The 69501-nt window shown below is 36.8% G+C and overlaps 1 protein-coding gene across 1 annotated transcript; it reads right to left on the bottom strand.

Annotated features, from left to right (window-relative positions):
• Positions 1 to 32216: 32216 nt before the first annotated feature.
• On the bottom strand, positions 32217 to 63428 carry LOC129793010 (transcriptional repressor scratch 2). Its single transcript, XM_055832531.1, has 2 exons — positions 61961 to 63428; positions 32217 to 46780 (listed from the first exon to the last, which is right to left on the bottom strand). Exons 1-2 carry the CDS (start codon positions 62247 to 62249, stop codon positions 45582 to 45584), a joined length of 1488 nt encoding a protein of 495 aa, XP_055688506.1. The 5' UTR covers positions 62250 to 63428; the 3' UTR covers positions 32217 to 45581.
• Positions 63429 to 69501: the final 6073 nt, after the last annotated feature.

The raw sequence follows: 69501 nt of genomic DNA, 5'->3' as shown, positions 1-69501 counted from the left end.
TCTTCTTCCAGGTTCATTCATCAATATTTACAGAATTTATATAACTTCAAGAAAAATTTTTGTAAGTTTTGTTTTTTTTTTTAATTTTTATTTCATGATTCCTTAGCTTTTCTCCGTTTTTCTCATTTGTTCAGAATTTTTTTGCATTTACTTTCCTACTTTGATACGATATACCGTAAAAACCTTTGAAAATTTATAATCGGAAGTATTTTCTACCAGTTGCTTCTTTTATTTTCTGTTTTTTATTTTCCAAAATTTTGAAAATCCTTTATTATTTTTTTATTATTGCAGTTTAAGAGATCTCTAACAAAATTCTCACATTTTTCCTTTCCAACATTTGTTGTCTAAACCATCTATATGCGGGGATTTACCTCCCGCGAGCCAAGGGCCACTCAATCCCTCGAAATCATCCCAGCCTCTGTCACTCACACGATTCAACCCCTAAAAGCCTCAGGAGGGTGGGTAGTGGCAATAATTTCCAATTTTACTGTTTATTGGTGTCATGGCTCGTCCTCGTTCTGAGCGAATTGTATTCGATTGCAGCGAATATACCACGCGGGAGGAGGGATGAGGGTGGAAAATTGCGCGAGGGGATGAATTTCGATTTCCATCATTTTGATTTCCACACCAGCCACGACTTAGAAAGATGAATGACTCTTGCGTGGAGCTTTTTTTTTGTTGTTGCTGTTGCTGCTGCTGCCATTCGTCGCGACACACACGAGCTTTTACGCGGCGAGGGGATTTGCAAAGGGACGAGGAGGTGGGAGTGAGTGTGAAATTAAGTGGGCGCCAAAAAGTTTCACTCCCATCATTGACAGCTTATTGACACGCCGTGAGGGGGTGGTTGCTGGCGCGAGGGGTGGTGTGGGGATTTGTTTAAATTAAAATTCCCCACGCCACAGTTTTCGAGGGAAAATTCTTCGACGAGCAAATTTTCCACCTAAGTAAGTTGATTGAGAGATTTTTAATGATTTCACGTGAGTTCCGTCGCACTCAGCAAGAAAATACGCGCTACTGCTGGGAAAATGAGCAAAAATTTTCCAATGTGGTTTACAGAGAGAGAAAGAGAGCCTTCGTGGAGTTGTTGTATCACTTTCACAATACCTCCACAACAGAGTCAATCAGGGTTTGGAAAATTTCTCAAGTGGAAAGAGTACTTTGTTGGCAAAAGTATGTACAGAATTTTAACAGCACGAAGTACCCGCACTTCGCAATTGTCTGTGCAAGAAATTTTTGCAACCACACCGAAAGAATCCACGGGGCGGATGATGATGTGAGAAGGTAAGCCATTCCGTTTCCTGCATCGCAAAAGAACGGGGGAGCAAACAACAATCTTGCAGCATAAGTAAACACAGCAGAAATCTTCTCTGCAACTTCGTCTTTGCAAACCATACTGGTCCCTCTTGTCTCGGAAACTTTATATCTGCTGAGTTGCAATAGGAATTGATGGAGGTTTGTTAGTTTGCCCCAAAGTATTGCAGCAAGTTTGTTTAACATTATCTTCATTTTTTTTATTAATCAAAATTAATGAAAATCCAACGTGTGGATCTAATGATTTGTTTTCAGGATATTTTTTGATTTTTTGTGATATTTTTTTCAGAGATAATAAAATTTTACTTAAGTGGGTAAAGGATGGTATTCATTTTCAGGTTTCTTTAACGTTTCTTTCTTTTTGAAGATAGGTTCACCATGAAAAATATTCTAAATGATCATAAAACTTCGAGGAAAAGTCCAAAGATTTTTCACTCCTTACTGGAATGAGCTGGAAGAAAATTCTGAAAGAATTATAGAATAACTACGCCCTCATTCTATTTCCTTGTCTTTATGTCGTGCATGATGCATATGCATCATTTTTCGGTTGGTGATTTATTTTAATTCGTATTTCTGTTCGTGCTAACTGTTGTTAACCGTTTGTTTTATTGCCGCTTTGCTTGTGAATCAAGTGTAAGTATTAAGTGTAAGTATTAGAAGAAACTATACTATGTAAAATCAGATCGTGCATAAGCTTCATGCGTAAAAGTGATCAAATTCAGTGAGCCCGGTTTTGTATATTTTTACAAATATTATTATTTTCTCTGTAGCTAAGCGCGGTAAGTAAATTCAGTTTGCATTCCTTAAGTTGGTTTATTTTTCAGTGATATAATTTTCCGTGTCTGGTTTTGGTGCTCACCGAAAGCACTTAAAAAAAAATGACTAGACTCCTTTCAATCAATGTTCGCGTAAAATAGGTCAAGTTTACTACAATTTACTAAAATTCCTGCAATTAATCATTAATTTTCCTTTTAAAAATAAAATATTTTTTACAGCTAAATATTACAAGAATTTCCTCCATTTTTCCGGTTTATTTTCCCAACAATTTTCACAGAACTCTATAAATGTTTGCCTAGGCATTTTCCATTTGGAAACTTCATTCAGTGTGTGGCTTTACCTTGTCAATCAAAAATGCAATTTCTGCAATATCCTGAAGTTGGGGAGTATCTCTCTGGGTGCACACACCAAGAAAAGCCCTTGGGGTACCATCAAATAAACTCTCTTGAAATTGTCTTCATTCCTATTGAAAGAAAACCCAATAAAGATTATGAGACCTTTATTGTGAACCTCAATTCTAGCGATGAATTTCTGCACTGAGAAATTCAATTCTCATTTTGTACGAAACCCCCGAAAAACCTGGTCGTGAACCCAACATGGAGTCCTCTAGGCCTCTTTGGCCCCATATCTTTCTCTTTGAGTGAACAATTCATCCCCTTTTGCCCCCTCACCCGCAGGCCCCCAGTGCGTCTCTCCACCACCCCTTGGGAAACATGGTGTTTCGCTATTTTATGGGGATGTGATTTTATGTTGATCCCACCACAGAAACCGCACCATTCCACCCCCACACCACCCTCGAATAGGGTGCGCGGGAAATTGGATGGAGGAGGAAAATCGCTTTCACCCGGACTTCTGGCTCTTCTCCACCCCCACCCGGATTTTTTATGTTTTCTTAAAGCACGAATACAAGAGAGAATGGGTTGTCAGTTCTGATGAATGTCTATTTTTTTTCTTCCACCAACATGGAAAGTTTGTGTGTGAGAAGTTTTCTCGACTTTCAGGAAGAGCTGTGGGTGCTTTCCGCACACATGAAACCACCACCCGGGCGAAACTGGGGAAGCAATCAAGAATTGAAAGAAAAGCATCGAAATTGATACGTTCCACTTCGGATACTCTTCCAACCCATCTTGGTCTCTCTGGTCAGACACTCGGAGAAAAAAAAAGAAGTGAGAAGATCTTCAGTTCCTTGGAAAATTGAAAAAATTTGTCTTATTTATTCAGTTTTGATTTATCTGATTTTGATTTATCCATTTTTGATTTATCCGGGTTTGCTTTATTCGGTTTTTGTTTATTCAGTTTTTGTTTATTCGGTTTTAATTTAATCGGGTTTGATTTATTCAGTTTTAATTTAATCGGTTTTTGTTTATTCGGTTTTGGTTTATTCTGTTTTAATTTAATCGGTTTTGGTTTATTCGGTTTTGATTTATTCCGTTTTTATTTATTCGGCTCTGATTTATTCGGTTTTTAGCAAGGGATGTTTATGTCAAATAAAATATTCAGTTCTTCGGAAATATTCGACAGATAAACACCCCTTAGGCTAATAAGGAGGTTCCTTAAAATTGTTGGAGCATCCATGTAAAGAAGCTTTGAAAAACATTTAAATTTTTTTCAAAATTTTCTTTTCAATCGCTTAATTCTTTTACCCCTTAGCAATGATTTATCACCAATATTATTTTCTTTCAGTGTTGTAGCAAAGATTCCACAGCGTGTGTGCGGTTTTGAAGCTCACCCTCACACCCCTGTAGGCCATTCCTTGGGTTCTTCCTACACATCTAAGCTCGTCAAGAGGAGAAAAGAGTGGTTCCGAAGGGTGGATATAGTGCTCCCGGGATTTGACACCAATAATGTATGTATTTGATGCGTTTGGAGAAAATCAAATCGAATTGAGCATTTGAGACGAAGCCACCCCAACGATTGATATCATCGAGGGTTTCCTGCCCCACCGCAATTCCTCATCTTTCGTGTCATTTCGGGGGGTTTGTTTTATTTTATTTTTTTTTCTTCAGACTTTCCACGTCTTCGTCCCTGTGAAAATAACCCCCTTGGGAGTTGAGAAGAAGTCCAATGTTGGGGTTGTTTTTTCCCTCCTTTTCAACTATGTGGGTGAGAATCATAAAACTGCCCACCCCCCTATGTATAGTGGAGTAGCATCCAATTGACTCTACAACACATTGGACGCTTTGCTGGTCAATTTGCCATGCGAAAAATGACGGTGATTGTCAAGAACGAGTGCGGGTGGTTTTTGAAGCCAGGGTGGAAAAAAAAATCCCAAAAAGTGATTACATGCGACAATTGAGCGGAAGGGCGATTCACCGCACTGAAAAATCTAATTAAACTTTCCTAAATGACTTCTATTTTTCCCACTTAAATCACCCACGAAGGACAAGGCACTCTGCACAAGAGAAAAATGCGAATTGAAGAGTGAGATTGAAACATGTCGACCAAGCACTTTCTTGTTTAAGTTCTCTCCCTTCGCCATGGTGGGTGATTCCCTCTTTTTTTTTCTAGGACTGCCACACACACAGTGCGGGGTAATTTGAAGAAGTGGCCAAGTAACACCATCCGGGACTCATTTTGGACTGTAATTAAGTTTACGAGACGGAAAACTTTCCATTTTGCTAAATACACTTTGTGTTGTTCTTTCCCACTGTAGCTCCCGCACTCTTGCGAGACTTCTCAGCGGATTGCCAAAGAGAACTCTGCTCTGGTGCGATGGTGGTATCATTATCATGACCCTCCATCAGATGGGATACCTTCTTTTTAACATACATATGTCTATGCTATGAATTTAATTTTTGACTAAATAACAGGGAAAGTGTCAAAAAGTGCACAAAGAATTAGGATCAGCAGTGAAAATACAGCATCCAAGAGTACGGAAGCAGTAAGAAAAAATCCGAGGAAAATTGTAAAAATTGCAGCCAGTGCGAGAAGAATTTTCCAGTATCCAGAAATCCTGAAGAAACTGCTGTGAAAAACGATGAGAAAGTGCCTTGTTCCAGTATCTAGAACTCCAGAGATCAGATTCAGATTTGTTTGGGGTGGCCGCGAATAAGATCGCTTCCAATCCACTGCAGCTAAGGTAAGCTTATTGTGGGGCTCCAGAGATCAATAAGAAGCAGTAATGAAAATTCTGTGGGAAAGGTGATTTCTTTCAGTATCCATAACTTCAGAAAAAGTTACTGTGAAATTCGGTAAAAAAGTGACTGTTCTAGTATCCAGAAACAGCCAAAAAATCTGTAGAAGTGTGTTGTTTAAGTGTATCCAGAAATCCTGAAGAAGCTGCTGTGAAAATCGGTGAGAAAGTGTCTTGGTGAAAGTGAAAAGGTGATTTCTTTCAGTATCCAGAACTTCAGAAAAAGCTGTAGTTAAAATTCTAAGAAAAATTTTCTTAATTCAATATCCAGAAGTATGGGAGCAGCCGTTAAGATCAGTGAAAGAGTGTCTGTTTGTGTAATCAAAAGTCCAGATGCAGTGAAAATCTGTGGAAAAGTGTCCTGTTACTGATCCATAGGTGCAGTGAAAATTCAGTAAAAATGTGTCATTTCCCAGTATCCAGAAGTGCAGTGCAGGAGCAGTAAGGAAAATCAGAGTAATGGTGTAATTGTTGCTCCTTCAAATCTGGATGCTGCACAGGAAAATCCAAAAGAAAAGTATCCTGTTTAGCATCCAAAAGTGCAGGTGTAGCAGTGAAAACTTCGAAGAAAATCAGACAAAGAGTCAGTTATAATTTAGTCAGACTTAAAATATATTAAGTCGGTCTTAAGGTTTTATGTCTGAGTAGTATATCTACAATTTTTCTATATACATTTTTATCGTTTAATAGCCATTCCATATAGCAACAGATTATAATGTGTACATATTGATGCTTTAAAAAAGGATCTCCTCCAGCCTAAGTTACCCCCAAAAATCTTACGCCCAATTTGCCACTTCTTGTGTGAACCCCTGCGGAAAAGTTCATTCCTCCGGGAAAGGCAAACCTCATGGAGTGCCAATGTTGGGAAAATGGCAGGCAAGTCATATCAACGGATAGGGGTGTCAATCAAAAAGCTCCTCTTCGGGCGAGTGCGTGGCAAATGAAGTGAAATTGTGGGAAGAATTAAGGGACATGGACCCCATCTACCCATATGTTTGGAGTACAATGGAAGTTTTTGCCAGGGAGAGCATGGACGGTACCACGGATAATGTGATTTTTCATCCACCCGGACGAGGTGTGTGCAAAATGCCTGAGGATTGATTGAGCCATCATACCCCGTTGTATGTTGGGGGTGATTGGTGTGAGGGAGTCCCGAGCATGCGACAGGAGAGTTTGACAAAATGGTATGCCCAGGAATACAAAAGCAACAATGGAATGCACACACACACATCATATAGCCCACCCTCCCTCCCCTCTTTTACTGCCCCTCCTGGACTTGCACGAAGAGTGAGGCATGTGATCCAATATGTGGGGAATTCATTATCAGGGCTGCGTGTTCCTGGGAGAGGATTATGTTGTTCAATGAATTTGAAAACTGATAATTGTTGCTATAAGCGCCAAAGCTCCAGTGTGTGTGTGAGAGCCCCCACCAGATTATCGTTTTAATTACAAATTTCGAATTTGTACAACACCATTTGATCCATTTACTGAATTACGAGCCACACAAGGACTCTTGAGGTGCCTCAAAATGAAGGGATGGCGGTAGGTGGATTGCTGTTGGGGAGGTGAATCTATACAGTGTGGGGGTGGAAGTGAGTGAATTGTGGTTGGAGAAGGTGGCAGAAAGTAGGATTATGTATTTGCCTCAAGTGAACGTTTATCAGAGTTGTGTTTCAGTTCAATTTCAGTTCAAGTAGGTATTTTATTTAGTAGGTATAGACTGGAGTTCTTGTTACTTTAGGAACAGTAATTTGTGGAAAATGAACGTACGATTCCTGTTAGAATCGCTCATTTTAAAAGCAAAGACGCAATGGGGGCGCCTGGTTAATGAATTTTCTTTGATTTATAAAAGAAAAAAATGCGCTACCACCAGGCGCCTCCATTGTAATCCTGCAAGGTTATTTAGTTAGAAATACTTCTTTTCAGTGTTTTCTAGCTTTCAAAAATTCTTTATTTTAATAAAAATGCTCTAAAAAACATTTAAAAGTAAAAGAAAATTCCTTCATTTTTCCTTTTTATTTAAAAGTTCAATGTCGCCAATGTCGCTTTGTATGAAACAAAAAAAAATGGGGAAAAATTAAATCCAATTCATCTTCCAACAAGGATAATGATAACGAAATTGCCGATTATTCTTTTCTGTGAAAGTGCTTTTCCGTTTTGCCTTTTTTTCCTTGCTCTTCGCCATGGTGGTCAAAGGCCCCTCTGGACATGATGGGGGATGGGTTGAAGGCGCTTGTTCAAAGGGAACAAAAGCCATTGGACACACATACATTTCGGGAGGAGAGAAATTGATGCTATGAATGTAATTTTGGGTGTTAGAAAATTCCATTTCCGTTGAGGGCAGAAAAAAAATATGAGAATGCCCGGAATGGCAAAAGAAGAACGTATAGCGCGGGGGGGGGGTTGGTTACATACATACATAGCAATGGCACCCTCGCGCAAACCACACGCCATGCGAGGAGGCATGAGCAAACAGAAAGACCAAATGGAAGAGGAAGTCATTTAAAAATCCTGTAAATCGATCAGTCTTCATCAAAAGCTGAAAAGTCTGGCAGAGTCAATCTGACTCGATGTTTGACAGCTGAATAGCTATTGTGGGTGGTGGTTTGTCTTCCATCTCATGCGTCTTTTTTGCCCCCCAAAAAACCGACCCTCTGTGAGAAAAGGGAGAAAAAAACTTGTGTGCTCGTTGACATTTATTTGGGCAACCATTGTACGCGCACAAGGGGATGGGGTTGTTTTATGTGGATTTTATTTTCCGGCCCATTCGACGATGGGCTTCATTCCGCAGTAGCATCGGAAGCACCAAAGAGACACAGAGGTGGATTCTCTTTTTTTCATTCTTTCTCCTGACCAACATAACAGCAAAGTCAACCGCACATTTCATTTCCCATTCTCCCCAATCAAACATACATATGTAGGGGGAGAGAGGGTGGCCCACAGATAGCCACGGAGATATCCATTTGCTTTTCGGAAAAGTATGGCAAATCACGTAAATAAGCAGAAGTGGTCACAAGTGCTGAATCATGCACGTCTGTTCCTTCGGCCACCATCACCAGGATCCGGCGGAGGGTTCCTTTTTCGGTCAACATTAGCGGGGAATAGCGATGTGAGAGAGGCCACAGAAAAAAAAGACCTGAGAAAGGCGTTTCCGGCGCCCAAGAGATGCCCCACCAGGCGCCAAACCCCCGGGCCCAGAGTCAACAACATTTTCATACATAGACGAAGAATAAAAAAAAGCCACGGGGCAGAAATCATCCGTTTCCTCTCCATCGCAATCCATCATTCATGCAGATTTATCCCACACACACACTTTGAATTTTCCGTTGTGGGAGAATTTTTCCAATATTCCTCTAATTTGCTATTCAACCTTCATGTGCACTTCATATGCGGAAAGAAGGAAATTCACAGCTTATGTAATCAAGTGGAGGAAAATGATTATTTCTTTTTCTTTTATTTTCTTTGTAGTTGCATTGTAGTAGTTTTATTGATTTCTTTTAATTATTTTTAAAAAGCTCGAGCTTTATTTTGCAGGAAAATCAACCTATAACTTCTTTGTACAACAAATTTTTCTTTTTTCCTTTTCATCTTGAAAACAAATATGTTATTTATTTACTTTATTTAATTTTAAATCATTAAATTAAATGTAAGAATTTTACGTTAATTTAAACGAGAATTTTAGAATTTCAGATTTTCATTTTTTAATTGACGTATAATTTTATATTTGGCATTTATTATGTCATTTGACAGTTCTAGCTTTTGGCATTTCTGATTGATCTTTCTTTTATAGAGTTAGACATTTCTTACATTTGACTTTCTTTTTGATTGATTTGACATTTCTAAAGTTTAAAATTTCTTTTCCAGCGTTTGACATTTTTAATGTAGCGTTGAAATTTCTTACGTTTAACGTTTATGCCAGCATTTAGCGCCTTTTCTAACGTTTGATATTTCTGTTTCATTTTTTTCTAACGTTCAATATATCTTTTTATAACGTTTAACTTTTCTTTTTTTAACTTTCCAGCTTTTAAAATATTTCAAAGCTTTTTCATACAATTTTGACGCTGAAAATTGATTTTTTGGCATCTAAAAAACGTGAAATAATCATAAATTTTTGTGAATAAATTAGAGCATTTAAATTTAATAATTTCCTTTGAATATTTTTAAAGTTCTTTTTTAAGCAAACTGGCACATATCCACATAATTTAAGAATAAACTTTTTATAGTTTTAATGATCTTCCAAAATATCTCAATCTATTCTTCAATGCGTGAATCAAATTGCCCCACCCTACAGTAACGCACACGGACTACACATAGCTGTAATAAGAAGCAAGGGAGTGTCACTTTCTCGCCTGAAGTCTATCTATCAGTTGAAATTATGTCAGTGTCTCCGTTCCTTTTGGAACAGGATTTCCGTGTTGTCGCCCGCAAAATTTCCACACGAAAACTTTCTTTTTCCATCACCCTTCCGCACCTTTTCCATTCTGCCTCTCTTCGGGCGCAACAGACATTGTCACCCACCCGCACATTTGGCGTGGGGGGTGAGGGGTGGAATATACACACTAAATTTGCTTACAGCATTGCTCCCGAAACCCCCCGAAACAGGGCAATTCACCCGTGAGCACAACAGGCATCCCCCAAATTGATTTGCTAATTGATACCCTCATGGCGATGAACACTTGAGAGAAGATCTGCACACGTCGCACTAAATTGCGTCGGGAAATCCATACACTACACGCTTCAGCCAAAAAAAAATTCATCTGAATTTGCTCTTTTCCACACTTGTCGATGAAAATAAATTTTCCAGGCAGCTTTCTACTCGAACGATTCTTTTGTATTGTCTCTGTGAGGCTTCGTTTTTTTCCCGTTCATTTTTCTCTTTTTCCTCCAAAAAAAAAGAGTCGTCTCCAGAATCCTCAGTGGGAACTGCAATCGGATTATTTTATATACATACAATCACACAGAGAGAAAGAGGAAAATCGGAATTTTTCTGCCATTCTGAAAGAGACGGCCAGGAAAGAAGAAAAAATTCAGTAGTGAAAGAAATTGGGAGAAAGAGTGAAAATACAAATGAAAATGCACCTCAATTTTGGTCAATTCACAAAGTTTAAATTGCTTTTCCACAGAGTTGATTTTCATGAAAATTTTCATTTTAGATTGTCACCACTTGGGGGTGATTTTTCCACATGAAAGATGAAGCATCTTCCAGGAAAATTCATCTACAGTGTCTCCCAATCGTGTGAGGAAAGAAAATTTTCCGGGATGAGTCCAATCAGAAAAATATGTTTGACCAATGTTTGACTTTCAATTGAGAATGATTTTTGCAAAATGAAATGATAAAAATCAGTGTTTTTTAAGGGGGGAAATGGCAAGGAAAATTGTGCATGATAAGATATGTTTGAATGTAATTTTCTTTATCAGAAAAATGTATTTTTTTAGTGAGATGATTGAGGAGAATTGGGGCAATCGGATGTATTTTGTCAACTATATATTAATATTTTTAATTGATTACTAAGTGGGGTGAATAGGACTAAAAATGAGGTAATAAATGAATAGAAAACCCCTCAATTTTTCTTCTAAACAAAATGCAGTTATTGCTCCAGAAAAGGTAATTGTATGATTAAATCTTTTATCAAATCTTTTTATTCTTACCAAACCATCCTTTTTATTAACCTATTCACCCTAGTAGATATTTATGCATCACTAAAAATAAATAGAACTAGCAAATTTCATTTAATATCGTTAATAAAATGAATTATTAAACAGCATAGATGAAGAAGAAATAAATTCAATGAATCGTAACCAATTTTGAGCGATAATTGAGTGATATTTGAGCAAATATTGAAAGCTGTCTTAGCTTTAAAATATTCTCTAAAAAATACAAAATGAATAGTTAAAGAATTTATTCTAAAATTACTGAAAATGCATTAATTTATGACTACTTCATTACAGAATCATTCTGTTTAATAGGGAATTTATCAATATTTGAACAATGTTTGATCAATTTTTGTTTGATTTGATTAAAATCGCTCAAATTTGGACTATTCTCCCCTATGTTTGAACCATAAAACATAAAGACGAAAAACTTATTTTGTTGGACAGTGCATTTTCTAATCTCCCTCCGGAATCTCTTTCTCTCTCCCTTAATCCTTCCTCTCTCTGAAAAACTAAAATAGCTCACCCGCCATAAAATCAGGGGATGCATTTTAAAATCATTCGCATTTCTGCACAACCATAATTCTGTATCGTGGTTTCAGTTAACCCAGGCGTGCATTTTAGCGCGCATTTCTGCACCCAAAAGCATCCCTTTTGTGTCTCCCATGGCGTCGCGGCGGAACGATAAATATACACAAACGCTCTAAATCGGCAAAGCAATTCAATGTATAATTCTTTCACATCCTCTCTTCCATCCATTTTTGCATATAATTTCCCAGCGTTTGCATTATATGTTGTTTATGCACGAAAAAATTCACATTATGATTTATATTTTTGTGTGTGCGATATGGGTGAGAAATAGAGGAAAGAAAAATTAAATTTTTATTATTTTCTCCAACCAATGCCACATAGACTCTTGGCGTCCGATCAAAAGTTTAAAGAAGGGTGGTTCGTTGAGGAGGTTTCCCCACCCACCCACTTGTAGGAAATGCAAAAGAAAAATCTCCACAAGATCGTTGAAATAATTCTCATAGAGTGAATGACCATAAATTGCTTCCGACACCATCGCTCTTCCATCTTGATTTAATTATATTTAGCCAATCTCACAGAGAGTTTTGGGTGGATTTCGACTGACGCGGCGGAAATGCCGGTGTGCGAGGGAGCGGAAAATCTCCCTGGAGGATCTCCCTCGCAAAAGCATCGCCGAGGACTTGCGGGAGAGAAAGCACCATCCACGTTCCTCCAAAACACTTTAATTAATCGTGGATATGTTCCTAACGTGTGTGTGTTCCTCGTGGAGTATTAAGATAAATGGATGAAGATAAGCAAATGGAAATGCTGCATGATTTTCCTTTCCATCCCCCCTCCTCTACACTCCCGCGTGGAAAACGATGGAGTCTCTTATGGGTGCGTGGAGAATACTTGAAGAAAACCATTGAATTTTACATCCCTCCACTAAGATGGATAAACATACACATTGGTATATAGAGAGACAACCCAGGAAGCAACTTGCGAGACAGACCACGAAATCGATAGTGAGGGAGATAAAGTCAGATCATCTCCGGATCTTACTGTGGCTCAATGTGAGTGAATTAACTAAACTTTCAAGGAATACTCCTCGTAATTCTGCTAATTCCCCAGATTGATTGCCCTTTGTGACGTTTACGCTGTACATTTATCCAAAAAGCTAGGCTTTTGGGGATTATTTTGTGGTTTTGTCCATGAGAAATCTCATGCAAAGGTCAAAATGTGGGTCATTTTTACTTTATTCAAACATCCAGAGCTTTTTCCACGCATTTCATGATAGAAAAAAGCGGAAAAAAGATAAAATTTTGTGAGATTTGAACCCACGCCTTTCTGATTTGCAAAGTATTGTCTTATCCTCTCCACTAATTCATTGCATATTATATTAACCATGGATTTAACTGCATACCGCACAGATTTATTTTATGAGACAAAAATAAACATTTTTATCTTTGTGGCTTAATTTTCCGGAAAATACTCGGAAATTTTAGCAGCATTTAGAGAATTTTATAACCTCCTCCAAACATTCACAGAGCGGTGCAAAGAAAGATTGATGGTGAAATGTTGGAAAGATTGCCATCGCGCCAAAACCATGTTAGAGTAATATGGGATGGAAAGCATCGCAGTGATTTTCATGCACAAGTCCCAGGGAAAACAGTGAGTCTAACTAGCTAAATTAACAGTCTCTAATACGTGTTTGGAATTGAAATTTTATTAACTCTAAATACTCCTAGCGTAACAAGTATAAATTAGCGAAGCGAAGCGCTGACAGGGTGGCACACAAATACAGGATGCTCGCGGTACGGGGGAAGCCCCCATTTCTCCACGGTAATGAAATTGCAAATAGATGGATTGTCATTAGTTAACATCCTCGTACATTTTCACCATGAGCATTAATTATATGCGTATTATGAATTTGCTCAACTGATTGATAGTCGCTCCTTCGTGAAAAGATGCGCGAGGGAGGAGGAGGAAGAAGATGGTGGGGGGTGATTTTATCTAAAGAGCTGCGAGAGAAAGTTTTCTGCATTAATGGGATTCTGATGGGGAAGGATTGTTTTAGTGCTCAAAGTGAGTCATTAGGAAGTTCTTTGTTGAAATGTGCCTCTTAAAAGTGATTTTTCCAGTAATAAAAAGATGAATTTTCAAGCTAGATGGCAGTGTGTGCATGAAAAATTCACTGACAGATGGCGCGGATATATTAAAAAAAATCCAGAGACTTTTTCCTTTAGATTGATGAGAATGTTTTTGAAGAAAGAGACATTTTGAAAGGTAAAAAAGTAAAAATTACAGGTGAAGAACTACGTATAGATGTCGCAGGATTCTCTTAAATTAAACACAGATGGCGCTGTGTTGCTTCACAAATTTTTAAAAGTATCGTTCAGTAAAGATAATTTATTTCCAAAATTTATACATATATTGATTTTAATCCTAATTAATAAACATCAACACCATCAACAGATTAATAATTAATTTATTCAACCTAAGATTTACAAAAACAATCACAGATAGCGCTAGTTGTCTTAAAAATTAAGCCCAGATAGTGCTACATTGCTGAAGTTTCTTGAAAGAAACAAAAAATTCCCCACAGATGGTATTTATGCTTTAATTACGGAACACTTAGGGCATTTATGTATGAATTTTCTTGCAGAGAAAAACAACTACTGTGCAGCTCTTCAGGCCAAATAAATTTCTGGTGCAAAAAATGCATTTTTCGGTATGTTTATGTGTGTGTGGCAAAGAAACAGAAACTCTTAATCGTGGCACGAATTGCACAATAAATAACCCAAGTCATGAAGCACAAAACTTTTCCTTTTGGCATTTTCTCTGCTATACTCCACAACTTGTCCCCACAACTGCAATTGAACGCCCCTTTTGACGGGGGAAGAAGTGGTGCTGGGGTTGAGCAAAAGAATCCTTCCGCGGAGGTTGGAAAAATGTTGGGTGAGTGTGTGTGAAAGAGGGACGAATTTTTCCTTCCGCCGACAGGATGCAAAGAGAAAAAAAAGAGCTTGAAAAACTTTTATATATATGGAAGCGGATTACCCTCCAGAAGAAGGAGCACCACTTTGCGAATTAGACACAAAATGTGCCGCCAGGAGTAAAGAATTTGTGCCGAACTTTTGCCAAAAACACTCACGAATGGCGCGCAAGAGAATGCATGTAGTTTAATATTAAAAGTTTCCTCTCGCAGTATGTAACTGCTTGTGTGGAGGTTTGAGGGTGGGAAAAAAAGGCTTTAATATATGGGTAGCTAAATGCAAGAATAAAGTGTTGTTCTCGAGGAGCTTTTCCTTTCCATTCTTACATCTCCTACTCCTCTCCTTTTGCTATATTTTCCCATCCACCTACACACACACACACCAGATGCAGAACATTTACTCAATTCCTCACCTTCGACGATGCATTTCTGCGCGCTTATATCGCTTTCACAACTTTTCTTCATTCCCTTTTCTCGCTTTTTCCGAAAACGCTTTTCTTTCCCGTCTGCGTTGTGCAAAAAAAAAGGAATGGTGAAGGAAGAAAAAAAAGAAGAAGAAAAAAGACATCGAAGGAAAAGAACATTACATGTCCTTTTAGCTTTGAATTACAATTTTTCCGTTCACCTCCCCCGGAAGGAGGAATATTTTAACCAAAAGAACTCATCTCAATTTCACAGAGAAATATATTCTCTTTCATGTGCTGCCAAAGGATTAAATTTCCACGACTTTTGCTGATAAAGTCATCCTATGCAGCTTGCCAGAGAAATACTTTAAAAAAAAATTATTTTTTGCGGCAATATGTAGTTTTCTGCTGACGCCAATGGAATCCTTGACATAGCTCTGCAGGAGGATATTGTGTGTCAGCAAATGCCATACAAAACGTCACTCTTAATGCATTATTTTTTTTTATGAAAATTCTCAGGTAACTTTAAGGACTTAAAACAAATTAAATTGAAGGACAGTATGGTTTACGAGAGCCTAATAAGAAGTTCTAAAAAAATGTTTTTGTTCTTATTCATTATTTTATAATTTTTAGCGTAAAGAAAAAGTTAAATGAGAGTATTTAATAATGGCGGTAGGCAATCATGCATTAAAAAGACGTTACAATTTGAAATTCTTTAGTATTTCTATGAAAATAATAATTTCAAACCGAAATTTTCATTTTCTAGCCTGTTTTAGCTATATATAAAAATTTAGAATAAGAAAAATACTGCAAGGGTAGTTCAGGAAAGCGCTTTTATTAAGTTTGAGCCAGATTTTCATCAAATTCATAAATATGTATACAGAAAGACTTTAAAGGGTTAAGAAAATGAAGAAATAATTTTAAAACTTTTTGCAATTTTTTTTAAAGTAATTTAAATAATTACCGAATATTCCTCCTAAATTTTTCTTTTCAGAATCTTTTATAAATAATTTGAAATAAGTAAATAATTAAATATAAAATGTTTTGAGAAGAATTCTCTTTCAGATGCTGATCTTATTTTAAATTTTCAGCTAAATTCTAATTAGAACTTTTCTTACAACTTACCTGACTTTTTCCAAAAAGAAAAACGAATGAATTTTCACAATTTCTCCCTCAGAATAATATTCTAGCAGAAGGTTAAAATCACAAAACGCCAACACTGAATGATTTAAAGGAAAATCGTTGAATTAATTTATCATTCAAGACAGAAGAAGCGAAGAAAAAGAAAAAAATCAGTGGATTCCTGAAACAAACCACACAGCCCGCGAAATCCTGGCAAGAAAATTCAAATAGCTGTGAGATAATGCAGTGCAAGGGCCAGAGGGTGGGCATATCCCTTAAGAAATTCCATCGAGGGTGGTGTGAGTTTTGGGAATTAAAATGCAGAGAACGTTTCATTCGTTTGTTGAATCGCGTATTTGACAAAACTGAAAATTCATTGTTGTCGCTGGTTTGGCATCAGACGGAAAATTTTCCACCCAAAACCACCCCCTTTGGGCCACTGTGAACCTACCAAAAGCAAAAGTAGAAAAAAAAGAACGGACGGCAAAAAGCGAAGGGAAAGCTTCAACAAGAGAGCGAAAAGGAACTCACGCGAATGTGGGGAAAATGTGGAAAACACACGACCCTGTGTTGGGTGCCATACCACCATCGCCACCCCCATGCCAGAGGGGGGTGCCTGCGAAACACCAAAATGGCATGAAGCAGCAACAATTTGTTTGGGGATCGGTAAAAATAGAGCCGGGAAGTTAAACGAACCGTTAAGATTTTTGTCAACTGCTCGTTACGCTTTATGGCTTATTTATTTATCAAATTTCATTGGGCGGCACTCACTGTCACCCCCCACCGCGTACACCCACACCCTCATGAGAGACATTCTGTCTGCATTCCCGAGGAGCGTCTTCTCTGCCAATTTTCTGTCACCACCCGCGTGGACTCAACCCACCCACCCCCTCGCAGAATGTTGCCATTTTGTTTTGAAAGAACTTTTAAACTGCAAAGACCTGATTTTGTGATTTATTTACATGTTTTCTGGGGTTTCGCATTGAGCATAAATTGTATCGTTGTTTCTTCTCTATGAAATTTCATATTTTACTATTTTATCACCCTTAAAAAATTATTTGTGAAAATTTGCGTGATAAAACACTGATTATAATTAATCAAAAAATTTTCATTGAAGTCAAATGATTTATCTTTTTATAGGGGCTATTGATCTCTTAATTTAATAAAATTTAATTACTTTAATTTCTTAATATTTTCTCTTTATTGTATTATATTTTGTTCATTAATTTTTCTTTTTTCTATAAATATTGAAGTTGAAGACAGATCTGTGGACTCTTAAAAAAAATTGTAAACATTAAATTAAAATTAATATAATTTTTATTTTTATTTTTAAAATTTATTTGCTTAATATAATCAGTTTTTATTTATTGAATTTTTGCTTTTGTGATCGATTCATTTAAATGATTTATTGCTATTTTCATCATCTTGTTGATTTATTTAATGTATTTTTAAGGGTATACCAAAGTTATTAAATTTATATGTTGTTCTATGTTCAAAAAACAATTTAAAGGGTTTTTAAGTCTCAACACTTTAGGTTCTTTAATAACTTTCCCCAAAATCCGAAATAATGTCAAATTTTTAAAAATAATTTTCATAAAATTCAATGAAAAATTACCTAATCTCTCTTTCAGATCTCTTAACTAAAGCAATGCAAATCTGTTAAGATTTAAAAAATATATTTTAAAGAAAAATGAATAAATGTTTTAATCTGAGTACACAGAGGCTACAAATAAATCCTTTGCTGAAGAATTTATTAATTTTAATTAGCAATAAGGTTTTAGTTGGAATTTAGCAAAGCATAAGGAGATGAATGTCAATTTAATCATTTAATTCAATAATTAGGATGAAACTTTGCTCCACTTTGTGAGGGAATTAATGTGTGCTGTGCAGCATTCACAGAGGCTCTTGCGGGGAGTCAAAGAAGGACAGCATTGCATCGATTAAAGCACTTTATCTGGACAATTACAAAGTTTTTATTTCGCTCCTAGTAAAGTCAGCATTGCAATTAAGTTCGCCTCACTTTGCTCTTCAGCGAATAAAAGTGCACTTTGGTGGTTGTGGAAGTTTTGCACAATTCTGTTGCACAGTATGTGGGTGGATCGTTCGTTGTGCTAGACTCCCGCGAAGCCTGAGATTAGCCACCAACCCTCTGTGATGATGAAGGAGGGAAAAAAATTGGCGCGTTCAAATGAAGGGAAGGAGGCGAACGAACGAAAAAAAAAACAACAATGTAATAATAAAAATAACTCCAAGAATGGAAGAAATTCTTGCGACTGTTGATGGTGCGGACTCATTGCCATACATAAAATTCAAATAAAACTATGCGAACGCTCGCATGCACACACACTCCGTCGAGTGATTTCCTTCGCAGCCATTCTTGGGGATTTTTCGCATCCCCCTTTTGTATATTTATTTTTTTCTTCTTCCACGACGGGAGGGGGTTGTTTTTGGGAAACGAAGCGAGGGGTGCTGGGAGAAAATGAGAAAAAATCTCGAGGGTGGATCGAGTAAATGCCGACAAGGCAACTCCATTTCATTATAGAGATCACTTTTGCTAGTTTGCATATTTATGGTTGCCCTAAAAATATACGAACCATTTATATTTTGCCCCCTCATACACACATATATAATCCACTCTTGTTGTGGGGAAAAAGTATGTGCGGGGGTCTCTGCATATCACTCTTTTGCCACACCAAGAAATCCGCAACGATAAGAAATCCATCCGGATAGTCTCAAAAAATTGCCAGAGGGGATTTCTTTTTTAAATTGAGAGAATATGATTTATAAATCCCCGAAAAATTTCTCACTAGATGTCCCCACATTGCTTGAAATTTTTTGAGAAGATTTTCCATTTAGTTTCCTTTTAGTTACTCTTGGATTGGAAAAATATAAGGTAAAGGGTTGAAAAAGTGAGTTTATTTAGGTCTAGGAGTTTTTCCCGCTAGATGTCTCGAGGATGCTTAAAATTTCTCAACAGATGGAGCTTTACTTAGAGCTTACACTACTAAACTCCTTCTCAAGCTACAAAAAATCTAAATAACTAGTATAATTTTCTAAATTTACGAAGAAAAAGAAAAAGAATGGAAAACTAGGAGAAAATTCGTAAATTAAGCAACATTTAAAACCTATACAAACAGGCATAACAGTCATGCGGAAATTGTGCCAAGAACCAGCCTATATGGCTAATTTTCTCGGGGATTGCGAGACGAATATTGCTCTACAATCTTTCCTTTTAGCAGAGGAGCGATAAATTATCAACTGAGAAGCCATCCGGATGGGTGAAATGTGCTTCACACGAGAAAGCAGGACATGGAAATTCCTCCAAGTTGTGCTTGTTGGTGCCACCCCTCATGGCATCCATCCTTGTGGCTGGGAGTGGGGGTGCCATATCATCCGAAGAGATACATTTACACACAAATTCCATATCTGACAATTATCGTAATTGAATCGTCTCTGCTGGAAGGCGGGGGTGGATGCGGATTTAGGAGGCAAGAGAGCGAGAGGAGAGAGTAGTTGGTGGGTTTTCGGATTTAAGGAATTGACTGGGCAATTTATCATACATATAACCATCACACCGCAATCCCCCCTTGACAGAGAGAGAGAGAGGAAGAGTGAGAATGAGGGCATTTATGGGAATCCCATCACAATTGCCAGGGTGGTACTCACAGTTCATCTAATCGCTCAGACATGTGTTCAATTTATGTTAATTCACGGAGCAATATCGGGTGCGACAGGGATGCATCGCCCATATAGCATATATTGTAGTATACATACACTGAATAATTGCACCCAAAACCGACAATTATTGTGTGCCCCAGGTGGTGGTGGTGGTGGGGTGCGAGCTCTCTTTATCACACCACTCAAGTGGTTCACCTTTCATCAGCACATTTTCCCGGACACCACTCGAGTGGCGGTCCACACAATTCAGAGCCGTCCCGACGGATATGAGTGGCTCGATGTTATTGCCAAAGTTCCTCGCCTCACCCCCCAGCGTGCCAAAAGAGGATTTTCAAGCATTTTTCCACCCCCCCCCCCCCACAAATCCCATTGCTGGTGAAAATCACAGAAGAGTCTCACCCAAGTTGTGGGGGCACAATAAAAGGAGAAAACTTGGACAACACACACTCAACAAATTAATTACAATCGTCCAACTCATTCGAGGATGGTCGAGTGGAAAAATCTCAGGGAAAAGTGCTGTGAGGAGAAGATCATATATGTGGGAGAGATTACCAATTATAACTCCTCACGTCGTAGCAGAGATTTTTCCATCATGGGAAGATCAAAAGGCAATTTTTTTTCTTTCAAAAGAAAACTTTGAAAATTTCAATGGAAAATTCATAAATAGAGTTGAACATAATAGGGTCATATTCAGCGTAAAAAATCTTTTAATTAAAAAGTAAAAGTCCTCAAAAGAATCTTTTATTTATAAGATAAAAAATAATTTACGCAAAATACCGATTTTTTCTGTAATATTTTTTTTGTCTCCAACAAAGAATAAACATCAACGAAGAATTAGCATGAAGAGTGACTAAACTCCTTTAACGGTTACAAGGGAAGCTTTTCAAACTAATCCAGAATAGATTAGAATTTTCTTCTCATGATATTTTCCGAGTATTTACAAATTAAAATAAATTTGAAGCAATACATTAAAAATAAAAGAAAATTGAGAAATAATTTTAATTTTCTCTGAGAGAGCATTAAAAGAAAAATCTTGCAGACAGTTTTTTTCTTACCTCCATAGTGGTAAATTGTATCAAAGATTAATGCTGTCCTGCAGTTGAAAATTGATAGAATGACGATGGAATCCTGGGGAAGGGGTAGCGTATCGAGAGCTTCCAATGATTTATGGCGCTTTCTCCTTGATTTTTTAATTAATCTAAATTAGTCGAGAAGTAGCGCAAAAAGTCATATTAGCACCGCAAATTCCCAGAGGGTGTAAATAGCTTCCGGTCACGTTCATGGGAAGAAAAGCTCCTCAAAGGCAGTGTGGTGGTGGCTATAAAATGTACCGTCATCCGCTGTGTGTGCGTGAAAATCACATGGATGATTTATTGACTACCATAGCACCGGAGGTCCCTTCATTGTACCCTCCAATGGGCCACATACACATGGACATATATAGATACCATTGGCAATTATTATTAATTAGAAACGTTTTGTGGAGAGATGCAATTGGTACCCCTGGACCTCTCGAGATCCTTGTCTGTCCTACTCGCTCTCTCTCGGAACTCTTCAAAGTGTGTGGAACAGGGGAAAATTATTAATCGGATGCTGTGTGCCAAAGTTGGGTGAGACGTGATCGAGAGCCCATTCGTGATGGAATAATGAAATCAAATAGGCGACAGGGGACTTGAAAATCCATCGAGGAAGATGCAAATTTGCATGTGGTGCCCATAAGTGCACTCTCCCCTTCATTGCGAATGATATCAGAGACGGTTGTGTACAAAAGGGATCACTTCCGTCCCTTCTGGTTGCCATATACCTTCTCGCCTCTGTGCTCGCCGCATTTGCATTATCTCCAGCTCAAGTATCTTTCAAATTGGGAATGCGTGTATGAGAGGATTTTACTCATTTTACTGGTTAAATCTGCTCATTGCAATTGAAACTCCGTCTTGTGAGTAAATTAAAATTTCTTTGATTTTTAATCATTAAATTACCTTTAATACTTCAACAAAGTTTAACAAAGTTCTCAATTTTTGAGGCATTTCTGCATAATGTCCTTTTTTTTCTTATGAACTCTCCCAAACATTCAACATGTGCTAAAAGAAAATAATTTTTAACTAAACAAAAAAATCCTTTGGCTCTTTTTGCATATTGAAGGATTTAATTTGTCACCATTTAATTCAGGAATTTATTTTGTCCAAATGTCAACCCCTACACTGGGTTGGGTGAGATAGGGTTGAAGACCCTTTTGCACCATTTCCACCGCTCCTGAAAGTATAAAATTCATTCCGAGAGCAGGAGGGGCTCTGTTGAATGGGGAAGGTGGGCTCAAAATGACGGAAATAACACTAAAATGAATGACTTTAATTTATCGCATCTCGCAGTGTCAGTCATCCGGAAATGATCCTCCAGTTGGTGTGTGGTGTTCGCCGTTGGACCCTCCGTAGACATCCCGCCTGCCTGCTTTGGAGTGTGCGGCATCATAGCCAATGGGGTTGGCCATTAACATATATAGGGGAGACCTCGATTAGGTTCTCCGTAGCAAGTTTATTATATTAGAATTACTCTTCAAGGGGGTGGTGGTGGTGTGTTTTGTGAATTGGAAAAGCCACTCCGGCGTGTGGACACACTCCGACTGCCACCGGGGCTCCATACTCCGAGGGGTCTGGTGCGGGATTAATTCATGTAATTGTTGCCATTTTACAACTCCATCCCCTTGACAAAATTCATCCCCCTCTCTCACCCCGTCCGTTTAGGGGAGAATGTGTGAGGTACTGCGGCAAAATTCGATGGGCCTCCTGCTTGATTTCCATCTCGCCGGGGTTCCCTTTCAATTTGGCGCGCTTGGGGAAATCTTATCAGTTGTCTCGGAATATCATTCAATTCACATACAACAACACTGACATATCACACCCCGAGAGATGTTTCTTCCCTTAGCCCATATTGTGTGTATTTACCCCCCTCTCTGAGTAGGAGATGAGCACCCCTCCCTCTTTTATCCCCATATAAGTATCTATGTACATTTCAATATTGTGATTCAACCCCTTTTATACATACAATATAACTTAATTCTCACTGGGTTGCGATTAATTCGTCACTTTGTCAATGGAAGAGTGCAAAAGTCGCACGAGGAGTTGTTTTGCGAAGCTATAAAAGAAGCCCTCTTACCTGAGGGGAAGATCCTCCATCATGGAGTTTACTTAAAGAAAACTCAATAGAAAGGATATATTTAAAGTTATTTTAAAGTTATTAAATTAAGGGAAATTTAATTAAGAAAAAAGATTTTTTTAATTCGAAGGTTTTTTTTAAAGAGCTCAAAATTTACTTTTTAAGACAAAGTCAAAAAATAATTTGTTCAAAAGTTGGTAAAATTTTGCATCTAATTCAGCAAAGGAGTTCATTCAAGGGCCATGTAAAAACTTCCTCTATCGCAGAACAATTTTGACCCATTTCATCTTGTAGAGAGTATTTTATAAAAAAAATGACTTCTTGGATTGACTTCATTATGTATTAGAGTTTACATAAAGAAAACGAAGTAGAGAAAGCTTATTAAAGTATAAAAAGGATTTTTAAGACATTAAATTAAACATAATAATAAAAAAAGGTCGTGTGAAATATTTCTTCAGAGCTTTCAAGAGATTTTAGGAGCTTTTTTACTTTAATTTTGATCCCAAAATTTACATTTTAAGGCAAAGTGAGTGCAAAAATAATTTGTTCAAAGGTTGGTAAAATTTTGCAATCAATTCAACAATTGACAAATCAATCAGTCTATCTCACGATTTCCAGATTTTTCCCTTTAATTTTAAGCAGAGAATTAACTTTTTAATGTAAATATCAAAAATAATTTGTTCAAAGGTTGGTAAAAGTTTGCAACTAATTTTTCACAAATTGATTCAAATTTTTCTACAAATCACATGGTTTTTCTCACCAATTCCACGAGATTTTGTAAAAAATAATTAAAATTTACAATAAAACTGAGAATCACGACGAAAAACCTCACACAACCTTGCTCTCCATTGAGCCAATTTTCCCATAAGAGACCAAATTACGCCAGATGCTGCTCGGATGCGTGATTGTTAATTTACACAGGAACATTTTGAGGGCCGTCCTGTGATTCCTCTTGGTTTCATGGCTTCAGCCAGTCAATTGCTCAATGTTTTGTCGGTGAGGTGGCAATGCCTGGAAGCCATCCAGCAGGAGATTCCTCTCCCTACGCTGAAATTCCTCAAACATTCCCAATCGTCAGCATGTTTGTTGGTGCTGTGGTGGAGCATTTCGGAAATGCCTCCGTATATCGTCCACCTGACGCACCAGAGTGGACAATACTGAACCCACCGCCACCGATTTACTCATGCAGAAACGCAAAATATGCCTCGTTTCCACTGAATTTACGCACTCTCTCCACCCCACGTGTGGGGAATTTTTGGCACAGCAACAGCAAACCCCGCGGATTCCGCATAAATAATACGCACACACACACACACACCAATTCCGTCGCGCCAGTCGGGTTTGTGGGGTCTGTATAGAGAGGGTAGATGGGGGCGATGGTGGTAGGTCCCACCGGGGGTTGGTGTGTGTGATTTATGAGTCATTATTGCATTTTTGTTGGAACATCCTCCCCATTTGGACACGAGGGGGATGGACATCATGACTATTTTCACTGATTTACGGCTCATTTTGCCATCCCGGGCGCTTTTTATGTGCTCATCGGCGAATTTGGGGCCTTTTTGCACAAGCCTCCCCTACCACCACCCTCCAACGAGTATTTTTGATTGAATTCTCGCACGAATTAAAATGCGATTTAGGGCGGGGAACGCGACAATTGATGCAAAAATCATCAATTTGGAAAAATACACTGGAGAGATCTCTTTTGTTTCCCCCAATCCTTATCGTTCCTTTCAATTTTATATTTTCCTCCATCCCTCTGCATTTTCATCCACCCACACCCCTTTGTGTGACGCAAAAATCAACTGGTTTGTATTGATTTTTTTTTGTTCTGAATTTTCAAGCAGGGGGTTGAGGAATTTTGTAGGTATAGGTAGGTACTTTGGGTCACAGGAGATTTCTTTTTCCACGTAAATTGTATTTTTGGCATTTCTTTGATGCTTTTTTTCGCTTCGTCTTTCTTATGTGAATAAGAAGGGGAGATGGGAAAGGATTGAAGATTGGCAGAAATCGAATTGAGGCTGTGTTTTTCACATTTTTTTTGCAGAAGAAAGCTGTGGGAATATTCATAAAAATAGAAAACATTAAATTTATGCCAATTTTTAACATTTAAAGAAGTTATTTTCGCATTTTTTGTCATTTTCTTTGCGGCTTTTACTTCAAATTAATAAATTCAAATGTTATCAAATTTTGTTAGTCTATTTCTTGCTGTTGTACGTCAGTTTTACTTAATCTTTTAATAAATTCTAACTTAAGATTTTTTTAAACGTTTGTAAAATTACTTACTCGTGTTTTACCTAATTTATTTAAACGTTTTTGCATATTTTTCCCCTGAAATTGTTATATAATTTTAACTTAAACAATTTGTTTTTTTTTATTTTTTTAACGTTCTTTATCAATCTAATATTTATCAAGACTTAATTCGTTGCTAAAATTAAACAATGGGCCTTAGTCTGCGACCAAGAAATTCTTGAAATCTTTGAAATTTCAATATAAATACTTGATATTTTAAAGATTTTTTGATCGCAGAATAAGATCAAATGTCGTAATGAAATCATAATTTTTTTTCTTTATAACTTCCTAAGACAAAAAAAATAACAAATAAATAAAAATTTTCAAAAGATTTAGACCTTCTTCTCACTGTACTTACCAAGAAGAAAACTCAACAAATTGTTACAAACTTAAAACAAATAACTTTCACCCCTCTAGCAGCAAAACTACCCAATTTCTGTTGCACAAAATAGCAATTTAGCATGATCAACCTCATGTTGGCTCCTCATTAAAATGTGTCCCACGCAAAATGGTAAAAGTTCCATTCGCCACCGATTCCGCAATATAAATGTGGAGATTTTCGCGCGCGCGAAAGCCCCAGTTGCGACACACAACCACCTCCCCATGAAAATTGGCATCCCCATCACGCACCCCCGCCTTGCAAGCGTGGCGGATTTCATTTCGACAATTCTCAAGCCATCGAACGCGCACCCATTTCGACGGAGTTTATCTCCCGAATGGCAACAATAAAATGCTCCTCCAAGTTGAGTTTTTGGGGGTTGTTGGAGTGTTTTGTGTGCTCTTTGATGCGCAATATTTCAAATGAATGAGGCACACACAAATCGATTTCTCTGCGCCACCCCAAACCCTCTGTAAGTACAGAGCTCATGCCAAGGCTCATGCCAATCCCGGAGGCGACTTCAAGTCATGCCACAGCATTTCCCATAAGCATAATCCCTCGTGGTGCCACAATGATGGGGTGGGGGATGCAAAGAAAAAAAACGGGGGCACTTTCTATGCGAAGCAGCATCTCAAATTGCCGCATGGTGAAATGCGGAGGACCGTGAGGCCGCAATAAACTCAATTAGCTAATTTATTTTCCTTTTATCCAATTCCCATTTCAAATAATCCATACACAAACAAAAATGTTGTTCAATATTGTTCAAATAGACACACACACACAACCCCAGGGGCCGTGGATTTTTTTTGCTGCCATTCCACGGCACTGAAAGAATTATTATATATTTTGTTGTATATATCAAAGTTATATTGTTATATTATTAGATTAAAGATATTTCTACATTTTATAGATTTTTTCTTGAATTAATTATTAAAAAAAATTAGTAGAAATAATAAATAAATATTTAGATGCTTTTAAGTACCTGATGAAGTATGAGCAAGAAACTTCACTTTTTAATACAAAAAAAAAAGTTGTAAAAATCCAACAATCCCGGGATTTGAACCAAAGGCATTACGCTTCACATCTAACTATCTACCAACTTCAGCTAATTAATTGATTAAGAAAATCAGTAAATAAAAAATAAATAAATCAACACTAAAAGTGAATAAACTCCTTCTACATTCAAATCACACCCATTACAAAGACAATGATTTTGAAAGGATTCCTTCCATGAAGTGGAGAAAATTGATAAAATAAACGATCTGCAAATTTCCTCTTGAGTTAACAATAAATCTCAATCTAAATTTTGATATGCAATTCCAACGAGGACTTTTGGGTTAGTTCAAAATGATAATAAAGCACTCAAATATGAATTCATCCACCAACGAATTCTTCATTATTTATCCAAAAATCTCTGTTCTACTTTTAATTAGCATTCCTCCTCAGAATTTAAGAAGAAGCCACGGAGCAGATGTATAACCCAGTTGGAAAAGAGTCTTCCCTTAGCCAAATGGAACACCTTCTTTCCCACCAGGAAGTCGTGTGTGCTTTCTCTCAGTGCACGTTTTCGCGGGGTGGGTGAGGGCGCCTTGTTGAATTTTCCACCACCCTCACCAAGGCGGCGTCTCAATCGTGCCCGAGAAATATCTCATCCTCAATGGCGGTGGGGGTGGAAAAATGTGCGAGGGGGTTTGGCGATGATGATGAAGAAAGCAACGACGACGCCAAAGTATAACTTGGCTGGATAAATACGACATTGTTGACTTGTTGAATTTATGTTTCCGGGAGAGGTTATTATTTAACTTTATGTCAGCTTTTGCTTGCATTCTTCGTATTACTACGTCTCCCATCTCACCGCGATGTGCTTTAACCACCCACCCATTGGGGGTAAGGGGGTGGTTCGAAGGGTCTTCATGTGCATCTTGAAGATCCTTCCCTTGCCAGCTATCCTTAAACAGATTGATGTCCGCCATTTGGTCACTCTGTGGGTAACATTTACTTTATGAAACATTGTTGCGCTCCTGTTTGAGCAACTCTGTGCTTTTTTCGGGTGAATTTTTAACCCATCGATGGGGGTAGTAGAGAGAGGGTGGTTTTTGGCAGTGAGAGGGTGGCGTACAAAAATGGGGGAAAGTACCAAAAGCACAGGAACAAATATTTTCGCAGCTTTTTCCAACCATTTTGTGCTTTTTGGCCATTCTATCATCCTCCCTCGTCGCATTTTGGCGTGTTATTCGACGTATTACCCACCCAATGTTATTGTATGCGGTGTATTTTCTTGTTATCTCCAACACGTGTGATATTTAGCGCGCTTCTTGTCCTCCCCACCAAAAGCACAGACTTTTGCGATAATTTCACCCTAAAGGGGATTTTTTTTCCACATTCACCTGGGAAAATTTGTCAAAGAAAGAAAGAAAAAAAAGTGAGAAGAAGCTTCCAATTCACATCGTGATTTTCCTTGCGGGGCTCCGTATGCGGAGAATGGTGAAAAACGAGGTGAGGATTCTCCTTGAAGGAAAAATTCAGTTCTGCACGAGAGATTAATTGGTGGGAGTTAATCAAATTGAAAACTCCCCTGATGTAATAAGGAAATTTTCTTGGGAATTTTCCTTAAAAAAAAACGTTAAGAAAGAATTTTTTAAGTTTAATGCAAATGAGGATGAATTAAATGAAGAAAAATGTCATAGACAGTGAGAGGATTCGCAAATTTTCAAAATTTTTAAATAGAGAAAATTAGTGTTGAAGAAGGTCTCGAAAGGATATTGGAAAATTCTGTAAAAAGAAACATTAACTGTATAAGAAGTTACATGGAAGTATTAGAACTGGAAAAAAAGCTTTTTCACCAAAAAAATCCATACTGAAAGCTCTGGAAAAATTGCGACTTTAATTGTGACATACATTCTCCGACGCCTCACAAGAAGAAAGTGGATTTTTCCGATTTTTTCATTGTATATTTTATCATCCTATAAACAATAAAAAAAAATATTTCCGCAAAAATCCATTCAATAACGTCTTTCTTCGTGTCTTCAAAAACCTGTGAAACATACGTGTTAAAGTTTCATTGATGTTTTTATCACGATATCTCTGAAACATTTTAATATTCACTCATAGAAATAAAACAGAGTGAAAATGAAACACAATTGCACAAATTTCTTTATAGAAAATTCGGAAAAATTAAGAAAAATATTAAAATAAATAAGGAAAAATTTTGTATGTGAAATAAAAAAAAATGATTGGAGCGCATTAAGAGTTGTTTTGTAGTTTTATAAACAAAAAATTGACTAGATTGTTGTCTAAAATTAAGAGTTTTCTAAAAATAAAAAATTCTAACGATTTTTATTATTATAAAATCCTATAAAGAAAGAACTTCTAAAAAGTTTCTTAAATCCCAAATGAATTTTCTTCCCGTAACTGATAAAATTCCAATAATTTTGTCGCATAGTGTAATGTAAAACTTTGCCTTCAAATTAAGAAATCAACCCACACGCGGGATATTCAATGAACTTTTTTTTTCTGCATGGTGCGGAAATGAATAATAGACGTGATACATCTCGATAAGGGAGTTCGTGCCCTTCGTTGAACGGGGAAAAAAGTAACGTATATACCTAACCCTTAGTGGTGGCACCCTTAATTAATGCAACGCCAACACACAAATAGGAGTTACATGGAAATTCAATTGTGTGGCATTTTCCACCCCCTCGCACATGATTGAATGTCACACAGAGAGCAAAAGGGGTGTGATGGGAGTGTCGCAGGATGTTCTTTTGACGACATTTCAAATCTCTCACCCACATCACCCCTTCGCCCTAGTTAAGGTGGGGGAGTGTGTGTGTGGAAGTTCGCAGCATCCCTATAAATACACACATAAGTAGAATAATATGTGCAAATAATTCTCTTGAGTGACAAGCGACTGACAAAGTCATTTGCCATTCGTTCCTGCTCCTGCTCCAGCTCTTCATGCGGTGTATGTTGGGCTGAAATGAGGTAGACATTTCACTGCAAATCTCCGGTAATCAAACACCCACTGCACCCCGCTGCACATGCGGATTTTGGCGCAAATGGGGTTATTCATACCAACCTGTGTGCAAGAGGCACCTCTTCTGCGGTAATAGGGGGAAGGGGGAAGTAGCATTACAAAAAAAAAATCTGCATAGAACAGCAAGTTTCGCACAGAATGTTGGAATCTTTGCTTTTCCTTTTGGCAGAACAAACAAACCATCTTCATTAAAATCTTCCCTCTGAGCGAAGCACAAAAAGAACCACCCTCGCACAATTTCACTCACATTTCTCCGGGAGGAAACTCTGCGGCGAACTTATACTTCGACTTTCGTTGCGGTCTCCCGACGTTGGAGTTTCAAACTGTTGATTCCACCAAAAATATCACAAGACACACATCAAGGCATCTCTCCCTGTTTCCCCGCCACAGAGACATCCATGGTGGAATTTGTGGATGAAAAGTTACAAAAGGGTGTTCCAATTTCAACCTTCTTCTGACTTCCTTTTTGGGATTTCTTGTTCATGGTGGAGATCTTCAGCTGAGGAGGTGGATTAAGAAGAAATTTTATTACAAGTTTTAGATTGTTTGCAATTCTTTTGCGGCTATTAACATCTTAGCGTTTGTGGCCAAGTATCAAAGAGAAATAGCTGAAATTATTCTTATCTGTTAATTTATGTGATTTTTTTTTAATTTAAGAAATGATTTTTTTTAAAAGATTCTGATAAATAGTAAAAGTCCGTATCAAGCCGAAAGCTCTTGTAAGCTTTCATCCTCTGAGTAAGAATTAATTGCTAGCTGAAATCTAATTCTCACGTTTCACTGAAAAACTTTCTGGTTTCACTAAAAGCTAAATCACAATTGAATCAATTGGATTGACCAATGATTGGTCAATAATTCATAAATCAATTGAGCCTTTCAATCGATTAATCAATCATTGTTCAATTATTGATCAATCTCAGGTCATTTCTGATTGCTCAATAATTGATCATCGAACCTACATTGATTCAATGTTGATACTATCAAAATTTGATTCAATTACAACTCAATCAATTATTGATTATTGATTGTTCATGGCTTGATCAATTATTGTTCTTCAATTTTTTTATCAAACAATTTTTCAATTATTGATCAATCAATATTGAGAGTATCAATATTGGGTCAATTTTATCTCATTCAATATTGATCATGGATTGATCAACTGTTGATCAATCCATGATGTTGATTTGTTGATTGTTCTTCAAAATTTTTATTAAAAGATTAAATGGAAATAAATATTTTTCAGATTAAAAATACTTTTAAAAAAAAACGTCTTTTTTTAAATTCATTTTCAACACTTTTCTTGGGACACCCTTTTGTAATTCAATTTGCTTTTGTAAATGAAGTTGTTTTCTTCAAAATGTTTCATCAAACTCTTGGCACTTTGGACAAAAGTCTTTGCAATGCACATCCCTTTGTTAATCCCATTTCATCATACATCCCTATCTACAATGTATACGATGAGCGAGACTATTAGAATTACAATGCTAATATGCAAATTCCTCGCTGTAATTCTGCAATATCTCGCCCAAATGGTTAATTTGATATCTCCGTGGTATGCCTCATTGCAGGTAGACAGAGTACAAAACCATCTCCGCTCCCCCCTTCCCCCTTTCACGGTAGCGACTCATCCTTCCTTGGGGATAAAAGGAAGATTTTCGGTTTGCTGTGGAAATGAGTGACTTTTTCCACGATCCATCAGTCTCTGGGAATGAAAACTGCTCGCAGGCTTCGCTGGGAAATTCAATGTGAAAGCAATGGTGGAGCTAAACACACACACACACAATGGAGAAATTCGAAACCCCACAAACATACTAATTGGGCTTCACATAACTCCTTTCATCCACTTTGTTTTCACCATTCAATTCCATCTCCGGCTATTCTTTCCACCCCATCCCCTTTGTGCAGAAAGATGCTCCAGTTACCGCATCCATCGCGCGGTTGATGTGACATCCCCACGATGCAGCGACCACCCTGCTCAACCCCTTTCCCCAGCGGAAAAGCTGGCCGTGACGTATAAAAGTGCGCTGTACGGCGTAACTCCTCATATCCGATCACGTCTTCTCGCAACTCAACTTTTCCAACCAACATTCAGCGACACGTTATGTTCTGGAGGATTTTCACGTTGCTATATATGGACTTAATTTGTAAGGACACGAAGGGTGAGAAGAAGGGAGTACGGGAGTTCTTTCTCATGGTGATGAACAGGAGGATTTTCTTGAAGAAAACTTTACAAACATGCGTGGAATGTTCTTGGTGATCATAAATTTTGTTTTAGGATTTATTAGTCAATTTTGGAAAAAAAAGCCTTTTAATTACCAAATATAGAGTCGATTCCTAAGAATTTATTTATTATCTTCTTTTGTGTCTTTTTAGTGAGAAAATTCGTAAGTTTTTATGGCACAAAGTGTGTCTCTACTATTAGATCAAAAATTTTGATTTTTACAACTGTTTCTTACTTCTGCTTGTATGTTTAAATATCTATGATGTTACTGCTATTTAATGATTAAATAGTTTATAGATTAATTCTGAAACTAATAAAAAAAATATGTACTTAGATGATTCAATTTTTTAAAGAATTGTAGCAAAGGAATTGAAAATAGCAGAGACACAGCAGAAAACTATAAAATAAATTATTTTTCTACTTACCTTACTGCTTGAGCTCCATGAATCCAGCAGAAAATTTATCTAAACAATTTCCTTAAAAAAAAACCCAAAACAAGAAGACTTAAAAAAGACGAATACTTGACAACAACCAACCAAATAAAAAGACATTTCGGTTTAAATTCATAAATATTTTCTACACTATTTATTTTATGAAAATATAATACAAAACTTGCTATTATATGTCTTTATGGAATTTCCTTCATTATTCTCTTCCATAATTTATTATATAAATTACATTGTATAATTAAGTTTTTTTTTCAATTGTGTATCTCTTTCATGTTTCGCTTTAATTTCACCATATTTTTTTTTCTTTTTTTTTAATAGTGGTCAATAAGTAAAGTATAATGCATTTTTTTCATTCAATAATATAACTTCATTTCACTTTTCATTGTTCTTTTATAATATAATTCATAATTGTAATACAGATAATATTTTTTTCATTAATCGTTTATTTGCAAGTCAATAGATTTTTTTGTTAATAATATTGAATGCGAATATGACCATTCTAAATATCTTTTTCATTCTGCTTCATGGTTTTTCTTTAATTTTTTTTCATTTAAACTCTTTCTCTAAAAAGTCTACATAAAATTTTGTTGCATTTTTCGTTTTTTTTTTTTGTCAATAAATATTTCTCTTACTTTTCATAGTCAAATATTCTTTTTTTTCCTTGTCTTTAGTTTAATAATATTTTAATATTATTTTTAATTGTTAATGCAATTGGTATATAATTGTGTGTGGTTTCTTTTTTCTTTAAATGTTTATTTTCAATTTAATTTTTTTTAAGTATAAATATTTAGATTTTTAAGTGTTTTTTTTCTGGGTTTATTCTAACAATAAAATTAACGAAAATTGTTGCACCGAGAGCTTTTTCTTTCTTCTCTGCATTTCCCGGGCTTGAGTAATGAGATTTTTCCGCTCTATCATCTCACAAAACCATGAATAATTTTCTTTTATCTCTCACTGTATAAATAGAGACAGAGAGTCTCTGTTGCTGAATTGGAAGGAACTTGAATGAGAAAAAAAATCAATGAGAAAAACTCGATTACAATATTAAAGCTAATTCAGTTGAATCTCTTTTTCTCACACCCCATTCATTGACTTGGTTTCTTACAAATTGTATTTATTTTATATTATTATATAATGGATTGTTTAGCAGAGTAAGAGAGATTTTTTTTTGTTTTTCTTAAAGAGTTCTGAGAGACATAGAAGTTTTGTTTGTTTTAAAGAGTTTTACAATAAAGTGAAATGAAGGGCTAAACAGTGCAAATTTTGAGTGATTTTTCTTCTTTTTCTTGCTTTTCAATGAAAGAGATTTGCAGAATTTATTTTTCTTATACTCCACTACTTTAGAGAATATCTTTGGGATGTTTCTGTGATGAATAAATTATTGATTAAAAATTGAAGAAAGAATATGAAGTTGTTTCGCGTTTTTTGGATTTTCTTTAACTCATTTTATCTAGATGTTAAAAAAAATCTTTCGACTTTGAATTTCATTAAAAGACAATTTCTTGTGTCGAATTTTTCAATGTTTTCTTACCAATATTCACGAAGAAAGGAATTGTTGAGAAGCATTGAAAATAAAGAATCTCTCTGCTTTCAAGTTTTAAAAGATCTTGATTAATTGATCAATTTTTCTTAAATTAAAAATTTTAAAATTGATTATTTAGAACCAAGAAGAATAATCTTGATTCTTGAGCCAATTTTAATTTAATTCTTAAAACTCTAAGTCAAGAAAACAGATCAATTTTCAGTCAGACTTGAAATTTTCATTTTCTAAAAATTTTTAAAAAAAGGAAATGGAATTAAAACAATAATTCATTCATCACTTTCAATTTTATTCTGCAATTTTTAAAAATGTTTCTTTTTTCCATTAGAGAATTCATTAAAAGTTACGCATCATTTCTAAAGTAAAGATTCATTTTTATTTAAATTACTTTTACTTTTTTCCTTTCATTTAGTTTCAAAAGTATATATTTATTTAAGAATAAATAGTTCTATACAGTTTATAAGTGTTTACAATAGTTTTTCTTTCTCTATATTTTCGAAATTCTTTGGATTTTCTTCTATTGGTTTTGGTTTTTCTTCTTTATTTTCTGGGAGGAATTATTTTGCGATTCTGGGAATAATCTTTGATTTTATTTTCTTTTTCTTAATTTTTCTTTTCAATGCTTGAATTTGAGGAATGATTTTTAAATTTGTTTTGTTTTAGAGTTTAAATTTTTATATAGATACATTGTTCATAAAATATAGATTTTTTTGTTTACTATGTAAGAATTGTTCTTTGCCATAGAGATTTCTATATAAATTTACTTTAAGAGTTTATAAGTTTTTTTTTCATTTTGTTAAAGATAATTGAATGAGAGTTTACATCAAAAGGGGGGAAAATGACGACGTATTATGTTTTTTTTTACATATTCTTTGCTAAGATTTTTTCTTTCTTTCATGGAGATTCGTTTTAAGCTTTCTATCTTTAAGGAAAATGAGTGCGAAATGCATTATTTTTTTTTTACTTTTAATTCCTCATTTGCGATTTCCACGTATATGAAGTAGTCAGCACGCCTCGGCAGCCTAAAATGACGGTATTTAACAACCCTTTCGACCATCCCTTTACATTCTTGTTTTTTTTTCATTATATTTTATTACAACTTTTATTTAGAGCTTCGGTTCCAATTTTCTATCTGATTCTCATATTTACAGTGCATTTCATCTCAGAATTTTTTTAAATAGTTTCTTCATCATTTTTTACATTATTTAATAATTTCTTTTGCATTTTGTCTTTGTTCTTTAAATATAATTTCTTTACCTAAAATACAATAAATATGCAATAAATATTTTTTCTTAATAAATATTCATTTTTTATCATCAGTTTTCCGCTACAAATTACATGCTTTTATGTTCTATAGTTTTCTTGTTAATAACTTCACTCGTTTTTTTTCCTTTTTCATCTTTGTAAACTTGCTAAGAGTGCCTAAATTGCCTAAAATCTTTTTATTAGTTTAATTTTTAATTTGTTGTGAAGAATGTGGGTAAATGGATCGATTGGGGGGCAGGAGCATAAATATGCCTTAAAATACATAATTTTGCATTTGCTTTTCATTCTCACATTTTTTTATTATAAATTTAATTGCTTATTTTTTATCTCAATTGTTTTTTTCTCCGGGATCCATTCTTTACATTTTTTGCGATCCACGGAGGGCTTACTGACTACATGTTATTGCTTTGGATACTCGGCGTTTTTAGTCGAGACGAATGATTCTGTGAGAAATGCAGGCAATGTCGACACTAAAAAGGTTCTCGGTGAACATTGCTAAATTTTTCCTTCGGGTATTGCTTTTGAATTATCTCAAATTTTTTCTATATTCGTTTCATCAATTGCGTTGTTTTATTGCTTCTCATGCGTAAATAACAATTATCACATTTGATATTTATCAAATACTACATGTTGAAGAGTAGGTGCAAAGGTGTAAGGAGATAGAGAGAAAGTTTCGTGTTAGATGCTGGAGAAAATAATGCTGAAAATATAAAATTGATAAGTGTCTCAGCTTAATATATTTTGTTCTTGGAACGTTTGATATCGAATTTTCATTAAAAATCTTTTTTTTTTTCATTGGAATGATTTAATTATGTCAATTTTTATCTTTTTTCTTTTTAAAATAAGATAAATTAGTTAGATTTTTTCAGTAAATCTTTAAAAAGGTTTGTGTCTAAGATTTTCGAAATATTTTTTTTAATGTTTTGCGAAAATATGTTTCAAAATCTAATTTTATTCCACAGTAATATCTGATTTAGAACAATTAATTAGAACAAGTAATGTCTGATTTGTAACATATTTTTAATCTTTGAAAAATTATCTTTCGAATTAAATTTCGAATAGAATCAATCATTTTAATAATAGTTTTTATTCGGTTTGTGTTTTAATAGGTTTGTGTCCGAGAACTTTCGATATTATTTCTTGAATTTTTTCGAAATTGATTTTTTATTAAAAATTTGCTTTTTTTGTTTTCCAAATTTTTCCTGATTCTCTTTAAAATCTATTTCTAGACAGAATTGCGTGATTTTGGAAAATAAAATCCAGATAATTCAGTTCTTTTATTGTTATCTGAACTTTTGCTAATCAAAGAAGCGATTTCGAAGAAATATGTTTTAATTATTCAGGAATTAATTGAAGTAAAAGTTTCCAGCATTTCCAAAGCTTTCGACGTATTTTGCTGTACTTTCATCTGTGGCTTAGCAATGCCTTCTTTAAAAACCAGAAAAGATCTGCTCAAAATCTTGCCTCCTCAATTATTTATTAATAAAAAAATCATTTTAGTAGTTCAATGTAGAATTTTTACATTTCTGAAAACATTTTCGAATAAATAACTTCCCATTTATTTAGCTGAGACACAATCTTAGAAATATTTTCTTTTTCATATTTTTAGGTTGTTTATTGAGAATTGACGTGACTTGGAGATAAAACACAGCTAAATGAGCAAAAATAGGCTCAAAAAAGCAAGCAGAATGGAAAGAAAAAACAGCTGAGGAATAAAATAAGGTTAAAGGGTGATCCTAACTTTACCAATTCGTTGATTAAATTTGACTTACAATCACAGAGTTGTTGGTTTTTTTTTATTTATTCAATATTCTAAGTGACTAATTTCTACGTGGGAGTCCAAAGAGGCTTCTCATTTTAATTTTTGTCTTACATGTTAAGCTACAATAAAAATGTGATTTTTCACCTCGAATTGCCTGCATCTCTGATAAAACTTCATCACTTTATTGCCTGCCGAATAAGACTTTTTTATTAACATTAACCTCACCTCTCGTCATAATAAAGAAACAATTTTTTTTCTTCTTTCGAAATACAATATATATTGCTATTTATTTAATTGCTCACTTATATTCCTTTTATCAATCACACGCACTTTTATTTAAATTTTTATTAATTTGCTTTTTTTTCTTTTAATTTTGGGTGTGTAAACTTCTCGAGAACTACGCAACACACCGCAATTGTTCTTTAAATATATAAATTAATATTTTTTCCGTTAAATTACACAACTCTATCTCATTTTTTTTCTAACAAACTTCCTTTCAATTATTTCTTTTTTTTCTTCAATTTCACTTTTCACGTCTCATTCTGAATATAATTTAATAGAGTTTTTTTTTGCAATTAAATATATTTTTCACTTTCATATTTTGTTTACATAAAAAATTGACGCTTTTGGGACTTTCTTTTTCATCAATGTTGCCCTCCGGAGGTACCACCCTTGTTGGGGCTCCGAAGAAACTTCCTTAGATAAACATTTTTTTTCGTTAACGGAAAGCAATGGATTTTTTTCGTTATAAATAGATAAATATTTGGAATAAAAAAAATCATCATTGAAAGAAGATTTAAGCTTTAAAGATCGAGGAATTGAGGACTTTAATTGACTTTCGTTGTAAAATTGTGGATTTTTTATTTTGGTCTTTCTATCACCTGCAGAATTGCATGAATTTCCGAGCAAAGAAACACAGGGTGGGGCACTTGAAGTGTACGATTAAACCATAAGAAGGGTTGGGGTGACTTTTTTTTTAGCTTGTGTATGAGGGGGTGAAAAGTCATGACTCCTGGGTTATGTGTGTGTATATAGCACCTCCTTGCTAGACGTGTGAATGTTTGACGCTATGTTGCATTGACAGAGTCAAACCTTTTGCACACGCCACAGCAGCGGCGGCGTTCGGGACATGAAAGGGAAAATTGCTATCCATTTTGAACATTGAATTCATTGCCACCCACTTGCCGCCTGCTGTCGGTAATTAAATCCAACACGAGTGTTTTATTTGCCCAGGATTAATTGGAGTGTGTGTGTGCATCGTGGAAAGTGCTTCGAGAGTTGAATTTTCCATTTCAACAAACATGTCACCAATCACGATTCTATCCTCTCACCACCCACCCCCTGTCGAATTCACCCAATGCTTGTGTGTGCGCGCTTCCTTCTGCACCCCGAGATTATGTGACGGCCAAAAGGTCAAAATGAATAAATGATGTCACGAGGCTTTGATGAAAAACTCATCCCTTTATCGCATTTTGCATCTCTTCCTTTTGCATTTGTTTGCGCGATCGTTCGATTGGTTTTACTGTGCAGAATTGTTGCAAAATTTTAAGATTTAATCCTCATTGAAAATTCTTATCATTTTAATTTTTATGGGTGTTTTTTTTGATAATTTTTAACCCTTTCAGGCCTCTTAGAAGTCAAAAGCTGCACACATTTGGAATGTTTCTAAAGACCTTCTCTTAATTCGTTCTTCCCTTAACCGTTGATCAACAGTAGTAAAAATGAGGAGTTTACTTCTTAGACCAAACTGTTGAGAAGAAGCATATGCCTGCAAAATTGGCAAACTAAACTTCAACTATTTATCCTCCTTAGAACCCTTCTTATTTAATTCTTTTAATTTCAGCATAAAAAATCTTCTAGCTCAATAAAAGATCCATAAGATTAATAATCGCAACAAATTTTGCAGCAATGAGCATATGCTTCACGAAATCACTCCGTTCACAAGTATCCAATCTCACGATTATTCGTTTTTTTTACTAAATCTTTTCCGTTTTGTGCGTTTTAAAAGCTTAAATTGGTTAAAATTGTTCCCTAAATAATTTCCCCAAACACACTCCACCATTTTTTTCCGCGAAAACCCAAATAAATGTTAAATGGAAAAATCAACTCAACTTCGAACAAAGCCATTCGTATGCAATTTTTACAATTTTTTTTAATGTTTTATTGCATTTTGTGTTTTTTATTATTATTCAAACTGCTTTTAATTACATCACGTGCTACATTTGAAATGCAGCGCAGAGACAGTATAGAGAGAGTTTGGGGGAGAAGCACTCAAACCCTAAAAAAATATTAATTAATTAACATATTCCCACGCAATGGTACTACACACAATATTTGAACATTAAGCACACACATCAAATATTTGTGCATAGAGCAGCAGAAAAATCAACCTTTTGTACGGTTGATGTTTGTCTATGCAAAATCATATGGAATTGTTGTTTTTCAAGCCCACCAATGGAAAATCAATTTTCAACATTTTTTTAAAGGTTAAAATGGTAATTGGGAAAATTTGTGAGAGAATTGGCGGGGGTGAGTATAGGGCAGAAAGATAAATTCATCGAGACACTCACACCACCTCACATTCATTCATTCAGAGAATTTTCTCACAATATGGAGAAAATTTTTGAGTATTTTCTGGTACCTGCGGGACAGAAGGAAAAATAATGTGTTTTTTTATTGTCCAACAATAAAATGTCAGGAAAATGAAAATGTCAAGAAAAATTACGGAGACATTAATTTTCCCCACTAATTTTGACTATGTGCATGTTAGTTTTTTTTTTTTTTTGGTTTTGGTTTTTCCGCCACTGTATGAGGCCGAAAGTATTCGGTGTATTTCCCGAAATACCGTCTGACCAATAAATTTTATAAAATAAATTTAATTTCTATCCTAATATCGCTATATTTCTTCGTGAATAGCATCCCCCCAACATATTCACACAGATGTGTGTCGGTGGGGGTGGAACAATAAGCATTCCTCATGCCGTAAGCTCTCTTAATTGCCATTGAGAGCAAATACCTCTGGCTTTGACGTCAGTGTGACCATATTTTGTGACTAGAATATACTCTTAACTCTTATTTAATTCATGTGTTATTTATGTCACACAGAGAGTGACTTCTCTCTCTCATATTATGTATTTCCCACATATATAGGTAAAACGTTTATATTTATTCCGGTGTGAAACTCTCCTCTGCAAAAGGATTTATTTTCAGTAAATTAACTTCCTCCACTTCTTTTACTTGAATTTCCCATATAAATGTATTTCAATCGCGCAATTTGAAAAGAGCATTACGCTCACTTTTGCCGAAAATCACTTATTTGCATCATTTGAGAATTTGAAGGGGTTTTTTGGTACACTGTATAAAGGAAATGTAAGATTAAACAGGTCTAAAAAAATTAGTACACTTTTAGACCAAATATCTAAGACACATTTTGTGTTGTAAAGTTTTTAATTTTCTTGAGCTTTTTTTTTCACAAAAATATATGTCTTTCATTATAAGTCAGTTGTCAGATTTAGAAGATTTGTGAGATCTAAGAAATTTGTACTAATTTAGACTCCATAGTCAAGGCTCATTTCATAAAAATAAGCGAATGAAAAATATCCATTTTATTGGGAAAATTTTGGCAAAAATTTTAATTTTTCTTTGCATATTTGGACAGCTCTCACGAATTAGTACAATTTCAAGACTTAATAGCCGAGACACTTTTCATCCTATACGCCAATTTTTCGGCTTGAGCCCTTTTCAAACCGCACGATTCATTTAATTTCTTTACAATTTATCGCCAAAACAATCCTCACCTTCAATCTATTGCACCTTAACCCATCCTTGTTTTCTTCCTTTCCATCACTCTCCAATAATTTTTTTTTAATAATAAGAGTTTCTCCGTGGAAGAAATTATTTTGCAAAAGGGGAAAAGAAAAATGAGAAGTCAAAGAAAAATAAAATACAAGAAAATTTGAAACTCCTCCCACACTAAACACACACACCCATTAGAATAGAATTTTTATTATATTTAATTTAGAATGTCCTACATTTATTCTAAAGAGAGAGACAGAGCCTACATACTAACCTACATTCTACTGTTAAATCTTTTAATTCTAAGAATAAGATTTTTCACACCTACACAGCTTGTAGGGTTGCGCAAGAAGGAAGCAAAGACAGATGAAAAAACATCAACTACAGCACGATAGGTATAGAAAAAAGCTCACAGCGGAAAAGCAGAGAGAGAAAGAAGCTTAAGAAAGAAGGAAAAGCAACAGGCAGCGCAAGAGAAAATTTAAATAAACCGGAAAAATCCTAATTTTCTGCAGAGATTTTTCAGCACTCCTTCCGGTCAAATTCATATTTTAGTTCCGTTTTTTCGGGGTAACTTCCTGTTATGTACTATGGAATGAAATAAAAAACAACAACTCAGATGAATTTTCAAGGAAAATTCTTTTTTTGTGTTAAAGTTGAATTTATATGTTTTGTGAATTTTTTATATTGAAAAGAATGCGTGATTGAACTGCTTAATGGAATTAAATTCATTTTATTCCAAAATATCGCCTGAAGTTTTTTTTTGTTTTTTCATTGGAGTAGCGAAGGGCTTTCGGGATAAAATAACATGAGGACGATTTAACGAATAGAATCGTATCAATCATATAAATTAAGTTTATATTTTAAATGAAACAGAAGAAACCAACAAAATGATCAATTTAGAAGAATTTTCTAAATAAATTCAAACAGAGAATTTTATTATTAAAAAGAACAGTTCAATCACCCCCTTCTGTGCCAAATACATACTTCGAACTCTCCTTATAAACTCTTTATTCCTACAATCCCCTATTGACTATTTTCTCCATTTAATTTATTCTGTAATATCTGCAGAAAGAGAAATGAAGAGAAGCATCTTCACAGAAAGCTCTACAAAGCTACACAAAAGCTCTACAAAGCATAAATTGAAAAGAATTTTCTTTTTTTGGAGAATTTCTTTTTAAAAATTTGTCTATTCAGTGAAGCATCTCATGCCGTAATTTAGATCAGCTGCTCAGTCAGCCTCTATACGTGAATAATTTTTCTGTGCACGCTCAAAAGCTTCCCAAAAAGCTCTCTATTTGTTTTATTCTTCTTCTTTAACGTAAAAAAAAACATTAGCAATTTTGTACGAAGCTCGGCAAGGAAGCACAAAAGCTCCACAATTCTTCGTGAGTTTTTTTCTTCATCTTCCTCAATAGCTAAAATGGACGTTGGGACTGAACTAGATTCTGTGGGCATTTTCATTTTCTAAAAGTACAATTTTCTTTTCTTTTTATTCACTACAAGTTAACTTCTATATAGCACACGTGTCTTGTGAAGCTCAAGAAGAGATTCTATTTATTTTTCTATAAAGATTTCTAAAGAAGAGTCTGTGTGTCTTTGTGTTTTCGCGGGAAAAGCTCGCGGCTTGTGAAGAAGTTTGTGTTTGGTTTTTAGTGCTTTTAAACCGCGATTTTGAGTTTCATTTAGTGACTTTTTACCATAAGATTTTTGACTATATTTTTTGTGTTATTTTCAAAGGTGTTTAATTCTACATTCTTAAAGAAATTTTCTTTTTTTACTATCTTACGTCCTAAAAATTCTTATTCTACTTCCACATTCATGAGCAAACTTCGACACTCACGCAAAAGCTCACACACATACTTATTCTCAATAAGAAATTATTCTGCCCTTTCACCACCCCCCAACCCACGAAAACACCCTCATGCTGGGGGAGACTTTTGGGGGAAGGATGAGAAGCCCTCGAAAGGGGATCAACATTTTTGCGTCATTTTATATTGACAAATGATGGTGTGTTGATGGGGAAAAAAGCCCCAGTGAAGAACGGTGGAAGAGAGTGATGACGATGAGGCGCAATCAAAAAATGATCAACAACTTTTCACCATACACACCAGGCCAAATTTCCTCGATGGTGGGGGTGGAAAAACAACCCCCTGAGAGTGAAAAAAAATGCAATGATTGATGATATCGATGTCATCGCGATTTGTGATTAGTGAAGCGTGTCGATGGTGCTTCTGCAATTGGAGGTATATAACACAACGAGCAACAACAGCAAAATTCCAAAAGGAAATGTTAATGCTGAGGAGATAATCTACTTTCAATTGTGCTTCCCCAGAACTCCCAAAATGCGCGTAGGGAGCGACTCGAAATTCATGCAATTATTTACCAATTCGATGCTTTTAACGCAATTTCCGACAGGAAAATATGGGCGGTTTAATCAAGGTGGGTGGACTGCATACGCATCAAGTATTTATGTTTTCTTAAATGCTTTGATTGCCCTTAGAGAATGATTTTTTTTGAGATTTTTTAAATTTATTTTGTAAGAAAAGAAGCGCTTTGAAAGACCTTTAAAATGTGTAGAAGAATCGAAAGAACATAATCTCCATCGTTTGTGGTAGTTGATCAAATTCTTTATAAGATAAAATTCAGGATGATTTGTAATTTATTTCGATAAAAAGTGCTTTCAATCCCAAGAATTTTTTTTAAATATCTAGTCTTGAGCAGGTTAACATTTGCCGCATTTCTGCCATTTCATTTATTTCTATTAAAAAGATAAAATAGAAATAAAAGATTTTGGAAAATAAACAACAATTTAGGGTACAGAAATCTGCAATGATTGATATTTAATTTGTAAAATTAGAATTATTGAATTGAGAAATAGTATTAGAATTAAAGTTAGGAGAAAGTTAGAATTTTTGGTTAAATGAGATTGAAATTGGAGTTAGAATAGAGTGAGAAATCAGTTTTAAATAGGATTAGAATTGAGATCGGAAAATATTTGAATAGAAATCAAAAAAAAGGTTCAGATTTAAGATGAGAATGAAGGTTGGAATAAGTTAGATTTGAAGTTAGAGTAATGTTAGTATTAAATATAGAATAGAATCAGAATTGAGATAGAATTGAGGTTAGAATTGCAGTTGGAAATAATTTTAAATTAAAGTTAGATAAGGGTTAAAATTAACATGGAATAGGGTTAGAATTGAGGCTAAACTAATGTTAGAATAAATATCAGAAACAATAGATTTTACATTAGAATTTAGGTGTTTAAAATTGACTAGAAATTATTTAGGCTAATATATTTTAGGTTATTTAGTTAAAACATAATTTTTAGTATCTTAAAAATTAATTTTAAAAAATTAGATATTTAATTAAAATTTCTTTACATAAAAATCTATTTATTAAATGCTTTTAGTCTGAATTTTCTTCATTAGACTTTTTTTTCAAATTGAATTGAAATGCTTTAAATCGATTTAGAAAAAAAAATTCTAACCAAATAATGTTAAACTGACTAAAAAATATTTTATTGATTACAAGACTAGGAAGAAAATTAATCTTTGGCTAATTTTTCCTTAATAATTCCTTAACCAATAAAACTTATTTATGAGCAAAAAAGTAAATAAAAATAACAAAAAACAAATCCCAAATGCGTATGCAGTCAACGTACCTTGATGCTAAATTAAATCTTTGCTTAACACGCACTCACCCTTCTTGAAATCACACAGCATATTTTCTCCTCTAAGAATTATACTTCTTAAGTGCTAAAAGTTCCAACATTACTGTCTATATGTGAATTATTTGGGCATCTTCCTCTTTTTTTCTTGGAATTTCTCATGGTGTATAATTTTATATATATTTTTTTTATAATAATTTCTAAAGTTCGTTGTCTTCGAAACGTTGCTTTTCGTTCGTTGTTGAACCATGAATGGATAATTCATCGAAAAAGTTGAATATTTTTGTTTTTACTATAAAGCTTAAATCTTAATGATGGAATCCCTCTTTAAGGGGTTTTCTTTTTGCAAAATTAATATTTTCACCTTAAGTTGAGGGACCCGCACGTGAGAATCGTTAACAGCTAGAGTGAGAAATGTTCTCTTAAGAAGTGACAATGAGAGATTTTTTCTTTTCTTTTTTTTACTAAACTAGCTTAGTAGAGATTATCGACTAGAGAAAAATTTCATCTTAGTTTCTATATTAGTTTTTTTTAGAAGCTAAATGGGGAAGGATTAAGAGTTTTTTCTTCTTTCTTATTAAAAGTGATTTTTTAGAGGATTTTTTAAAGGGAAAATTAAGGAGGGAAAACCCATTCATAGTTTTTTTTGTTATCTTATTAATCACTTAATTGAATTATTTTATTTTTGCTTCAGGGGGCATTGGACGTATCGTGATTTCTTATTCCTTTTTCTCCATTTTTTCCATTCCTCTCAATCTAATATTAAGCAATTTGCTTTTCTACATTCTTCCCTTTTCTTTTTCATTCCTCAAATACTCATTTTTGTTGTATAATCTCTACCTAAATATTGAACTAAATACCCTTATTTTTATAGCTAAATGACTAATGACTTTTCTTTTTTTTTTCTCTTATTTTCACCAAGCGAATGTGACTTGAAAATGGGGTGGCCCGTTTTATATACCTATATATGGTGTGAAAAATAGGACCTATATTCTCTTCTATACAATTGTTTCCTCGTGCGTTAATTGCTCTTCTGAAATTGCTAATGATTCTGTGACATGGCATAATATTTTCTTTTTTCTTCGTTTCTAATGCTATATAGATTTTTCATTTTATGTATATATAATTTAATATAATGTATTATGTATAATTGGAAAAAGCGATTTCATTCCAAAAAAACGCCAGGGCTGGCTTGGCCCTGGGTCGTTGTTTTTCATACAAGATTTTTTTTTAAATTTACAATCACCATTTTTTTTTCATTAAAGGGTATAAGGTACTATGCTTTTTGAGGGCGGGGAGGGCTGTTGGGGGGGTGTGTGGGGAGCTATGTACAATCATCTGTGTGCAAATACCGCGATTTGGCGCCGAGTTTTGCCGAATTTTAGGGGCTTTGGTTTTGGTTGTTACCTCTGTGAGCCGACGTGGCGATTGGCGGCTGGTTACCCCGCAAAGGTGGCCGTCATTTGATGATGCTGCTGTACACCACGCGGGGCGCTGTTGGAGGCTCCACCGACAATGACAATATTCCCCTGAGGGCCTTCGGGATCACTGGAGTCACTGAAGGCTGCATCATCCTTGAAGCAAGCCGATTCGAGGTGCTTGTTGAGATAGGATTTGAGTGCGAAGGTTTTGTGGCAGCGTGAGCACTCGAAATTCTTATCGGCCGAATGGGTTTGCATGTGAGCACGTAGATTGGACCTATCGGCGAAGGCCTTGCCACAGTGGGCACATCCGTAGGGCTTCTCACCGGTGTGTGAGCGCAAATGCCCCTGCAGGAGCCACGGGCGTGAGAAGAGCTTCCCACAGACGCCACAGCTGTGGGAGAGCTTGTGCGTGAGCACGTGCATGGCCAGCGCTGGCATGGAGACGTACGCCTTGCCGCACGTGTGACACTTCTTGGCCGATTGGCTGTCGAGACTACGATGGGTTTGCTTGTGGCGTGAGAGATTGCTCGATGTGGCGTACTGCTTGCCGCATTCGGTGCACGTGTACTTTGTCTTGGTATCAGCGGGAATTTCAGTGGTGGATTTGCGCTTTGAACGGCCATCGCTCACGAAGAACGCCTCGTAGGTGTAGGCGACGGTTTTGGATGTTGGTGATTTGAGGAGTTCATCAGTTGGGGGCTGTGCCTCGTGGTCAGGTACAATAGTTTGGGGCAGGGGTGTCATGGGTTTCTGTGGCGCTGGTTGGTGTGTTTCCGCGGCGGCCGGCGTCACTGGCGGCGGCGGCAGAAACGCCGTGGAGGCGCTCAGGTCCAATATGGCATGTGCAGCGTGCAAATCCTCCTCAGCAGGGATACGCATCTCATAAGTACGCGGCGGTATTGGCGTTGGCTGTGGCCTATCGTCCAGCGAGTACGGCCTGTAGATGTCCTTCTTCTTCGGCGGCAACGATAGGGCAGCCCCTGTACTCGTGAAGCACATTGCCAGGGATTTTCGTGGTGGCGTTGCAGGGGTGGCATCCGCCAGGCGTGCTTCGGTGGCGCTGGAAGACGCCACAGGCGCCTGCAATGTTACATACGACGTGCCCGCCGTCGTTGGTTGCTGCCCATGCACCGGTGTCGTTATAACCGTAACTTCGTGCTCAATCCTGGGCAGGTACGCTGTAAAATGCATTGGAGATATATCGTGCCCATAACCTGTGGAGGGAAGACAGAAAAAAAGGGAAGATTTGTGTAAAGTTTTATATCCTGCACAGGGGTGTTGTCATTAATATTCCTCAAGTGAATCTTCAGAATAATCTCAATTCAGATTTCTCTTTCTCTTCGTTGGTGGTGCAAATCCCAAATTCATCACAATCACTGAGCACGGACGGGGGATTAACATAAATAAGTTGGTTAATTTGTCTCCTCAAACCCCAACCCACCCCCACCCCTCTGGCGGGATGGGGATATTTCTCAATGGCACGAAGGAAGGATAAATTTGTGGTGAAGGATGAAAAGTGAATTACATGGGAGAGGATGGAATTTGTCTCGGAAGACACTGCAATTGCAAATTGAGCTCTTTGTGTCCTTGCAAGGAGTGGCGGCGGCGTCTCTTTGAACACGCGCTGAATTCCGCCACACAACCACCCCTGTTTTAGCTCCATGCCCGAGAGGAGGGTTGGAGGAAAATCAACAGGAAAAGTGTTTGTCTCGTTGCACATGAGAGGGAACTCTTTTGCCATGCGAGAGGGGCGTCTGTGGTGTCGTTTTGTGCCGATGTAGGGACTCAAATCACACCAACCACCCCTTTGCAGAATCATCCCCCAGTTGGCAGGGTGCACAAATGCACGAAGGGGGTGAAAACACGAATTACGCCAACACGACAAAATACATCTCGCACAAAAACAATAGCGCACCATCAGTGAAAGCACAACATCAGCAACATCCAACTTTTTGTCCCATGGAATGGGGTATTCTCTGCGAAAATGCAGGGGGTGTATGATGCTCTCTGGCCACCGGCAGGGATGCAACCGCTTTTCCCCCCAAAGGGTGTGAGTAGGTGTGTGAGACAGAGTGAAGCGTAATCAGCAGACATTTCTCTAGGATTTTCCCGTAGAAAGATTTTTACCCGCATAAAGTTCCAAAAGCGACAACCACCTCTTCCTTTTTGTGTGTCTTCACATGAAATTCGAATCCTTCTCCCTCACTCAAGTTTTCTCTGTGCGCAAAAATGCAATAGGGGTTGAAGAATTTTATTTGGTGAGAGGGATGATTCAACCAACAGTGAGGTGTCTCACGTGCGTTTCCCCCAAGTTTCTACGCCACCAATTGACAAGTCTTTTATCCCCGTGATTGCGAGGAAAGCTACCTACCTATATATAATGTACATAGGTAGGAAATGCATTTCAGTGCACGTTCGCAGCCAATTTGTACGGCCGCGTGCTCTGAAGAATTATAAATCTGTCATGGACTACGTTACGTTCAAAATTAAGAGAATTAATTGTATTTTATTTTAAAAAAGATTCATTTAGTGAGAACTGATTTTGGCTTGTTCTCTTAATTTTATATTTTCTTTTTTATATTTTCTTAAGAATACAATATGAGTACAATATGAGACAAAATGAGTTGGCTTATATGTACGACCTATGAACCGAGTTTTCTGCCGTTTTCTCGGGGAGGTCGGTTATGAAGACGGCGGCAGCCGCAGTTTGGATACGAAATAAATATTATTATTAGGGGAGACCGGGGTTAAAAAAGTCACTTAAGGGTTTAGAAAAAGCTCAAAATAACATATTTCCCAAACAGATAAAGCGAAATGTATAGCTCATTTCTTTAGGAAATTTACTGCCCTATAACTCGTTCTCAGATCATTTTGTTCTATCTAGTTAGGAAATATGATATTTTAAGCTTTTTCCAAACCCTTAAGTGACTTTATTAGCCCCGGTCTCCCCTATTTATGCAAAAAATTGCAGCGCCGTTGGCTCACATTTTTATAAGAAAAAATTAACCCTAAAATAACTCTGAAAAAATACATACTCCGCCCATTATGTATAACAAAAATACCTTTAGGCAAACTTTAGGACTTAAAATCCACCCCCTAAATGTATGTAGCTTTAATTTTGTTTTAATAAACGAAACAAAAAAAAACATTTCTTGGTGAAATTTAATTTTCTTTTTGGCAAATTTGGTGCATGGTTGGCAATTTCAGCGGGGCCATGTGCTCAAATATAAACCTTATAGGCTCCTCCTCGTACTTGCTCGCGTCTCAAAAGGCACATCAATGTGGTATAAATATATAGGGAAGCGAATGAGAGAGAGTGTGTAAGCAGAAGAAATCGCCTTGTTGCGCGCCATCAACAGTGTCGAGGGGTGAAGTTATTGATTTTCCTCGTCGTTTTGCGGAATATCGTTGAGAGAACGTGCACATGTGGTTTTCTTGGGAGAAAATTTTGTAAACACTACTTCCTGCCAGAGACGCTCGTCTGGCGGTGGTTGTGCCAAGAAAATCACTCTCGAATGGAGCCACCAGATATGGATTTTTCGGTCTTTGCAGATGGAAGGAAATTTCTCTCTGATTGTGAGTGTATGTGTCGAGGGGCGGGTGGCACGATCCTTTGGGAGGCCAAGAAGACGAAAATAAAAGAATGAAAGAAATTCCATGACTGGATAATCAAGACCGGTGTGTGAGACATGGTTATTGGATTCAAAGAAGCAACAGAAAAAAAAAGAAACTTCCTCGAGGGATGATTTGATGGGGTTGATGTGCAGGGGGTGGGTTAAAGGAGAATTCTGATAAACTATCAGCAGCAAATTCAGAAGATTTTGGACAGATGTTTATTCAATCAAGCAGATGGGGGTGGATTTGGTGTTTATCCAAACTCACCCCTCAAGCACAAATAAATCTTTCGATTGTCTATGAAAAAATAAATTTCACTTCCAGAAATTGCTGCAGAAACTTTTGCAAAAGAATCGCTCACAGAGGGGGTGCAATTGGAAGAAATTTAATTTCTTATGGAGCAGCACTCCCCGAAAAAGCTCCACACACACACTTGGCGAATGACACGCCAGAGAATGTTTCCCATGTGGGGTGGTGGAGCGCCTCTTAAGCCCCCATCCAACAAGCACACAAGCACTTCGGAGAGAGACTTTAAAAAGTGGGTGCCCCCGAAAAAAAAGGGGGCATGGCACAGGGTATAAATATCATTTTGAATGGTGCATTGCGACACACAGAAATGAATTCTATCTCAAGCCGTTGCAATCCTCCCCAGGCTTTTGTCACTCGGGCGGGGTGCAATAACTCGCGCTCCTGGGAAAACTTGGCAATGTACCAGATAATCAGAGGAGCGGCGACAGGGGGCGCACCCCTTGTCCTGGGGGTGGGTGGATTTTATCACTTGACAAGATTACACTGAAAGCTACAATTGCTACCCATCTTTCACAACCACCCCTCTCTTGCAACACACAAGAAAAAAAATTCCTCTCGGTGCCTCGGTGGTGTAGTGAGTTAAAACACAACACCACGCCATTCCCGGCCGAGGTTGCGGGTTCGATTCCCGCTGCGGCTTGCCGTTCTGGCCCGTGTTTCCTTCTTTCCTTCTTTCCTATCTCTTCTACAAAATTTATCCTTCCCAATTTTGAGGCAACTGTGCCTTTCTGAAAGTTCTGGAGTCTGATTATGAAAGTTCTGGAGTCTGATTGAGCCATAATTGGCGAAAAATTTTGTGGTCTAACGGCCACCTTCTGCACCCCCTCGGTGCCATCTGTCTGGGAATGAGGAGCTGCTTCCCGATGTGTCTGTGCTGGCTAATGCCGATCTGTGTCTACGCTAACTGCCCCCAAAAGGGAGGATCTGATCGACTGGAGGAGTGATCTACGCGGATGCCATCACTGATAATGACGACATCTGCATTCTGCAATCTCCAGCACCAAACAAGTCAACGTACTTCGGTGCTGTGTACATCTTCCAATATCAATTATTGTATCGAATAGAATTTGATTGTAATAATTAGGTAGTGGAATGAATAAAAGATTTGATTTTAAAAAAGATTTGATTTAAAATTCCTCACACAGTGTTGCACCCATTCAACGAAGGAGCTTTCGAGAGCTTTTGCTCCACAAACCCTTTACTCCTATCCCGAAAAAGAGAGAAGCTCATTTTCTCTCCCTCCACCCACACCCAGCCAAGATAATTCTGCTGATTCATTGGACAATTTCTTGCAAAAGCCACCCAAGGAAGGGAGGGTGAGTGCTTTAAAGTTCAGGAAATCATTTCCAAAAGTGCACTTTCTTCTTAAACACTTTCAATGTGCGAGATTTCCTCTCACACACAGTGACATATGGCAATGCCACCCCCCACGTCTCTCCCAAAGCCCCACTGTTGAGTCATTTAGGGGATGAGGGTGTACCAGTGTGGGTGATTTGTGAAATAACAAAGTTTTCTAAAACTCCCATGCGGGGGCAATAAAAGGAGGAAAATTGTAAGAAAAGTTTTGCGCGTTGCATGAGAAATTAACCGGAAAATGATAGAAATGTGTATGAGTGGGGTGGAATTGGGAGATGAAAAGTTGAGACCTTGCATTTGAGACTCATTTGTTGGAGCAACAGAAAATTATAAGCTTTAGTAGTAATTTTTGTTTTGTAGGTAGATTTTTCCAAAGGGGCAAATAAATGCTTTAAACCATTGCACAAAAAAATTCTCAAGGCGGATGAAGGAATAACTTCTTGTCGAGACTTCAAGGAAAAAATAAATAAATTTCAACTTTCTGATGAATGAGTTTTTTTTTTGTTGAAGAAAACTAAATTAAATCTGTTGAGGTGGAAATCTTCATGGAATTTGAAGCACAGAGTTCATAAAGTTATTCTAGCGATTTTTTCTTATTTTTTGTGACATTTTGAAAGCTCAGAATTCCTTATTCCTCAGGCATACAAGAATATTTTGCAAAAAACATTCTTAGAACCAGAATTTCACAATAACTTACAGAAAACTCTGAACAAAAAACTGAAAATTTTCACAAAAAAAAACAAAAGTGGTATCCGCAGATTTCCCAAAATTGCGGGAAATTTATATTTCAACCGCCCGTAGAAATTCAACCGGAAGTCGTGGCATAATCCTCGTTATTTTCCCTCAACCTACCCCGCGCTCAAAAAAGCCTCTCGCGATAGACAGAAGGGGTCATTTGGAGAGACTGCTATGGGGGTAGCTCCTGTGGAAGAGGAGAATTACTTTGGTGAAAATTGAAAATTCCACTTGAAGCGAGAAAAATTAAATATTCCGGAATAATCTCTCGGTGTACTTCATTAAATGTTTATGGTGCAAGGGGTCGTGTACGCGGAATGGTGCGAATGAGAAAATCCACGAATTCAACATTTTCGGCGGTGGGATTTACAGCAAATTTCCCTTTTGTCGAGCACGGGGCCGTCGAATGGGGTACACACGCATTTGCACAAAAACCGGATGGAGTATTTATTCCCGGAGTCTGTGCTTTTTTTTTCAACCCAGAACGCGAATACCTCGCGACCAAATTCGCAACATATATGTATGGCCCACGGTGGCACACAAAATGCGGAGAATTCAGCGGTGTGGCGTCTGGTCTGAAAGTTAGAGATTATACGGCTATGCCACATTTTTCATCATTAATGTATTATTCTCACATTGGCTGGCGTACCGTGAATAGTGTGGTGGTGCTGTGAGCTTTAACCTGGGCCAGAGGGGTGAGTCCCACAAAAGGCATAACCCCTTTTTCGCAGTACGCAGAGGAGGGATGGGGTGGTGAAATTAAATCTACAATCCCGTAGGAGCACAAATGCCAGGATATGTGTTGGATGGATATAAATTTAATTTAGAATTATCATACCAGACATTCTCTTACCTACTACACCACACTCCACCCCCACTCCCCCATTCGCTATTCTCACCTACAGAGAGCACCATGGAGATTTATGCTCAGAGCCCACCCACACTGGTTGCTTGCAAAAGGGTTGGAAAATTTTTCTCCAAATTCCATCAACATTTCTTGCTAATCAGCCAATTTTGTGATCATCCTACCAACTTAATCAAATTTTAAAGGGAAATTTTGAGGAGCTTTGAGCTTCTGAAATTATTTATTTAAATTATTTTACTTTATTTATTTAATTAAAATCTTTGATAAAAGATAGTTTGCGTGCTTTTCATAATTTTATTTAGATTTGATGATTTTTTCTAGCAAGAAATTCTTTTACTGCCAATCAAGAACTTATTCTGTTTAATAAATTCTATTCTGTAAGCAGATTCTTCTATTTTGTCAGTAAATTCTTTTATGAATTCTGCCAGCAAACTCCTTCATTTTACCAGAAAAATCTTTTATATCATCATTCAGCAAAATACTTCTATTCTGTCAGCAGATTCTCCTATTCAATCAGCAAAATTTTTTTATTCTGTCAGCAATTCTTCTTTATACAAGTTTCTTTTCATTTCTAATATTCGAAAAAAATTCGGAAAATAATAAAGTTACATCACCTTTTATTGTCCTTTTAAATATTCTACATGGAAAATGATAAAATTCATGAAACATTCTCTACATTCTTATTTTCTACAATTCAACAATAAATAAAAATTTCCCATGAAACTCAACCGGACATTAAATTTTCCGCGTATTTTCTATTTCCCCCAAGTTTGTCCGAGAATTTTTAATATTTCTCATTTTCTTCTGACTTTTAATAATATTTTCCCTCCAAAAAGAGCATCTTGTTTTATTTCAAAAACTGTCTCCTTACGCTAACAATGAACTAACAACAGTATACGCGAGGACAAATAAAAAGGGGTATATAGCGAATCGCAAGCTTGCTGGAGCTTTTTATCCTTCCCCCCAAGTCGCAGACGAGAGCTAAGAATTTCCATGCGAAGCAATGTCGCTGAGAATTTTGCCAGGCCAATGGCAAGTGAAAGAAAAATCATCTCCCGCTGTTTCTTCCGCATTCCATCGGTGTGCACAAGGGTTGAGGAAGGAAATTTCCCACAGAGTTTGATGATGATGACGCCGAGGCGCACACACACCACTTTTTGGAGTGAAAGCTTATCTGGTTAGAGGTGCGGGAGGCGAATTGTGCTGAGAGATGGGCGAAGTATATAATGCGTTTTCCAATTTCGAGCTTTTCTTTGCAATATGCAACAGCTGTCTAAAAGACAATTTAAACTTTAGACTCTTATGTCTTCTCTCTCAAAATACATAAAAGATGAACGGATTTTCCATAATGCCATCCACTGCTTGAGCTTTTTCATATTATTCTCTCACCCATGCGGGGGTGGCGTTTGTCGGCACACAGTGAATAAGTGCTGACCTGGAGGGTGAGTTTCCTGGGAGATATAGCATGAGATTTAATAAATTTTTAGAAGGGGGTGGTGGAGATAGCGCCATGGGACTGTGAGAATTTTCACTAGATTCGCTTTGAAGCTTCTCTCGCTCCTGCCAGTGACCCTCATTGCCCATACGGCTCAGACAATGGTCAGGATTTGGGGAAATGCTTCAAAAAGTAGGTCCTCAACACAGATACATCCAGCTCTTTAAATTCCAGAAGCATTTTGGCCATTCAACTTCTCTGGAGAGGGGTGGGTGAGTTATTCTGCCTGATTGTGCTCAATTTCTCGCCGGAGTTCCACCACCCCCCGGGAGGCCCCAAAAAGTGGTTGGGAGGCAAATGAAAAGTTTCTCTTTGTGTGGGGGCCAAACCCCGTAACAATTGCCTCCCATCTTTCCACCACTTTTCCGTGGTACGGCCCCCGGCGCGCGAATGTGGCCACAATTTTCGGGGAGAGTACGCTGAAATGTCGCAGTGCGACATTTCATCGGACACACAAATTAATGGTCGTAAGGAAAATCGATTGCGAACACTGGGAATCGGACCGAAGAGAGCCTCCCAGGCCAGCCAAGCTCCCCCCATTCCTCCCATCCTAGTGAGGCAAACTTTAAAATGGAAATGTCAACTAATTCCATCTCTTCACCGCCGTGAGATTTTCTTCTTCACACCCACCAGGTTGGAAGGAACTCGACAGCATGGATGAGCTGCACGAGAGCTGGTGAGATTAACGACACCCTCACACTGTTTTGGGGGAAATGGAGATTATGCAGGAATCATTAAATCCGGAAAATTCACGGAGCACCCGGTCATTTCTCACGCGCGCCAACATGGGGGGATGAGGATGCGCCCGCCGAAAAGTTGAGGGACGCTCCAGAGCTCTCTCGGAATATTTTGCATTATTCAACAAGTTCATTTTTGGTGTGATTTTTTTTCGGTTTAAAGTGTGACACTTAAAGAGTCGTTATAGGGAATGTTTTTCCTTCTTATATTTTGGGAAATTTTCATTTTTTAAAGGGGATTAAAGAAAATTCCTTAGATTTTTGTGTTGGAAACGGTAAATTTGGGAAAACTATTCTATCCTTAATAAAGATAAAGGATTCGTCAGTGATTTTCCACGATGGTGTACAAACATTCCAAATTATCCATTTGAAGAAAAGCAGATATAAAATTTATGAAAATAATTAAACATATTATTAGTAGAAACGACGTTGAATAATACGGAGAGAATGAGTTTTGTGCTTGCTGAAAGCATCGTTGATACGAAAAATTGTGTCTAGAGAAACATTAAAGATTTTCCAAGCTTTCGACAGAAAACTGTGTGCCTTCCTCGAGAAAGGCAGACAGTTTTCTGCCGAAAGCTTGGGAAATCTTTGTGTTTCTCTAGACACAATTTTTCTTATCAACGATGCTTCCGGCGAGCCCAAAACTCATTCTCTTCGTATTAAACACTAGTAAACCCTAGCCCCCAATCACGTGTGAGCAAACTCCATTTTAAGCCATAAAAGGGGGCGTATATTAGTAGGGGGGATGAATAATACGGTACCCGGAAAAATTCTTAAAATAAAAAAATCCCGTTATCTGACCCTTCAGCAGGTAGAAAATTGGAAAAAATCAATTTTTCTGTGGGGGCGCTACAAAGGGGGGTTGGGGCGGAATCTCATATAGCGCTTGCAACTCGTATTGACCCCCTCTACCCCCATACCAAATTTCATCAAGATCGGCCCAGCCGTTTCGGAGGAGTTCATGTGCCACAGACAGACAGACAAACAAACTTTTCAGCTTTATATATTAAGATTATTGTAGTGAAAGATAGCTTAAAACGCATTTTCTTGAGAAAATTCTTTACTTCACTTTTACGTTAAAATTTTTCCCTTAAATTGCGTCACAATTTGATCTTTTTATGTGATAAATAAAGCCAGCATGTTACAAATTATAACAATGTAATTTTTCTTCGAATGTAGTCCAAATTATCGAGATTTTCCCCATATAAACTACCCCACAAAAATCCACTTTGAAAGTTCATTTTGAATTATAAAATCAGTTGCATCATTTAGCAGCAAATTTTTCAGTGGAATCTCTGTGGGAAGAAAGGTTCCCCCCCCCCCGGGTTTGGGCTAATTCAACCCTTGTACGCTATTTGGTAAAAGTTAATGTGACTCGGTTCTCCATTAATTGGTGGTCAATGTATTTTTCGGGATTGAATGTGGGATTGATTAAAAGATTGATTGATGCAACTTTCATCCCCCGCATTCACTCAATCAGCTCACTATACGTATGGGGAAATCCCATGGAAAATGCCCTCTATATCGTAGTATAGATGAAAATCCTATTGCTGAGGGTACGGAGCTGTGCTCTAAATGAGGAGCGATAGTTGGGGGTGGTTTTAGTGTGTTTAGGTGTTTGGGACTCAATCACATTAATTTATTCAATGAACAGCTTCGCAGCAACAGGGATTTTCACATTGAGTCTTCTCCTTTTGGGAGGGTTTGCAATTGGAGGTGAGTGGTGGTTTTGTATGTGCTACATTCACCCCCACACCCTGTGCTCGTGGAATTGGGGAATTTATTTAGCTATTTATGCAATAAATTGGCAACATGAAATACTATTCGATTGCACTTCCAATCCGCAATTTGCACAATCTGTCTCAACACGGATTTCATCTAGAATGCTTTCTATCACAATCTCCCATCCAAATCATTCCTTCAGCCTGGCAGCAGGGGGTGGATTTTCTCTGTACATTTCTCCCAATATATTGGAAAATTTAAAGCAATTTAATAAGCTTTTTTCCTGCAATTGCACGTATGCGGGAGGGATGTTTTTGCCATTGATTTCCAATCAATTTGATGAACTTTCTTCTATTCATTTCTTTTAATTTCGTATTAATTTAATGCTACTGCATTCTTCTACCGACAAAAAGAATTATTCCTTAAAGATCTAAATTCAAATGCAACAGCTTTTAACGGCCAAATGGGAAATGAGAAAAAAAATGCAAACTCCCTCCCCCATTGAGGCCAATGACGAATATCCGGGCGAGTGTCTCAAAAGGGCAAAATACCACCCCCACCCATACCCCAATTAAGCAATCCCTCAGTAAAGGAAAATGTACGGACGTGATGCATGCAAGAAGAATGCTTCGCTCCCTCACATTCAGGGGTGCGCGTTACACATGGAAACGGAAACAACAAATGGGGGTTGCTTCAAATTTATATCTTTTCTCTTCGACACAACTCGCCCCCATCCGTGTGTGTGTCTGGAAAATTGCTAACTTCTCAAAAGGCAGGTGGATGGGGAGGTACGTATAGCACAGCGTACCCTCCCCCGAAAATTGCCCGATGGCGGAAGCGTGGAAAGCAATTGAGTTTTGAATTTTCCACCAGACCCCATTGAGAGGAAAATGCACCGCACAAAATAGCCCCGGGGCAAAACAAGGTGAGTGTCGGTGGAATTTATTAGCGAAAATTTATGTCACACACACAAAAATGCTGATTACTGTCGATAAATGCCGAATGTCACGCAAAATTTTAGTGCGGGCGGGGTGAAAGAAATTGATTCTCAGCGAGGCTCTTTTTGGGAAAATGGTTGTGAAGTGGATGGAATAAAATATGAGTGGGGATGGGGGTTTAACTTTGTTTGAAAAAATAAAATGAATTTTTCACAGTCAATGGAGATTGGAGTCAGAATTCGTCATTTACATGGAAAAGGTACGTGTATTTGCTTTAATTGGAGTCTTGGATAAATTAGTTTGCAAACCTATAATACAAACTTAACACATTTAGGAGTTGATTCTAGAAAAAAAAAAACGTTTAAATCTTCTTATTTGAACTTTTATTGTTTGAGAATTTTTGTAATAAAACTGTAAAATATTTTTTAGCAGTCTAGACACGTGCCATAAAATTATTTTGCTTGATTACTAATTTCTGAAATTCATTTAAAAAAAACTTATTAATTCGTTTTTGTTTTTTGCATTTAGCCGAATTTTTAAAAATTTTTCAGTTAATAATTTTTAACGAAAATTTCAAATTTTTATTGCACAAAATATGTCTTGGCTAAGCATAACCGTTATTGAGGAATTAGCTTATGTACTACTGTTTTAAGTATACCTTTCCCTTAAATTTATAGAAAAAATGTGTCTTAGCTATGCCTTCTTGAAGCACTGTCATTCAGGATCTAAGATTTTATTTTAATTAGAAAATGAACAATTAGTTGTAAAAAAAATATTTTTTATCTCTTCTCTCTACGAGGACAAAATATCGAAGATTTTCTTTTATAGCACAAAACGTGTCTCAGCTTATATGACCTATAAAATCATAACTAAAAATCTATAGAACTCCTACAAATTTTTATCTACTTTAATTAAATTCCTAATATTTTTGAATACATTAAAAATAATTATAGCAGGGGGCGTCCCATTAACTTATCAAGGACACAAAAGCAGAGACGCAAAAGAAAATCCATAAAATGAAGAAATTCCCTTAATTACTATACCTACCTCACACAAAAAAGAACTGCAAGAAGAGAAAGAAATGGTGAAGAATGAAAAAGTTGGCATTTGAAATGATTGCAACTCGGGGGGTGCAGAAAACTACTCAATAGCGTGCCCCTGATGGGTGCGAAAGTGCGAAATAATGTGGAATCATATGGAGGATGAATGCGCGAGATTTCCACTTTAGATTTCAATCAGGGCGTTTGCATTGTTTTGCACCATGACATGCACTAATTAAACGTGAAAAGATTTTCATTACGAGCTTACAATGAGTGCCTTTCCGTGTCAATAGGGGGGTGGAGGGCTATGGTGGGGCGCGGGAAGGAGCTACCGGGAAGTTTCAGGGTGGTGCCTCTTTTTTCTCCATATTTCCTCCACCCCCCTTGCCTGTTTTTCCTTCAACATATGAGTAGAACGCGCCACATGTGAGTACGGGATTTTGGCGCAGAGGCCAAGGATGATGATGTGACTTAGAACAATGTGCGCGCCCTTCATCATTGGCCCCGGGGAAATGTGAAAAGAAACTTTCAACCATAAATAACGTTCATTACACGCCGCTAACATGTGTTGGGGGTTGGTTAGGAAAAAACACCCAGGCGGGGTGGTGCCTCATTTGGAGCTTTTTCCATCCCACATATCATGCAAAAAGCTCACTCTCTCTCCCACCCTAATTTGAGCACACACACTCCGTGGCAGATTTAACTCTTGCCTTTTTACAATCTGTTGCCCATCCCTCTCATTTTCCGCGTCATAATACGAGCGAATTCCATTCCCCGGAATTACGTCATTTTAAGCTACTTTTTAGTCCTCGCGCACAGCCCCTCTGTATCCAATTCAGCAAACCACTTTGCGACTTTCAATCCTTATAACCATGATTCTGCATTGCTCTTCAATAAATTTTCATAGTCAAGGAGAATACTGGATAAAAAATCCCTTTTCCAATGCCCTTTCAGCCCTTAATGGATGGGGATGCGTAATCAAAAAGGATTTTTTTTAGGGAAAAAACGTTCATTTAGAGGAAAATTGAGAAAATTGTTGGAAAAATTAGAAAAATTAGAGCCAAAAACATTCACAAAAATCTCTCAATTTCTATGCTATATATTTTCACGTAGATAGCATAGAAAATTCTGCTGCATATTGATATGCAAATGGGTTTGATTGTAAATTCATCGAAAATGGTGTCCCTTAACGAGAAAGTGTATGTATGAAGTAATAATATTCTCGTTGTACAAAATTCTCAATTGAGAGATGCTTCCGGTCTCCGATAGATATTCTAATCAAAGATATGAGGAGGGGCGGATGGGTGCTTGTGAGAAATTTTAATTAGATAGAACAAGAAAGTTACTCAAATGGCGCAACAGCAGACAATTTTATTGGATTTCCCGGAGCTTTCTGAATACTTAATGGACTTTTCTGGAGAAATTCTGTTAGCAGAAATTGAGTGCCATATTTTTCGTGTTTTATTTCCAAATATCACGGGGATTTATGAGTTCTCCGAGGGGATGGGGAGTGGGTGGGGGTGAATTCCAAGAAAGTACTTGCCCCCACCTTTCTTTTTGGAGCGAGTTATTTTGTTGAAATAAACCAAATGGCTGTGTGGACTCGTGGAATGCCTCTGACTCTGTCAATAAATGAGTGAGGTGTTTAAAAAAGAAAGGAAAAGAAGACAAAAAAAAGGAGAAGTATCCTCAGCACGTCAAATTGTATACTGTCTAAATTATAGACAATAGCGCAGCTATTTGTAGTCATTGTGAATATTTAATTCCCACCCACCACCCCCTTAGAGTTTGTTTGTTGCGCTGCTTCCCAGAGGGAAAGTTGAAAATGATTGCTTTCGCGGGGGCGATTACGGGACCTATTTGCAGCAAAAGATCACACAAGATGGAGTGAAGTAATAGAAAAATCAAAAATTTATCCACTATTTGCTAATGGCGCATTGAGGGTGGTTGCCGCCATACCCACTCACCCCCACAACTCAGCCCCTGAAGCTATTATAGTCCACAGAGACGTCCGTCGTGTCAGTGATGGGCGCAGTCATGAAATGGTCAATAATTGATCACTTGTTTGCAATTTGTCTAAGTGAATATCCTCTAGCCATGGACTATCTTGTTTACTTGATTGTCAGCCCCCTGCAGTCGCGTCCCACTTCTAACCCCACACCCACATGTGCTGACTCCAGCAACCACCCCCAAATGGGTTCCCAGAGGGTAATTCAAGAAGCTACATTATTGCACATAAAACAAGAAGAATTGCATAAAAATTGTTTAACTGATATTTCTCATGACCACCAGTGTGAGAGATGAAGAATTGTGATTGCTTCACTTGTTTTGACTCATGTTTTTCACCAGATGGATGAAAAGTTAATTCATTCTGAAGAATTATATATTGTTTTTAGTGAATTATTATTCAATGAAAAAATTCTCAGATTCAAAATATTTTTCGAGGAATGTTCTAAAATATTTTTTCTTTATTTTAGTTAAGGAATAATGGACGATTTTAAAATAATATTATAGGAGTGATACAATGACAATGTTATAGGAGTGAAGTATACGAATTAAGCGAAATATAATGCCTTTGACTGAGAAATTCGTCAAATTAGTTAAAAACCACACTGAAAATTAGCAAAAGTCGCATAAAAATGCTTGAAAGTTTTAATATGATATTTTGGAAAATTATTTTAGGGAAATTTGAAAATTTTTCTTTTTCTTTAGTCTTTTACATCATCATAATATATAGTGAAAACATTTTTTTTATATTATTGATTTCAAAACTAGAAGTTTTCAACTAAAATTATCAAAATTCCCCGCAATGAATTTTAAAACTCACCATTAAAAGGATTTATTTGAATATTGTGAAAATAAATATTTTTTTTAAACTATTTTTTGCACGCAAAATTAACAAAGTAAAATTTTCTAGCTTATACTAAATATATATAGGTAGAACAATGGGCAAAAAATAAATTTTAGAGAATTTAGAAATAGTTTTTGTTCTTTTCCTGAATTCTCCATTCAAAAACTGATTTGATGGGAATTATTATTATTCTAACTGAAGAATTTTTTAAAACTTCTTTCAAAAATCTCATCATAAATTTTATATAATTTTTCAATGAATAAAACTAGTTTGAGACTTATGTTTTTTTTTTTTCATTCTTCCCTTAAATTATTTAATTGTTTTTCGTCATTTCTTAATGATCTATCTTCAAAAATGACAAAAGAAACAATTCTTTGAAAAAAATCTCAACCATTTTTATTCAAGACAGATTAAACACTTTTAAATGAAGAAAATACAGAACATATTCAGGATAAGTTGTCAGCATTGCTGTGTAAATGTGCAATGTGAAGCATTAGTCAGAAACTTGATTATTTGAGACCATGATTATTCGGGTTCAAGGAGGAGAAATGATAAACCGGAGCGCTAATTATGCGGGGTATGACTATTCTAAATATTGAAAGAATATTTTTCTCTTAAATATTCTGAATTTTATTCTGAAGATTATAAACATTATTGAGGAAATAAATTTTTTTTTAAAGTTGTTTAGAAAAATTTTTGTAGATAGAAAAGTATTTATTGGTACTCACCATTGTAGAGAATCGTGGAGCCACGAGTTGCTTCCGGTGAGTGCGGGGGCGGACTGGGTGCCGTGGCGCCAGCCGTTGGTGACGAGGGTCCCCAGCAGGAGGCAACCACAGCTACGGTTGTCTTCCCAGTGGTCGTTGCAGATGCCACTGTTGAGGCCACTGCAGCCGGGGAATCGCCCACAACATCAATCTCAATCTCCTCCTCCTCGTCCACGTCCGGCGCCGGATCCTCGGCGCGATCAGGCCACGGGTAGGCTTTCCATTTTTTTGCCATTAAACACCGTGGCATTCTACAGGGAGGATCTTCTTCGTCGTTGTCTTACTTTTTTTCTTTCTTATTAGACTCTCTGTCTGTGTCTCTTGCGAGCTTTTTTGCACCCTCCACACACACGCACGGGGGAAAAGTTTTTGCAGTAACAGAAAAAAATCGCTGGGGGTGGTTTTTTTGTCACAGAAATTGAAAGTTTTTCTTTGCTTCTTTAGGGGGTGGATTTTGCAAAAAGAAAGTGGTATGTATTCTTACTGCGGGATACCTGGACCGGGTACTCTGTCACCCATAGCAGGTGTCGTTGTCCAGATTAGCGTTGGCAAAAGCCTGAGGATGGTCTCATGGTGATTAAGGGAATTCTGCCATGGATTTGGGTTCTTTTTGCTGCTGCACTGGGATTGAATTTCCACCTTTGCGTCCATCGAGGTTACTTCCTCACACAACCTGGGGGATTTTTGCACCACCACCAATTCCCTGGATCAATTTCACCGAAAAACCGTTTCTCTTCTTCTTTTTTTCTTGGTTCCGTACAACACCCCCTTTTTTCCGAACAAACACTCCGCACCGATACTTCACTCGAATTTATTGCTTTCTGGTCGATACTTTTATTGCTTCTTCCTTTAGTCTCTGATTCTTCTCTTCCTTTTGAGAGTCTCTCCAATCACTTTTCGCACTATATGGGAGTTTTTTTTTATATTTTATTTTACTTCCCACAACTTCAAGACGTTTTGTCTCTTATTTTTTTGCAATCAAATTCTTTTTGAATCTTGAATTTGATTTGAAAAATTTTTGCCGGGGAAAATTAGTCTTTTTTATGGGGATAAGGGATGATTTTCTTTTGTTAAATTAAAAATCGCAAATGATTTTTCACACTGTTTCCGGAACTTCCGGGTTCTTCCCCACACACAAAAATTTGTTGCACGAGAAGAACAGATTTTTTACAAATACAAAAAAAGGAAGATTTACGTTTTTTTTGACTAACAAAAATGTTGATTTATCGCGGAAAGAGAACTTATTTGGCGACTGATAGAGTCTGGTTGTGAGAAGATTTTTGTTGTTGTATGCAAGAGTGTTAAGAAGGAAAAAATCTCTTGAGACTCTATGTGGAGTATATATATTTTGGTATGTGAATATATAGAAAATTGAAATAGAGAAGAACTACGAACCGAACGACACCAACCCTGAAACACTTTTGAATCCACACCGAGTGCGCATTCCCCTTATAAAGCCATTCAACTGGTCATGGTTACACATGGAGGGGATGAATGCTCTCACCATGCTTTTGCCTTGCTCACTCTCTCTCTCGCATGTCTTCCACTTCTTCCCTAACACCGAAGGATGTCTCGTGATACGGTGAGGGGTCCGCGAGGGCCAAAGGGGAGGTATAACTTGTTGAGAGAAACATATAAATTTCCCCACCACTCACAACCCCACCATGAGTACATTTGTGAGTATTTTGAGTATTTTGCACTTTTCTCTCTTCGTGCTCCTCTCTCCTCACCCTTATGGTGTACACAGCACCCTATACATAGCACCAAAATTCAACCCTCACATGCCATCGTGAAAAACTCATTGGGAGAAGAAGTATCTCTCTCCCCAGGCGCTCACTGCAATTGTTGCTTTCTCTCTCCCTCTCGTGCACCCTCTCACCCCCTCCCCAACCCCCTCTCTTCAACCCTCCTGTTGGTGGTGCACAACTTCCCCTGTGGCACATGGAAGAGGGAAGTGACATACGAGGGGCCTCGGTGTGGTTTCTTTGCAACATGACGCAAATAACACTCTCGATCGGACAGCATGACTCTAGATATATCAATGATACCTCATCCCCACCCTGCACACCCTCGCATGTGATATATCACCACAGATATCGCCCATTTGCCCTGCTATACACCAAACGCCACCCCACACCCTCGCGCGCAAAGGGAGGAGGAGAAAAAAAGAAGTACATGGAGCACCCATAAGCACATGATTACGCACGCAAAGAATTGCGACTTTCGATGTAATTTGATTCTCAATTCCACTGTGCGTCCCACTGTGAGTGTCTATTTAATGAAATCAAATAACATTTAATGCCTACCCAATGGCACCCATAAAGAAGGACTTCCTCCCGAGGAAGTCATTTGCAAGACAAAAGGGGGACACCACCACACAATTGCTATATATACTTAAATGTATATAGAAGCCGAAAGCAGTAGTGGGCGGATGTCTTGGGGGGTTGTGCGGTTCCATTTTGGTCTCAATGTCTGACTCGAGCACACACAAAAAATCTCACTCAGCTGAAGGTTAAGGGAGCCGAAGGAATTTTCTATATATAGGAGAGAACATTAGTTATGTAGAATTGCTTGCTATATGCAAAATGTGGGATATATGCAAAAATTTCAAGAAGAGAGAATGGAGGATGGTGCAAAAAATGTTATAGGGAAGAGTGGTCTAAATCGAACCACTTAGGGATCATTTCGATTGCTAAATGCATTAAAAAGACAAAGAAAAAACCACCAAAGTGACGTCATTATATGTATTTTTGAATGAAGAAGATTATTCACAGATATACGAAAAAATTTATCATTTGTAGAACAACTAAGACAGATTTTTTTAACACTTGAAAGATCGAGGTTTCTAACCTCAAAAGTTTAACCATAATTTTCTCTCAAAAGAAAATATTTTTCCAAATTTTCTTTCAACGGTATTAAAGTAATGAAACTTCTCTATACACAGATGCATAATTTATCACGAAATTTTAAATAGATTTTTATTCTGGGGCGATTGAAAAAAGGCGAATTGGCCACTTTGGCCAGCAAAATCCTTCAAGGGTTAAAGAGAATCAGAGACAAATTTTTTTTCTAAGAAGAGAGAGAAAAGGGAGAATGAGTTTTTTCATGCTATTTCTAATCCTTTTTGGATTCTCTACAAGATAAAAATCTATTAGAATTGTTCTACGAACGTGGAAAGTTTTCATATGTCAATAAACTCCTTTTCGCCAGGGTTTTTTTTTTAATGATTCCAATCATTCCAATAGCAATCATTGAATTTGTTTAGGTCTTACAGTTTTATTTGAATCAGTTTTTGACTCTATAAAGCAACGAGTTTCCCGGATATTTTCTTGAATAAGAATCATGAATCCTGAATCTTCAGAACACAGATAGTCTTTGAACTCGAATTATGTGGAAAATTATTTTATTTTTTATTTTCATTCTATCCAAGGATTTTTGTAAGTTGTTGTATTCTTATAAAAATCTTTAATGTAAACCAAGGCGGTATACAGCTGAATTGTGCGAAATGAATTAGACTTTTAGAAAAAGTTTGTTCTCAACTTTAAGGCTCAATTCTCTTAAATTTTTTTTTATATTAAAAATCATTTCAAATAAAAATTTGAATTTATTAAAAAGATTTGTTAGGTAAATAATCATTTATCTTAATTAAATTTGAAAAATTCTGTCATAAAAAAATAATTCTAAAGTCATGAAAGTTTCTTAAGAAAAAAATTCCAAAACTTCCAATGTAATTTCCATAACACTTACTCATGAATTTCCACCTTTTCTTCGTGCTCTTGAAGATCTCCACCCTGCACAAAATGATCTCTCACGGACATAATAAATTAGAATATTTCTCACTTTATTCTATAAAACCTATACTACCTGAATAGTGGTTGGTTGTGTGTCTATTAGAGCTGTTTGCGGGAGCACTGGGATATTTTTATTTCCACCACATTTGTGGATTCTCTTTTAAGCAATCGGTTTAGGAAATGAAACACCCATAAAAACCTCACCATCAATCAAAATTTTAAGACTCCGTTGGAGGATCTCTTCATGCTGGAATGCTCATTACGGGGGTTTTTTCTTTCTCTCTTAAAAATTTTTCTTTCGAAACTTGAAGATGTGGTTTCTTCTCTTTTTTTCTTCTTCTTCCATCAACCCCCTGTGGCAGTATTTTTTATCATACCTCCTATGGGTATAAAATTTCCCCGAAAGGTGAGAAAGTGTGAAGAACTATTTTTGAATGAATATGGGGTGGGTTTGGAGGGTGGAAAAAAAGGCGTCAGAGGAGTAAATTTATGGCTAAAGATGGGATTATTAGGTTGTGTGGTATTGCTCCTTTTAGAGTGGAAGGTATGTGTGTTTTTTTCTTCTTCTTACACGTCGGTGGAGTTTGAGATATTTCCCCAATAACACAAGCATTTTCAGTCACGCAGAAAGAGGGTGAATTTATCTAAGCACCATTTAAACTGCACTCAACGATTCAAATGTATGTACCATGGAGTTGAGGGGGTATTATATGGAAGAAATGGATGATAGCATTTTTCATCCTTTATACTCCTCGTTGGTTCTCTTTTTTTACTTCTTTCTCTTCCCTCTGTGCCTTCTTCCTTCGCCTATCCTTCGCGTCTTTCCACACGCGGGGACCTAAACGCGAAGAGGCTCCGTTTTTTAGCTGTGATTCTTTCTTGAAAGAAGCACAGCTTCTGTGTACACTCAAAAATGCAAAGTCGTCAGATCGGGCTCAAACTTAGGATGAGCACGAATTAGGGTCCCTACATTCCAAAAAATGGTGGCGCCAAAAATCTTTCCGTCCGGCCGGCCGTCCGGCCGTCCGGAACCTTTTGCTAAATTACAAGAGAACGGTGATAGATAGAGACTTGCGGTCAACGGCAAAGTTCATATATCGGGTGGAAGACATCCGATTATGAAGTCAAATCCAACCCCCCACCCCCGCGTCCGCCATTTTGAATAACTGTCAAATTTTGTTTTCGCTATATCTCAGCCCCTATTTTAGCTAGAGGTCTGAAATTTTGATATGTTGTAGGGGCCATCAAGACCTTTCCAACGATACCTCATTTTTGAAAATCGGTCAAGCCGTTTAGTCAATATGGCCGCCAAAATTTTTCATCGAAAATCGACCATAACTCGAGAACGGCTTGACCGATTTTGATCAACTCGGGCTCAAATGAAAGATATTAACGAGCCCTACAACTGCTCGGAACATCGCAAGTTCAAAAAATGACCGCAAGTGGCGCTAAAATCGAAAACAAAATTTTCGATGAGTTTTCGATGAATATCTCGAGCACCGCTTTATAGAATTGCTTCATATTTTGATATGTTATAATTGGCTATAATATCTTTCATCATGCCAAAAATGAAGAAAATCTATGTAGCCGTTCCGGAGATATCGCGTTTTAAAGTTAACATGTCATATCTTGAGTTACATAAGTCCAACGCCCCGCGAAGCGGGGCGTTTTATATATACACATATAAAATTAAATTAAATATATATAAATGCATAGATATATACATTGTATATACATATAAAAATACAAAGATAAATATATATAAACTGCAAAGATAAATATTAAATATAGCATGGATGGAACAGTATAAAGCGAAAGAACGGTAAGTAAAACTTACGGGCTGTGATTCTTTCTTTGTCAGTGAAATGTGAAATTGACTGAAAATTGAGGATGGGCAAATTTTGAGGAAGGATTTCTCGCGTACCGAATCACAGCCAACGCCCACGATTAAGGCTTTTCACAAAATTTCTGAGCGTTGGCTGTGATTCGGTGCGCGAGAAATCCTTCCTCAAAATTTGCCCATCCTCAATTTTCAGTCAATTTCACATTTCACTGACAAAGAAAGAATCACAGCCCGTAAGTTTTACTTACCGTTCTTTCGCTTTATACTGTTCCATCCATGCTATATTTAATATTTATCTTTGCAGTTTATATATATTTATCTTTGTATTTTTATATGTATATACAATGTATATATCTATGCATTTATATATATTTAATTTAATTTTTTTATCCATCCATCGCCCACCCCCTTGGCGTCCTTTTTTTCGGCATGAGAATTCGTGTGTGATGGGTACAATTGTATGTATGGATTTTTCTTTCATTTCTTCATTTGCGAACACTCTGGCGAAGGATAAAATGTCCTGGGCGTGTGTGCTGGGAGAAGGGACGACGGCGGGGGAATACAGCATCAGGGATATGGGATAAAGAGGCGAACGCACCGAGAGAAATAAATAACACATTTCTCCTCTCCTGCCGCTAAATACCACTTTGAATAACATTTCTGAATCTGAAACGATAACACAAATCCTTAGGAGGGATAAAACACCCTCAAACAATTGTCATTAATGCGAATGGAAACGTACATAAATGCCTTTTGGTAACAGACTCAGCAGCAGCAGCGCAAATCGGTGAGATGGGTGAGGCAATAAGGAAGCACCCAGGATATCATCTTGGATATGTTTTCTCCTCACACACACACATGCCATGCCGGTTGTATTTACGACGATGAGGATCTTACCAGAGCGATGAGGGGCTTCTCGATGGGGTGGAAATTCCGCATACTGCCCATATAGTTTCCCTTTGCCTTTCATGGGGCACACAAAAGGGGGTGTCGCCGCACTTGAATATTGTGCTTGAGACAGCAAAACCAAACACAGGGATAAACCATTAAATCTATAGTGGTGTCGGTGCGTGATAATGAGACGTTGGTAATCCTCTCTTGTTTCCACCCATTACAATGCAAATTTTATACAATTTTTCTCATCCTGTTTCTTTTATTTGCACCCCCTTTTTTCACATTACATATAAATGTGTAGCTTTTGGGGGATGGAAAGCGGACACAAAACGCTTCAGTCCACCGTGCATTTGCCTTTCGAAGAGGTGTTGGCATTTTGACAGAGTTGATTAAAAAATCACTGAAAGATTTTTCTAGATTAAAGATAAACTGTGAAAGTTTTTCTATCGTGTGAATGTTTCTTTTTATTCATTCAGAGACAGATTTTGAAAAAAATCGTGTGTGATTATAAACATTAAAAAATGTCAATTAAAAGCTTAATTACTTAATAGATTAAATAATTGTTTTTTATTTAAATGCGAAATTTAAAAAAAAAATAAAATCCATCCCAGAAAGTTTTGGAAAGGTCTTAAAACTAAAAAAGTTTTTTTTTTAACTTTTTTTTATAGACATCGAGATCATCCTTGACTAACATAAATTCGTGCTCATCCCAAATTTGAGCCCGATCTGACGACTTTGCATTTTAGAGTGGACACAGAAGCTGTGCTTCTTTGAAGAAAGAATCACAGCTAAAAAAATGGATGGTACAAAAAACTTGCCTAAAACAAAGAAAATTAAAAAAAAAAAAAAAAAAAGAAATGAGGGTGAAACAAGAAAAAGTCGTAAGTCCTTTTAGAGGCCGAAGGGACTTACGACTTTTTCCTGTTTTACCCTCGAAAGTCAAGATAAAAGTTTTATTTTATGTTATTTTATAG

This window comes from Lutzomyia longipalpis, chromosome 3 (assembly GCF_024334085.1).
Source record: "Lutzomyia longipalpis isolate SR_M1_2022 chromosome 3, ASM2433408v1".
Lineage (NCBI taxonomy): Eukaryota > Metazoa > Arthropoda > Insecta > Diptera > Psychodidae > Lutzomyia > Lutzomyia longipalpis.
Note: the sequence above shows the minus strand (reverse complement) of the source record. Positions and strands in the feature narration are given on the sequence as shown.

Bases quoted from the DNA above. Each gene is read 5' to 3' on its own strand.
- LOC129793010 (XM_055832531.1), bottom strand. From the start codon at position 62,249: ATGCCACGGTGTTTAATGGCAAAAAAATGGAAAGCCTACCCGTGGCCT. The intron at 46,781-61,960 runs GTGAGTACCAAT...TTCCCTCCACAG, and splicing joins CTCCACGATTCTCTACAATG to GTTATGGGCACGATATATCT.